This window comes from Oncorhynchus mykiss, chromosome 10 (genome assembly GCF_013265735.2).
Source record: "Oncorhynchus mykiss isolate Arlee chromosome 10, USDA_OmykA_1.1, whole genome shotgun sequence".
Classification (NCBI taxonomy): domain Eukaryota; kingdom Metazoa; phylum Chordata; class Actinopteri; order Salmoniformes; family Salmonidae; genus Oncorhynchus; species Oncorhynchus mykiss.
The window spans coordinates 56680875-56751757 of NC_048574.1; the positions used below are offsets into that span (position 1 = coordinate 56680875).

At 42.9% G+C, this 70883-nt stretch overlaps 5 protein-coding genes across 9 annotated transcripts in view; all 5 read left to right on the forward strand.

Annotated features, from left to right (window-relative positions):
* Positions 1 to 6810: 6810 nt before the first annotated feature.
* Positions 6811 to 12486, forward strand: LOC110534328 (C-type lectin domain family 4 member E). Its single transcript, XM_036989360.1, has 6 exons — positions 6811 to 7228; positions 7921 to 7991; positions 8127 to 8253; positions 10861 to 10985; positions 11082 to 11182; positions 11527 to 12486. The coding sequence occupies exons 1-6, from the start codon at positions 7147 to 7149 to the stop codon at positions 11696 to 11698; spliced, it is 678 nt and encodes a 225-aa protein (XP_036845255.1). The 5' UTR covers positions 6811 to 7146; the 3' UTR covers positions 11699 to 12486.
* Positions 12487 to 19383: 6897 nt separating this feature from the next.
* Positions 19384 to 27124, forward strand: LOC118936710 (CD209 antigen-like protein E). 2 transcript variants are annotated; one of them, XM_036933402.1, is made up of 6 exons: positions 19384 to 19719; positions 20412 to 20513; positions 20670 to 20744; positions 25497 to 25621; positions 25718 to 25818; positions 26165 to 27124. In XM_036933402.1, the coding sequence occupies exons 1-6, from the start codon at positions 19638 to 19640 to the stop codon at positions 26334 to 26336; spliced, it is 657 nt and encodes a 218-aa protein (XP_036789297.1). In that variant the 5' UTR covers positions 19384 to 19637; the 3' UTR covers positions 26337 to 27124. The 2 variants fall into 2 exon arrangements, with proteins under 2 accessions (XP_036789297.1, XP_036789298.1); XM_036933403.1 differs by having other exon boundaries at positions 20673 to 20744.
* Positions 27125 to 34021: 6897 nt separating this feature from the next.
* LOC118936711 (CD209 antigen-like protein E) lies at positions 34022 to 41760 on the forward strand. Of its 2 annotated transcripts, none has more exons than XM_036933404.1 (6): positions 34022 to 34357; positions 35048 to 35149; positions 35306 to 35380; positions 40133 to 40257; positions 40354 to 40454; positions 40801 to 41760. In XM_036933404.1, the coding sequence occupies exons 1-6, from the start codon at positions 34276 to 34278 to the stop codon at positions 40970 to 40972; spliced, it is 657 nt and encodes a 218-aa protein (XP_036789299.1). In that variant the 5' UTR covers positions 34022 to 34275; the 3' UTR covers positions 40973 to 41760. The 2 variants fall into 2 exon arrangements, with proteins under 2 accessions (XP_036789299.1, XP_036789301.1); XM_036933406.1 differs by having other exon boundaries at positions 35309 to 35380.
* A 9420-nt stretch (positions 41761 to 51180) lies between these two features.
* LOC110533150 (CD209 antigen-like protein E) lies at positions 51181 to 58923 on the forward strand. 2 transcript variants are annotated; one of them, XM_036933407.1, is made up of 6 exons: positions 51181 to 51516; positions 52211 to 52312; positions 52469 to 52543; positions 57296 to 57420; positions 57517 to 57617; positions 57964 to 58923. In XM_036933407.1, exons 1-6 carry the CDS (start codon positions 51435 to 51437, stop codon positions 58133 to 58135), a joined length of 657 nt encoding a protein of 218 aa, XP_036789302.1. In that variant the 5' UTR covers positions 51181 to 51434; the 3' UTR covers positions 58136 to 58923. The 2 variants fall into 2 exon arrangements, with proteins under 2 accessions (XP_036789302.1, XP_036789303.1); XM_036933408.1 differs by having other exon boundaries at positions 52472 to 52543.
* Positions 58924 to 65807: 6884 nt separating this feature from the next.
* The window catches only part of LOC110533151 (C-type lectin domain family 4 member E-like), a 7399-nt gene continuing 2323 nt past the window's right edge, over positions 65808 to 70883 (forward strand). The window contains exons 1-3 of one of the 2 annotated variants that reach the window (XM_036933409.1): positions 65808 to 66156; positions 66841 to 66942; positions 67100 to 67174. In XM_036933409.1, coding sequence (XP_036789304.1) covers positions 66075 to 66156; positions 66841 to 66942; positions 67100 to 67174 — 259 coding nt within the window. In that variant the 5' untranslated portion in view covers positions 65808 to 66074. The remainder of the gene's footprint in view (positions 66157 to 66840; positions 66943 to 67099; positions 67175 to 70883) is intronic. The other variant, XM_036933410.1, reaches the window with a different exon arrangement.

Sequence of the window (70883 nt, forward strand, 5' to 3'; positions counted from 1 at the left end):
AGCCGCCACTATGGACAGACGCCCACCCGGACCCTCCCTATTGTTTTGAGGTGCGTTCGGGAGTCCGCACCTTAGGGGGGGGGGGTTCTGTCACACCCTGGTCAAAGTATTTTGTGTTTATCTTTATTTATTTGGTCAGGCCAGGGTGTGGCATGGGTTTTTGTATGTGGTGTGTATGTATGGGGATTGTAGCTAGTGGGGTGTTCTAGCTAAATCTATGGCTGTCTGAAGTGGTTCTCAATCAGAGGCAGGTGTTTATCGTTGTCTCTGATTGGGAACCATATTTAGGCAGCCATATTCTTTGAGTTTGTCGTGGGTGATTGTCCTTAGTGTCCTTAGTGTCATTGTTCTGTGTTAGGTTACACAAGTATAGGCTGTTTCGGTTTTCGTTAAGTTTATTGTTTTGATAGTGTTTGTGTTTAGTGTGTTACTTCATTAAACATGGATTGCAATAGACACGCCGCATTTTGGTCCGACTCTCCTTCTCATTAAGAAAACCGTTACACAACGATTAAAACATTCCCAAACCAGAATCCGTGGATTGATGGTAGCATTCGCGTGAAACTGAAAGCCCGAACCACTGCTTTTAATCAGGGCAAGGTGACCGGAAACATGACCGAATACAAACAGTGTAACTATTCCCTCCGCAAGGCAATCAAACAAGCTAAGCGTCAGTATAGAGACAAAGTAGAATCTCAATTCAACGGCTCAGACACAAGAGGTATGTGGCAGGGTCTAAAGTCAATCACGGATTACAAAAAGAAAACCAGCCCCGTCACGGACCAGGATGTCTTGCTCCCAGGCAGACTAAATAACTTTTTTGCCCGCTTTGAGGACAATATAGTGCCACTGACACGGCCCGCAACTAAAACATGCGGACTCTCCTTCACTGCAGCCGACGTGAGGAAAACATTTAAACGTGTCAACCCTCGCAAGGCTGCAGGCCCAGACGGCATCCCCAGCCTCGCCCTCAGAGCATGCGCAGACCAACTGGCTGGTGTGTTTACGGACATATTCAATCAATCCCTATCCCAGTCTGTTGTTCCCACATGCTTCAAGAGGGCCACCATTGTTCCTATTCCTAATAAAGCTAAGGTAATTGAGCTAAACCACTATCGCCCCGTAGCACTCACTTCCGTCATCATGAAGTGATTTGAGAGACTAGTCAAGGACCATATCACCTCCACCCTACCTGACACCCTAGACCCACTCCAATTTGCTTACCGCCCAAATAGGTCCACAGACGATGCAATCTCAACCACACTGCACACTGCCCTAACCCATCTGGACAAGAGGAATACCTATGTGAGAATGCTGTTCATCGACTACAGCTCGGCATTTAACACCATAGTGCCCTCCAAGCTCGTCATCAAGCTCGAGACCCTGGGTCTCGACCCCGCCTGTGCAACTGGGTACTGGACTTCCTGACGGGCCGCCCCCAGGTGGTGAGGGTAGGCAACAACATTTCCACCCCGCTGATCCTCAACACTGGGGCCCCACAAGGGTGCGTTCTGAGCCCTCTCCTGTACTCCCTGTTCACCCACGACTGTGTGGCCACGCACGCCTCCAACTCAATCATCAAGTTTGCGGACGACACAACAGTGGTAGGCTTGATTACCAACAATGACGAGACGGCCTACAGGGAGGAGGTGAGGGCCCTCGGAGTGTGGTGTCAGGAAAAGAACCTCACACTCAACGTCAACAAAACTAAGGAGATGATTGTGGACTTCAGGAAACAGCAGAGGGAACACCCCCCTATCCACATTGATGGAACAGTACTGGAGAGGGTAGTAAGTTTTAAGTTCCTCGGGGTACACATCACAGACAAACTGAATTGGTCCACCCACACCGACAGCATCGTGAAGAAAGCGCAGCAGCACCTCTTCAACCTCAGGAGGCTGAAGAAATTCGGCTTGTCACCAAAAGCACTCACAAACTTCTACAGATGCACAATCGAGAGCATCCTGTCGGGCTGTATCACCGCCTGGTACGGCAACTGCTCCGCCCACAACATTAAGGCTCTCCAGAGGGTAGTGAGGTCTGCACAACGCATCACTTGGGGCAAACTACCTGCCCTCCAGGACACATACACCACCCGATGTCACAGGAAGGCTATAAAGATCATCAAGGACAACCACAACCGAGCCACTGCCTGTTCACCCCGCTATCATCCAGAAGGCGAGGTCAGTACTGGTGCATCAAAGCTGGGACCGAGAGACTGAAAAACAGCTTCTATCTCAAGGCCATCAGACTGTTAAACAGCCTCCACTAACATTGAGTGGCTGCTGCCAACACACTGACTCAACTCCAGCCACTTTAATAATGGGAATTGATGGGAAATGATGTAAAATATATCACAAGCCACTTTAAACAATGCTACCTAATATAATGTTTACATACCCTACATTATTCATCTCATATGTATATGTATATACCGTACTCTATATCATCTACTGCATCTTTATGTAATACATGTATCACTAGCCACTTTAACTATGCCACTTTGTTTACATACTCATCTCATATGTATATACTGCACTCAATACCATCGACTGTATCTTGCCTATGCCGCTCTGTACCATCACTCATTCATATATCCTTATGTACATATTCTTTATCCCCTTACACTTGTGTCTATAAGGTAGTAGTTTTGGAATTGTTAGCTAGATTACTTGTTGGTTATTACTGCATTGTCGGAACTAGAAGCACAAGCATTTCGCTACACTCGCATTAACATCTGCTAGCCATGTGTATGTGACAAATAAAATTTGATTTGATTTCTTAGTTTTAAGACAAACTCATCTGCAGAAAGAGTCTTCTTAGTTTACAAGACCAACTCACCTGCAGAAAGAGACCAAATACAGACCAGTTACAAAACCCTGACTGAAGACAGAGACCAGTTTTAGAAAGAGACAGACCAGTTACAGACAAGCTACAACACTCTGAATGAAGAGAGAGACCAGCTACAGATCAGTCACTAGTTACTGAGGAGAAAGAAAAGCGACAGTGGGAGAGAAGTGAACCTTGGACCTTGAACCATCTTTTTTAATATTTTCTGTGGTATTGTTAACAAACACGCCCCCATAAAGAAAATGAGAATTAAAAACAGGTTCATCCACAGGATCGACCGTGATCGTGCGGAGTTACAACACGTCAAGAATTGCATTTGACGAAAGGCTTGGCACACGCATACTCAAGCTGACTGGCTCTCGTTCAAGCAAATGAGAAATAAGTGCACTCAGGCTATCCGGAAGGCCAAAGTTAGTTACTTTAAGGAGCAGCTCTCTCTCTGTGGGTCTAACCCCAAGAAGTTCTGGGAAACAGTTAAAGAAGTAGCGAATAAACCCTCCTCCTCACAGCTGCCCATGTCCCTTAATGTTGATGATGTGGATGTTACTGACAAGAAGAACATGGCTGAGCTCTTTAATCACCACTTCATTAAGTCAGGATTCCTATTTGACTCAGCCATACCTCCTTGTCCGTCCAACATTTCCTCATCTCCCACACCTTCTAAGGCGACTATCCACGATGCTTCTCCCCTTTTTCCACTGCCCCGCTACAAAGTTTCTCCCTGCAGGCAGTCACCGAGTCCAAGGTGCTAAAGGCACTTTTTAAACTTCACCCCCAAAAAACATCTGGGTCAGATGGTTTAGACCCTTTCTTCTTTAAGGTTGCTGCCCCTATCGTCACCAAGCCTTTATCCAGGCTTTTTAACCTCTCTCCTCTCTGGGGAGGTTCCCATTGCTTGGAAGGCAGCCACGGAACATCCTTTATTTAAAGGGGAGATAAAACTGATCCTAACTGTCCTCAATGATGTCACCATTCCCCTTGATTTTAAACAATATTGTGCTGCTATTTATATTGACTTGGCCAAAGCTTTTGATTCGGTAGACCATTCCATTCTTGTATCGGTGTCTCTGAGGGGTCTTTGGCTTGGTTTGCTAACTACTTCTCTCAAAGAGTGCAGTGTTTAAAGTTAGAAATGTTGCTGTCTCAGCCACAGCCTGTCATCAAGGAGTAACCCAAGGCTCAATCCTAGGCCCCACGTTCTTCTCAATTTACATCAACAACAATAGTTCAGGCAGTAGGAAGCTTTCTCATTCATTTATATGCAGTCTTATACCCAGCTGGCCCCTAACCCGGATTTTGTGCAACAAAGCTTTCTTAGTGTCCAACAGGCATTTTCTACCCTAAACCTTTTTCTGAACAACTCAAAAACAAAGGTCCTGTGGTTTGGTAAGGGGAATGTTCCTCGTCCCACAGGTGTTATAACTACCTCTGAGGGTTTAGAGCTTGAGGTAGTCACCTCATACAAGTACTTGGGAGTGTTGCTGTCCTTCTCTCAGCACATATCAAAGCTGCAGGCTAATGTTAAATCTAGACTTGGTTTCCTCTATCGAAATTGCTCCTCTTTCATCCCAGCTGCCAAACTAACACTGATTCAGATGACCATCCTACCCATGCTAGATTACGGAGACATAATTTATAGATCGGCAGGTAAGGGTGCTCTCGAGTGGCTAGACGATCTTCAGCCATCATCTTTGCAACCAATGGTCCTTATAGGACACATCACTGCACTCTATACTCCTCTGTAAACTGGTCATCTCTGTATACCCGTCGCAAGACCCACTGGTTGATGCTTATTTGAGGCTTTTTAACCTCTCTCCTCTCTGGGGAGGTTCCCATTGCTTGGAAGGCAGCCACGGAACATCCTTTATTTAAAGGGGAGATAAAACGGATCCTAACTGTCCTCAATGATGTCACCATTGCCCTTGATTTTAAACAATATTGTGCTGCTATTTATATTGACTTGGCCAAAACTTTTGATACGGTAGACCATTCCATTCTTGTCGGCCGGCTAAGGAGTATCGGTGTCTCTGAGGGGTCTTTGGCCCGGTTTGCTAACTACTCCTCTCAAAGAGTGCAGTGTTTAAAGTTAGAACATTTGCTGTCTCAGCCACAGCCTGTCACCAAGAAGTAACCCAAGGCTCAATCCTAGGCCCCACGTTCTTCTCAATTTACATCAACAACAATAGTTCAGGCAGTAGGAAGCTTTCTCATTCATTTATATGCAGTCTTATACCCAGCTGGCCCCTAACCCGGATTTTGTGCAACAAAGCTTTCTTAGTGTCCAACAGGCATTTTCTACCCTAAACCTTTTTCTGAACAACTCAAAAACAAAGGTCATGTGGTTTGGTAAGAGGAATGTCCCTTGTCCCACAGGTGTTATAACTACCTCTGAGGGTTTCGAGCATGGGAGTGCTTACAAGTACTTGGGAGTATTGCTAGACGGTGCACTGTCCTTCTCTCAGCACATATCAAAGCTGCAGGCTAAAGTTAAATCTAGACTTGGTTTCCACTATCGAAATTGCTCCTCTTTCACCCCAGCTGCCAAACTAACACTGATTCAGATGACCATCCTACCCATGCTAGATTACGGAGACATAATTTATAGATTGGCAGGTAAGGGTGCTCTCGAGTGGCTAGACGTTCTTTACCATTCAGCCATCAGATTTGCCACCAATGCTCCTTATTGGACACATCACTGCACTCTATACTCCTCTGTAAACTGGTCATCCCTGTATACCCGTCGCAAGACCCACTGATTGATGCTTATTTACAAAAACCCTCTTAGGCCTAACTCCCCCCTATCTGAGATATCTACTGCAGCCCTCATCCTCCACATACAACACCCGTTCTGCCAGTCACATTCTGTTAAAGGTCCCCAAAGCACACACATCCCTGGGTCGCTCCTCTTTTCAGTTCGCTGCAAAAAACACTCAAACTGGACAGTTTTATCTTAATCTCTTCATTCAAAGACTCAACCATGGACACTCTTACTGACAGTTGTTGCTGATTTGTGTGATGTATTGTTGTCTCTACCTTCTTGACCTTAGTGCTGTTGATGTGCCCAATAATGTCTGTACTATATTTTGTGCTGCTACCACGTCGTGTTGCAACAATGGTGTTGTTATGTTGTGTTGCTACCATGCTGTGTTGTCATGTGTTGCTGCCTTGCTATGTTATTGTCTTAGGTCTCTCTTTACATTGTGTTGTGTCTCTCTTGTTGTGATGTGTGTTTTGTCCTATATTTATATTGTATTTATTTTATTACCAGGCCCACGTCCCCGCACAAGGCATTTGCCTTTTGGTAGGCAGTCATTGCAAATTTGATTTTGTTCTTAGCTGACTTTCCTAGTTAAATAAAGGTTAAATAAAATAAATCCAAATATATAAAGAAGTGATCTTAATTGAAAGTTCTCACATCTGTTTACCTAATACATGGTCATGAGATTGGAACATGACAACTGACATATTTACAACTGACATAACTGACATAAACCATTATGCTATTGTTAAGTGGAAATAAAATATGTGAAGAATAAACGTGAACCTTGTGTCTGAAAACCACTTGTAGATCTTTTCATGTCCAATTATTAGCATACGTTTATCTCTTTAATAATAATAATCACAAAGGCACAGATGAATAAATAAAGGTACAATGTCATTAATCAAGGTCTACCAGCTTTCTGATTGAATGTGATTAGATAGTTAAAACAGTGTCTCCTCCAGTTGGTCACAGACAGAGGGCAGAACTGTACAGACAGGACACACATACTGTACAAGATGCATGCAGACACACGCAGGCCACACGCACACACACAATACACAAGTGAAGTTCCCTTTAAATCCTCTGAAGACATTTTCCACAGAAACTTCATAATATCTCTTCACACTGATTTCGCACAGAGACAGCGTTGTTACAAAATAAATGCCCCTAATTGGTCATCAGTGCGATAAAGAGTTTGAGCCATAACGTGCCCTCCGTTTGAAGGCTGCGGAAACAACCAACATTTCTCACAAAGTGATTGGCTGAAAGGTTGCACTTGTCACTATTTGTTGTCCTGCAGCTGTCATGTTCTATCACTCTGTTAGATGATCCTGTCAGGTCTATGTTCCTGCTTGAAGGTGTTTGGATACTCAACATTATATCAACTGCAGTGGACCAGAATCAGAGCTCAGAGAGGAACCAGGTGAAGTCACACATCAGAGCTACTACTAAACTACTTGTCAGTACAGTTAGAATCATACAGTAGATATTACCATTACAAGTCAGTTAGAAAGGTTATCAAACAGTTAGTTAAGATGGATGCCTACGTCAACAAAGAGGTTGTTGAAAACAAGAATGGAGCAATGAGGAGAGTGACGACTGAGACACATCCCTCAGGTAAGAACACAGAAAACTCTATCACACAAACACACAAGTTTGGGGCCACCCCCTCACCCCACAGATAGTAAATGAACATGTCATAATCCTGGCTTATTATGTTTTTTATTAAAAGGAAATTAGCGTTAAAACTGTTACATTTCTCTCAGCCTCATTGACAAAATGTGTAGAATAGCAGGAAATGTGCTCCCGAACAGCAACATTTTCTCTCTTTCCCATGGCAAATGAAAAGGCACCCCTGCCAGGTTGGGTGTGGGGGGCCTTGCTCAGACCTGCTCTACACCACTGACCCACGCACGCACGCACACACACACACACACACACTCACACACACACACACACACACACACACACACACACAACAAAGACAAACAAACACATGACTAAAAAACAGAAAAGTCCCAGTGGAAAAGTATATTTTTTTACAATGATTTTACCCTACATTTAAATTTGCATAGGCATGTATGTTTTCAGTGTATTCAGAGGCTCCGACATGTCATACTGATACAGTCAATTCCTGAGGACCCCAGGGAAGAGTAGCTGCTGCTATCGCAACAGCTAAAGGGGATCCTAATAAAATACATAAAATACCACAAGACAGCTGTGAGAAACGATCCTCTTGTAGCTGATCATGATGAAACTGCACTCTGCTGTGTGTCCGTGTGTTTTCACACCAGTGTGTATCTCCCCAGCACCTGACGGTTCAGGGAGAAGACTCTACGGGATGGTTGCTGTAAGCTTTGGGATGCTGTGTGTTCTACAAGTCACTCTCAACATCTCCCTGCGACTAGAATGTGAGTGGATTATTGTTAAATCATCATGTTATATCAGACTTTGACGACAAGATCTAAAATTCTGATGAATTTTGTTCTGTTTAACTAAGTTCCTCCTATGTTAGATATGTTTAAATGACTGGCAAACCACATCCAATATATTCTGTCCTCTTTTAGCAGACTGTCTGACTGAAGAGACAGACCAGCAACAGAGGGAGAAAGATGATCTTATGGGAACGTTTTCTAATCCGGGTGAGTTTACCTAACACTCGATCATAATATTAATTGTACATGTTCAATACGCACAGGGCCGTAGCAACATGAGGACATTGAGGTGCTGACCTCAGTAACTGTTTCTAATGAGAAACATGAATCAAATAGATTCTTGATCTGACTGAGTTCTAATCGCTTCTCTTTGCAAACGAGTGGAATCAAGACAAGTGGTTTGTTTGTTTAGTTTGCCAACGGATTTGCATCCTGGATTTGCCTTTTAAGCAGCACTTTCACCACTATCTCAAACGGCTAACTCCTCCCTCTCACAGCACTGGCCGAGGGCCTGAGACGTGAAACGACCTACCCCAGCTCGTAGTCCGCTCAAGTAGACACTAGAGACGCTGCTGACTGTGTTTCCGAGATGCCAGACAAAAGTACATTTTAAAACCGACCAGCATCTCCTGCCGTGTCTACAGACATCCCCAAACAAATACAAGTTGAATCTCTGAGAATGAGTACAAAACTATTAAATAGTCGCTTATTGATATGTCAGTCAGTCATGTTTTTCCGATTACCCTCCACAAACACAGTAACAGACAGAGTCACAATCACACAGGTATCCATAACATCAATGCGTTAGTCTTACAGTAAATACGTCACAAACTCATTGCTATAACACCATGTGAACGAATAGCAGAACTTCCACTCATTTGAAATAAATAAGCAATACATTAGTAGTAATCTGTCATCATGTCTGTAAGATTATGAAGCAGGGACTTTTATTGCAGTAATGTTGAAGGGCTCGGGGTAGTATAAGTAATGTATAAGTGCTCTGGGTAGTATAAGTCATGTTGAAGGGCTCTGGGTAGTACAAGTCATGTTGAAGGGCTCTGGGTAGTATAAGTAATGTTGACCGGCTCTGGGTAGTATGATTAATGCTGAAGGACTCTTGGTAGTATAGGTAATGTATAAGGGCTCTGGGTAGTATAAGTCATGTATAAGTGCTCTGGGTAGTATAAGTCATGTTGAATTGCTCTGGGTAGTATAAGTAACGTTTAAGGGCTCTGGGTAGTATAAGTCATGTTGACGGGCTCTGGGTAGTATAAATAATGTATAAGTGCTCTGGGTAGTATAAGTCATGTTGAAGGGCTCTGGGTAGTACAAGTCATGTTGAAGGGCTCTGGGTAGTATAAGTAATGTTGACCGGCTCTGGGTAGTATGATTAATGCTGAAGGACTCTTGGTAGTATAGGTAATGTATAAGGGCTCTGGGTAGTATAAGTCATGTATAAGTGCTCTGGGTAGTATAAGTAATGTTGAAGGGCTCTGGGTAGTATAAGTAATGTATAAGTGCTCTGGGTAGTATAAGTCATGTTGAATTGCTCTGGGTAGTATAAGTAACGTTTAAGGGCTCTGGGTAGTATAAGTCATGTTGACGGGCTCTGGGTAGTATAAGTAATGTATAAGTGCTCTGGGTAGTATACGTAATGTTGAAGGGCTCTGGGTAGTATAAGTAATGTATAAGTGCTCTGGGTAGTATAAGTAATGTTGAAGGGCTCTGGCTAGTATTACTTAGCCAGCTAGAAGGATGAAGTAAGATGGTAACGTTAAAAGGAGCCCACCTCAGCAGTATCACCAAATAGGCTACTAAGCTCTCATAATAACTTGCTTTACAAAGATTAGTCTACTGAGACAGACAGTGATGTGGCGCTCAGTGTTGAGGCTCATGAAGGTTGCAATGCATGCAGGAGGAAGCAGAGGAAACAGAGAGAGAGAGGAAGCAAGGCGGAGAGAGGTTAATACAGTGGTTCCAAAACTTAGGGTTGGGGTCCCCTGACTAAATCTGTATCAAAGAAGTTAGGAACTAAAAGAAAAGAAGATGTCTTTAAATATGAACATATTCACATGGCCTATCTTCCCCGTAGGCCTACATTTAAATGCACTCAAAATGCTAACAATGCAGGTGTAAAATAGTCCTACATTTCCTTTATATCACTGGTTGTTCTTCTTATCTCGATCACCACGGAGTTTATAGTTTACCTATTACACATATTTTTCAAACCACAACATCACTGATATTAATACAGAATCCTTAGTAATATTCAAATCATTCATGTGAATGTGATAACATGATCATCTGTGCGGAGCTTGATTAGTCATGCATGGAATTCAAATGTGAACGCAATGTCAGTTGAGAAAAGCCATATCTATGTAAAGAGATGATGAATTACGCATTTCAACAATACAACTGACTGAACAGTGTGACTCAGTGTGACTCATTTCTCATATTCATGTTCTCGTAGTCTCATTTCTCGTATAACATTACTGTTGTATAGCTATTAGGCTGTGTGTTTGTAGATCAACTGAGGTGAATGAACCTACAGCAGCCAAGGTGATAAAGGCTGGAGTCATTTTTGATTGTTTTGCTGTGCTCCAAATAGCATTTGAAAGTTTTTTTATTACATAGAAATGCAGTACTTTTTGGGAAGTTTCAAAACAATTAATCCCGCTGTTTTACGACCTCACTAAAATTCAATCCCTGGTTACGGCCCTGAACGCGTACTAACATTTTAAAAAAAATATTATTTCATTAATGAGTGAGGAATAATGAGATGCCAATGAATGTTTTAACTAACCTGTTCTGAAGGCTGGAACAAGTTTGAATCCTGTTGGTACTTCGTCTCTTCTGAGAGTAAAACCTGGAGTGAGAGCAGACAGGACTGTGTGGAGAGAGGAGCAGACCTGGTGATCGTAAACAGCAGAAAGAAACAGGTGAGAGAGTGGGGGGAGAGAGATAAATACATAGAGAGAGAGAGAGACATGATAAACATCTTTTGATCAGTATTCATTTATCTTTCTCAACAACAGAGATTTATCTTTGCCTTCAACAAGAGAGCCTGGATCGGTCTGACTGACAATGAGACTGAGGGGTCCTGGAAATGGGTAGATGGCACACCACTGATAACAAGGTGAGAGATTTGACCAGTTGTTATATGGAGACTTTGAAAACAAATGATATTGCTTCTGATCATCTTCATAAAAACACATGTTTCCCTTCATAGATGTCATTCAATGAGCTCTATAGATGAATCATAGAAACCAAGCATTATTTTCTTCAAGAAACTAAAAAGTAATTTTTTTGACACTATGTATATATATATATATATATATACACGTTCTTTACTTTCTGTTGGTGGCCCAAATCTGACAGCGTGTGGCTTTAAAGCTGAAGAAACACAGGTATTATGTATTTTATTTAGGATGATGTTTTACTGACAGTGTGACTGTCTGGTTCTCTGTGTTGTTAACATAGTTACTGGATAATCGACCAGCCTAATAATGGACGAAGTGTTTCAACCTTTCCGGGGGAGGACTGTGTTGAATTACAAAATGGACAAGACCAGCCTGAAAAGACATGGAATGATTTAAATTGTGCACAAAAACGTATCTGGATTTGTGAGTTGTGTAACAATAACTCACAGTAACAACTACCCATCCACCATCTCCCCTTTTCTATCTCTCTCTATGACTCTCTCTGACTCTCCCTCTGTCTCCATCCCTACTCATTTATGTTTTTTTCATTCTGAACATATAAATCAAATTCCCATTCCCATCCCATTTACAGTACTTCCTGGGATGCATTAGTAGCTTCCTGTCTTCAGTAGTTAAATGATGGACACATCAGACACAGACAATGATTGAGACACAACAACACTAAAAGTAAACAGCTGCATTAGAACAGATAGAAAGGACCAGTATGAGGTTGTTAAGTCAGTACAGTCGACTCCTGATAGGTGCACATCAGATAAGTGTGAGACCTGGGTTCAAATACAACTTGAAATCGTTCAAAAGCTTTGATCGTTTGCTTTAGCCTGCCTTCAGAGCCAGGTGGGTACTGGGGCTTTTCTGTAGCAACAGAAGTATTTTAAATCATTTCATATAGAGAGGCATTCTGGTAGTACTCCTTAGACACTGGATTCATTTATTAGGTCTCGTAGTCTCCGAATTCACAGACACCCAAATGTAAATTTTGAAATGGCCTATTGATTAACAAGACACACTGTTTATCTTATTATTTTGTGCTATAATTTGCAGTTTACCTTGGAACATATTATCATTAGAATTATTTTACATTGTTGTGTCTCAATGGGCCGCAAGGCTATAAATAGTATTTATGTGCAATGGTCAGGTCACTCTGAGGAAGATGTCAGCTTTATGTTGAAATGTCAGTCACCTGTTCGCATCCTGTACAATGTATTAAAGTGAGCAATAAGAAATCAATCTGTCTTGTTGTTGACTGCTCCAACTCCTTTTTACCTCGAATTTGTCCATTTGGAAGTTCTCCTTGGCAAGCTATTCTCATATTTTCATACAGTATTTCATCCCAGGTCTGGTAAGTCTACACTACCTACTCAGGAATCAGATGAATATGTTTAAAGGAAAATAACATGTCCCAACCTCAACCACCATGTTACTTTATCTTCCTCTTTTAACATTTCCCTTTCTACTGGGGACAACATATCAAAAACGTCTCAGAAATGGACACAAATCAGACACAGGGGCAGTGATAGGTTCAGAACCTGAGTAGACATTGCTGTATAGTATATAGTCAGAAAACACAATGCATTGTTGGAGATGTCTGATGCCGTTCATGACAAGCCAGATGTAACCAAGAAGGTCAAGTTTGACAGAAGTGAAGCTGAGGAGAGGATTGTGGACATCTACGTCAGTGCAGACACCGAGAGACCATGAGACCAGCACCAAGACAAAGAGGTAGAAGACACTTCTCCAAAGAACGGACCAGGAGGTCAACCTAACACACACACAATTTTTCTCTCTCTCACACACACAATGCAAAGAAAAACTATAAACACATTTTATAACACAGGGAAGAGACCCTTCATAAGTCTTGATGTGTTGTCCGACTGACTGGGATCATAGGTCCACTGTTGGTAAATGTTAGAATTCCTACACATTACCGGCCGTTCTGTTGTTCTCTGATTTAGTTATTGCAGATAACGGGTCTCTCAGAGCTTCTTAGTTTATAAGACCAACTCACTGTCACGGCCGTCGTCGGAATGACACCAAGGTGCAGCGTGGTCAGCGTACATTTTATTTTATTTAGAATAAAATGTCACCAACAAAACAAAGAAATACCAACACGCCCACAACGCTTATAAGGACCATGGTGCCCCTAACAAAGAACTTCCCACAATCACAACAGGGAAAAAAGGCTGCCTAAGTATGATTCCCAATCAGAGACAACGATAGACAGCTGTCCCTGATTGAGAACCATACCCGTCCAAACACAAAGAAATAGAACACATAGAAATCAGAACATAGAATGCCCACCTAAATCACACCCTGACCAAACCAAAATAGAGACATAAAAAGGCTCTCTAAGGTCAGGGTGTGACACTCACCAGCAGAAAGAGTCTTTTTAGTTTTTAAGACCAAATCACCTTCAGAAAGAGCCCTCTCCTTTCGGAAAAGCTGAAAACGACTCCATTTTGTTGATCCCTGCCTACAGACAGAAACTAAAACAAGAGGATCTCCCGTGCGGAGGTCTGTTCAACTCTGGTCCGACCAATCTGATTCCACACTCCAAGACTGCTTCCATCACGTGGACTGGGATATGTTTCGTAGTGCGTCAGACAACAACATTGACGAATACGCTGATTCGGTGAGCGAGTTCATTAGAACGTGCGTTGAAGATGTCGTTCCCATAGCAACGATTAAAACATTCCCAAACCAGAATCCGTGGATTGATGGCAGCATTCACGTGAAACTGAAAGCCCGAACCACTGCTTTTAATCAGGGCAAGGTGACCGGAAACATGACCGAATACAAACAGTGTAACTACTCCCTCCGCAAGGCAATCAAACAAGCTAAGCGTCAGTATAGAGACAAAGTAGAATCGCAATTCAACGGCTCAGACACAAGAGGTATGTGGCAGGGTCTACAGTCAATCACGGATTACAAAAAGAAAACCAGCCCCGTCACGGACCAGGATGTCTTGCTCCCAGGCAGACTAAATAACTTTTTTGCCCGCTTTGAGGACAATACAGTGCCACTGACACGGAACACAACTAAAACATGCGGACTCTCCTTCACTGCAGCCGACGTGAGGAAAACATTTAAACGTGTCAACCCTCGCAAGGCTGCAGGCCCAGACGGCATCCCCAGCCGCGCCCTCAGAGCATGCGCAGACCAGCTGGCTGGTGTGTTTACGGACATATTCAATCAATCCCTATCCCAGTCTGTTGTTCCCACATGCTTCAAGAGGGCCACCATTGTTCCTATTCCTAAATAAGCTAAGGTAATTGAGCTAAACCACTATCGCCCCGTAGCACTCACTTCCGTCATCATGAAGTGCTTTGAGAGACTAGTCAAGGACCATATCACCTCTACCCTACCTGACACCCTAGACCCACTCCAATTTGCTTACCGCCCAAATAGGTCCACAGACGATGCAATCTCAACCACACTGCACACTGCCCTAACCCATCTGGACAAGAGGAATACCTATGTGAGAATGCTGTTCATCGACTACAGCTCGGCATTTAACACCATAGTGCCCTCCAAGCTCGTCATCAAGCTCGAGACCCTGGGTCTCGACCCCGCCCTGTGCAACTGGGTACTGGACTTCCTGACGGGCCGCCCCCAGGTGGTGAGGGTAGGCAACAACATTTCCACCCTGCTGATCCTCAACACTGGGGCCCCACAAGGGTGCGTTCTCCCTCTCCTGTACTCCCTGTTCACCCACGACTGTGTGGCCACGCACGCCTCCAACTCAATCATCAAGTTTGCGGACGACACAACAGTGGTAGGCTTGATTACCAACAATGACGAGACGGCCTACAGGGAGGAGGTGAGGGCCCTCGGAGTGTGGTGTCAGGAAAATAACCTCACACTCAACGTCAACAAAACTAAGGAGATGATTGTGGACTTCAGGAAACAGCAGAGGGAACACCCTCCTATCCACATCGATGGAACAGTAGTGGAGAGGGTAGTAAGTTTTAAGTTCCTCGGGGTACACATCACAGACAAACTGAATTGGTCCACTCACACAGACAGCATTGTGAAGAAGGCGCAGCAGCGCCTCTTCAACCTCAGGAGGCTGAAGAAATTCGGCTTGTCACCAAAAGCACTCACAAACTTCTACAGATGCACAATCGAGAGCATCCTGTCGGGCTGTATCACCGCCTGGTACGGCAACTGCTCCGCCCACAACCGTAAGGCTCTCCAGTGGGTAGCGAGGTCTGCCCAATGCATCACCCGGGGGCAAACTACCTGCCCTCCAGGATACCTACACCACCCGATGTCACAGGAAGACTATGAAGATCATCAAGAACAACAACCATCCGAGCCACTGCCTGTTCACCCCGATATCATCTAGAAGGAGAGGTCAGTACAGGTGCATCAAAGCAGGGACCGAGAGACTGAAAAACAGCTTCTATCTCAAGGCCATCAGACTGTTAAACAGCCTCCACTAACATTGAGTGGCTGCTGCCAACACACTGACTCAACTCCAGCCACTTTAATAATGGGAATTTATGGGAAATGATGTAAAATATATCACAAGCCACTTTATTAAACAATGCTACCTAATATAATGTTTACATACCCTACATTATTCATCTCATATGTATATTTATATATTGTACTCTATATCATCTACTGCATCTTTATGTAATACATGTATCACTAGCCACTTTAACTATGCCACTTTGTTTACATACTCATCTCATATGTATATACTGCACTCAATGCCATCTACTGTATCTTGCCTATGCCGCTCTGTACCATCACTCATTCATATATCTTTATGTACATATTCTTTATCCCCTTACACTTGTGTGTATAAGGTAGTAGTTTTGGAATTGTTAGCTAGATTACTTGTTGGTTATTACTGCATTGTCGGAACTAGAAGCACAAGCATTTCGCTACACTCGCATTAACATCGGCTAACCATGTGTATGTGACAAATAAAATTTGATGATTTGATTTCTTAGTTTTAAGACAAACTCATCTGCAGAAAGAGTCTTCTTAGTTTACAAGACCAACTCACCTGCAGAAAGAGACCAAATACAGACCAGTTACAAAACCCTGACTGAAGACAGAGGCCAGTTTTAGAAAGAGACAGACCAGTTACAGACAAGCTACAACACTCTGAATGAAGAGAGAGACCAGCTACAGATCAGTCACTAGTTACTGAGGAGAAAGAAAAGCGACAGTGGGAGAGAAGTGAACCTTGGACCTTGAACCATCTTTTTTAATATTTTCTGTGGTATTGTTAACAAACACGCCCCCATAAAGAAAATGAGAATTAAAAACAGGTTAATCCACAGGATCGACCATGATTGTGCGTAGTTACGACACCTCAAGAATTGCATTTGACGAAAGGCTTGGCACACGCATACTCAAGCTGACTGGCTCTCGTTCAAGCAAATGAGAAATAAGTGCACTCAGGCTATCCGGAAGGCCAAAGTTAGTTACTTTAAGGAGCAGCTCTCTCTCTGTGGGTCTAACCCCAAGAAACAGTTAAAAAAGTAGCGAATAAACCCTCCTCCTCACAGCTGCCCATGTCCCTTAATGTTGATGATGTGGATGTTACTGACAAGAAGAACATGGCTGAGCTCTTTAATCACCACTTCATTAAGTCAGGATTCCTATTTGACTCAGCCATACCTCCTTGTCCGTCCAACATTTCCTCATCTCCCACCCCTTCTAATGCGACTATCCACGATGCTTCTCCCTATTTTTCCACTGCCCCGCTACAAAGTTTCTCCCTGCAGGCAGTCACCGAGTCCAAGGTGCTAAAGGCACTTTTTAAACTTCACCCCCAAAAAACATCTGGGTCAGATGGTTTAGACCCTTTCTTCTTTAAGGTTGCTGCCCCTATCGTCACCAAGCCTTTATCCAGGCTTTTTAACCTCTCTCCTCTCTGGGGAGGTTCCCATTGCTTGGAAGGCAGCCACGGAACATCCTTTATTTAAAGGGGAGATAAAACGGATCCTAACTGTCCTCAATGATGTCACCATTGCCCTTGATTTTAAACAATATTGTGCTGCTATTTATATTGACTTGGCCAAAGCTTTTGATACGGTAGACCATTCCATTCTTGTCGGCCGGCTAAGGAGTATCGGTGTCTCTGAGGGGTCTTTGGCCCGGTTTGCTAACTACTCCTCTCAAAGAGTGCAGTGTTTAAAGTTAGAACATTTGCTGTCTCAGCCACAGCCTGTCACCAAGAAGTAACCCAAGGCTCAATCCTAGGCCCCACGTTCTTCTCAATTTACATCAACAACAATAGTTCAGGCAGTAGGAAGCTTTCTCATTCATTTATATGCAGACGATACAGTCGTATACCCAGCTGGCCCCTAACCCGGATTTTGTGCAACAAAGCTTTCTTAGTGTCCAACAGGCATTTTCTACCCTTAACCTTTTTCTGAACAACTCTAAAACAAAGGTCATGTGGTTTGGTAAGAGGAATGTCCCTTGTCCCACAGGTGAGGGTTTCGAGCATGGGAGTGCTTACAAGTACTTGGGAGTATTGCTAGACGGTGCACTGTCCTTCTCTCAGCACATATCAAAGCTGCAGGCTAAAGTTAAATCTAGACTTGGTTTCCACTATCGAAATTGCTCCTCTTTCACCCCAGCTGCCAAACTAACACTGATTCAGATGACCATCCTACCCATGCTAGATTACGGAGACATAATTTATAGATTGGCAGGTAAGGGTGCTCTCGAGTGGCTAGACGTTCTTTACCATTCAGCCATCAGATTTGCCACCAATGCTCCTTATTGGACACATCACTGCACTCTATACTCCTCTGTAAACTGGTCATCCCTGTATACCCGTCGCAAGACCCACTGATTGATGCTTATTTACAAAAACCCTCTTAGGCCTAACTCCCCCCTATCTGAGATATCTACTGCAGCCCTCATCCTCCACATACAACACCCGTTCTGCCAGTCACATTCTGTTAAAGGTCCCCAAAGCACACACATCCCTGGGTCGCTCCTCTTTTCAGTTCGCTGCAAAAAACACTCAAACTGGACAGTTTTATCTTAATCTCTTCATTCAAAGACTCAACCATGGACACTCTTACTGACAGTTGTTGCTGATTTGTGTGATGTATTGTTGTCTCTACCTTCTTGACCTTTGTGCTGTTGATGTGCACAATAATGTCTGTACTATATTTTGTGCTGCTACCACGTCGTGTTGCAACAATGGTGTTGTTATGTTGTGTTGCTACCATGCTGTGTTGTCATGTGTTGCTGCCTTGCTATGTTATTGTCTTAGGTCTCTCTTTACATTGTGTTGTGTCTCTCTTGTTGTGATGTGTGTTTTGTCCTATATTTATATTGTATTTATTTTATTACCAGGCCCACGTCCCCGCACAAGGCATTTGCCTTTTGGTAGGCAGTCATTGCAAATTTGATTTTGTTCTTAGCTGACTTTCCTAGTTAAATAAAGGTTAAATAAAATAAATCCAAATATATAAAGAAGTGATCTTAATTGAAAGTTCTCACATCTGTTTACCTAATACATGGTCATGAGATCAACAATTGGAACATGACAACTGACATATTTACAACTGACATAACTGACATAAACCATTATGCTATTGTTAAGTGGAAATAAAATATGTGAAGAATAAACGTGAACCTTGTGTCTGAAAACCACTTGTAGATCTTTTCATGTCCAATTATTAGCATACGTTTATCTCTTTAATAATAATAATCACAAAGGCACAGATGAATAAATAAAGGTACAATGTCATTAATCAAGGTCTACCAGCTTTCTGATTGAATGTGATTAGATAGTTAAAACAGTGTCTCCTCCAGTTGGTCACAGACAGAGGGCAGAACTGTACAGACAGGACACACATACTGTACAAGATGCATGCAGACACACGCAGGCCACACGCACACACACAATACACAAGTGAAGTTCCCTTTAAATCCTCTGAAGACATTTTCCACAGAAACTTCATAATATCTCTTCACACTGATTTCGCACAGAGACAGCGTTGTTACAAAATAAATGCCCCTAATTGGTCATCAGTGCGATAAAGAGTTTGAGCCATAACGTGCCCTCCGTTTGAAGGCTGCGGAAACAACCAACATTTCTCACAAAGTGATTGGCTGAAAGGTTGTACTTGTCACTATTTGTTGTCCTGCAGCTGTCATGTTCTATCACTCTGTTAGATGATCCTGTCAGGTCTATGTTCCTGCTTGAAGGTGTTTGGATACTCAACATTATATCAACTGCAGTGGACCAGAATCAGAGCTCAGAGAGGAACCAGGTGAAGTCAAACATCAGAGCTACGACTCAACTACTTGTCAGTACAGTTAGAATCATACAGTAGATATTACCATTACAAGTCAGTTAGAAAGGTTATCAAACAGTTAGTTAAGATGGATGCCTACGTCAACAAAGAGGTTGTTGAAAACAAGAATGGAGCAATGAGGAGAGTGACGACTGAGACACATCCCTCAGGTAAGAACACAGAAAACTCTATCACACAAACACACAAGTTTGGGGCCACCCCCTCACCCCACAGATAGTAAATGAACATGTCATAATCCTGGCTTATTATGTTTTTTATTAAAAGGAAATTAGCGTTAAAACTGTTACATTTCTCTCAGCCTCATTGACAAAATGTGTAGAATAGCAGGAAATGTGCTCCCGAACAGCAACATTTTCTCTCTTTCCCATGGCAAATGAAAAGGCACCCCTGCCAGGTTGGGTGTGGGGGGCCTTGCTCAGACCTGCTCTACACCACTGACCCACGCACGCACGCACACACACACACACACACACTCACACACACACACACACACACACACACACACACACAACAAAGACAAACAAACACATGACTAAAAAACAGAAAAGTCCCAGTGGAAAAGTATATTTTTTTACAATGATTTTACCCTACATTTAAATTTGCATAGGCATGTATGTTTTCAGTGTATTCAGAGGCTCCGACATGTCATACTGATACAGTCAATTCCTGAGGACCCCAGGGAAGAGTAGCTGCTGCTATCGCAACAGCTAAAGGGGATCCTAATAAAATACATAAAATACCACAAGACAGCTGTGAGAAACGATCCTCTTGTAGCTGATCATGATGAAACTGCACTCTGCTGTGTGTCCGTGTGTTTTCACACCAGTGTGTATCTCCCCAGCACCTGACGGTTCAGGGAGAAGACTCTACGGGATGGTTGCTGTAAGCTTTGGGATGCTGTGTGTTCTACAAGTCGCTCTCAACATCTCCCTGCGACTAGAATGTGAGTGGATTATTGTTAAATCATCATGTTATATCAGACTTTGACGACAAGATCTAAAATTCTGATGAATTTTGTTCTGTTTAACTAAGTTCCTCCTATGTTAGATATGTTTAAATGACTGGCAAACCACATCCAATATATTCTGTCCTCTTTTAGCAGACTGTCTGACTGAAGAGACAGACCAGCAACAGAGGGAGAAAGATGATCTTATGGGAACGTTTTCTAATCCGGGTGAGTTTACCTAACACTCGATCATAATATTAATTGTACATGTTCAATACGCACAGGGCCGTAGCAACATGAGGACATTGAGGTGCTGACCTCAGTAACTGTTTCTAATGAGAAACATGAATCAAATAGATTCTTGATCTGACTGAGTTCTAATCGCTTCTCTTTGCAAACGAGTGGAATCAAGACAAGTGGTTTGTTTGTTTAGTTTGCCAACGGATTTGCATCCTGGATTTGCCTTTTAAGCAGCACTTTCACCACTATCTCAAACGGCTAACTCCTCCCTCTCACAGCACTGGCCGAGGGCCTGAGACGTGAAACGACCTACCCCAGCTCGTAGTCCGCTCAAGTAGACACTAGAGACGCTGCTGACTGTGTTTCCGAGATGCCAGACAAAAGTACATTTTAAAACCGACCAGCATCTCCTGCCGTGTCTACAGACATCCCCAAACAAATACAAGTTGAATCTCTGAGAATGAGTACAAAACTATTAAATAGTCGCTTATTGATATGTCAGTCAGTCATGTTTTTCCGATTACCCTCCACAAACACAGTAACAGACAGAGTCACAATCACACAGGTATCCATAACATCAATGCGTTAGTCTTACAGTAAATACGTCACAAACTCATTGCTATAACACCATGTGAACGAATAGCAGAACTTCCACTCATTTGAAATAAATAAGCAATACATTAGTAGTAATCTGTCATCATGTCTGTAAGATTATGAAGCAGGGACTTTTATTGCAGTAATGTTGAAGGGCTCGGGGTAGTATAAGTAATGTATAAGTGCTCTGGGTAGTATAAGTCATGTTGAAGGGCTCTGGGTAGTACAAGTCATGTTGAAGGGCTCTGGGTAGTATAAGTAATGTTGACCGGCTCTGGGTAGTATGATTAATGCTGAAGGACTCTTGGTAGTATAGGTAATGTATAAGGGCTCTGGGTAGTATAAGTCATGTATAAGTGCTCTGGGTAGTATAAGTAATGTTGAAGGGCTCTGGGTAGTATAAGTAATGTATAAGTGCTCTGGGTAGTATAAGTCATGTTGAATTGCTCTGGGTAGTATAAGTAACGTTTAAGGGCTCTGGGTAGTATAAGTCATGTTGACGGGCTCTGGGTAGTATAAGTAATGTATAAGTGCTCTGGGTAGTATAAGTCATGTTGAAGGGCTCTGGGTAGTACAAGTCATGTTGAAGGGCTCTGGGTAGTATAAGTAATGTTGACCGGCTCTGGGTAGTATGATTAATGCTGAAGGACTCTTGGTAGTATAGGTAATGTATAAGGGCTCTGGGTAGTATAAGTCATGTATAAGTGCTCTGGGTAGTATAAGTAATGTTGAAGGGCTCTGGGTAGTATAAGTAATGTATAAGTGCTCTGGGTAGTATAAGTCATGTTGAATTGCTCTGGGTAGTATAAGTAACGTTTAAGGGCTCTGGGTAGTATAAGTCATGTTGACGGGCTCTGGGTAGTATAAGTAATGTTGAAGGGCTCTGGGTAGTATAAGTAATGTATAAGTGCTCTGGGTAGTGTAAGTAATGTATAAGTGCTCTGGGTAGTATAAGTCATGTTGAAGGGCTCTGGGTAGTATAAGTAATGTTGAAGGGCTCGGGTAGTATAAGTAATGTTGAAGGGCTCTGGGTAGTGTAAGTAATGTATAAGGGCTCGGGGTAGTATAAATAATGTTGAAGTGCTCTGGGTAGTATAAGTAATGTTGAAGGGCTCTGGGTAGTATAAGTAATGTTGACCGGCTCTGGGTAGTATAATTAATGGTGAAGGACTCTTGGTAGTATAGGTAATGTATAAGGGCTCTGGGTAGTATAAGTCATGTATAAGTGCTCTGGGTAGTTTAAGTCATGTTGAAGTGCTCTGGGTAGTATAAGTAATGTTGAAGGGCTCTGGGTAGTATAAGTCATGTTGAATGGATCTGGGTAGTATAAATAATGTTGAAGGGCTCTGGGTAGTATAAGTAATGTATAAGTGCTCTGGGTAGTATAAGTAATGTTGAAGGGCTCTGGGTAGTATAAGTAATGTATAAGTGCTATGGGTAGTATAAGTCATGTTGAAGGGCTCTGGGTAGTATAAGTAATGTTGAAGGGCTCTGGGTAGTATAAGTAATGTATAAGTGCTCTGGGTAGTATAAGTAATGTTGAAGGGCTCTGGGTAGTATAAGTCATGTTGAAGGGCTCTGGGTAGTATAAGTAATGTTGAAGGGCTCTGGGTAGTATAAGTCATGTTGAAGTGCTCTGGGTAGTATAAGTCATGTTGAAGGGCTCCGGGTAGTATAAGTCATGTTGACGGGCTCTGGGTAGTATAAGTAATGTTGAAGGGCTCCGGGTAGTATAAGTAATGTTGAATGGCTCTGGGTAGTGTGAGCAATGTATAAGGGCTCTGGGTAGGATAAATAATGTTGAAGTGCTCTGGGTAGTATAAGTAATGTTGAAGGGCTCTGGGTAGTATAAGTAATGTATAAGTGCTCTGGGTAGTATAAGTAATGTTGAATGGCTCTGGGTAACATAGGTAATGTTGAAGGGCTCTGGGTATTGTAAGTAATGCATAAGGGCTCTGGGTAGTATAAGTAATGTTGAAGTGCTCTGGGTAGTATAATTAATGTTGAAGGGCTCTGGCTAGTATAAGTAATGTTTAAGTGCTCTGGGTAGTATAAGTAATGTTGAAGGGCTCGGGGTAGTATAAGTCATGTTGATTGGCTCGGGGTAGTATAAGTAATGTTGAAGGGCTCTGGGTAGTATAAGTAATGGTGAAGGACTCTTGGTAGTATAGGTAATGTATAAGGGCTCTGGGTAGTATAAGTAATGTTGAAGGGCTCTGGGTAGTATAAGTAATGTTGAAGGGCTCTGGGTAGTATAAGTCATGTTGAAGGTCTCTGGGTAGTATAAGTAATGTATAAGTGCTCTGGGTAGTATAAGTCATGTTGAAGGGCTCTGGGTAGTACAAGTCATGTTGAAGGGCTCTGGGTAGTATAAGTAATGTTGACCGGCTCTGGGTAGTATGATTAATGGTGAAGGACTCTTGGTAGTATAGGTAATGTATAAGGGCTCTGGGTAGTATAAGTAATGTATAAGTGCTCTGGGTAGTATAAGTCATGTTGAAGGGCTCTGGGTAGTATAAATAATGTTGAAGGGCTCTGGGTAGTATAAGTAATGTATAAGTGCTCTGGGTAGTATAAGTAATGTTGACGGGCTCTGGGTAGTATAAGTAATGTTGAAGGGCTCTGGGTAGTATAAGTAATGTTGAAGGGCTCTGGGTAGTATAAGTAATGTTGAAGGGCTCTGGGTAGTGTGAGTAATGTATAATGGCTCTGGGTAGGGTACATAATGTTGAAGTGCTCTGGTTAGTATAAGTAATGTTGAAGGGCTCTGGGTAGTATAAGTAATGTATAAGTGCTCTGGGTAGTATAAGTAATGTTGAAGGGCTCTGGGTAGTATAGGTAATGTTGAAGGGCTCTGGGTATTGTAAGTAATGCATAAGGGCTCTGGGTAGTATACGTAATGTTGAAGTGCTCTGGGTAGTATAAGTAATGTTGAAGGGCTCTGGGTAGTATAAGTAATGTATAAGTGCTCTGGGTAGTATACGTAATGTTGAAGGGCTCTGGGTAGTATAAGTAATGTATAAGTGCTCTGGGTAGTATAAGTAATGTTGAAGGGCTCTGGCTAGTATTACTTAGCCAGCTAGAAGGATGAAGTAAGATGGTAACGTTAAAAGGAGCCCACCTCAGCAGTATCACCAAATAGACTACTAAGCTCTCATAATAACTTGCTTTACAAAGATTAGTCTACTGAGACAGACAGTGATGTGGCGCTCAGTGTTGAGGCTCATGAAGGTTGCAATGCATGCAGGAGGAAGCAGAGGAAACAGAGAGAGAGAGGAAGCAAGGCGGAGAGAGGTTAATACAGTGGTTCCAAAACTTAGGGTTGGGGTCCCCTGACTAAATCTGTATCAAAGAAGTTAGGAACTAAAAGAAAAGAAGATGTCTTTAAATATGAACATATTCACATGGCCTATCTTCCCCGTAGGCCTACATTTAAATGCACTCAAAATGCTAACAATGCAGGTGTAAAATAGTCCTACATTTCCTTTATATCACTGGTTGTTCTTCTTATCTCGATCACCACGGAGTTTATAGTTTACCTATTACACATATTTTTCAAACCACAACATCACTGATATTAATACAGAATCCTTAGTAATATTCAAATCATTCATGTGAATGTGATAACATGATCATCTGTGCGGAGCTTGATTAGTCATGCATGGAATTCAAATGTGAACGCAATGTCAGTTGAGAAAAGCCATATCTATGTAAAGAGATGATGAATTACGCATTTCAACAATACAACTGACTGAACAGTGTGACTCAGTGTGACTCATTTCTCATATTCATGTTCTCGTAGTCTCATTTCTCGTATAACATTACTGTTGTATAGCTATTAGGCTGTGTGTTTGTAGATCAACTGAGGTGAATGAACCTACAGCAGCCAAGGTGATAAAGGCTGGAGTCATTTTTGATTGTTTTGCTGTGCTCCAAATAGCATTTGAAAGTTTTTTTATTACATAGAAATGCAGTACTTTTTGGGAAGTTTCAAAACAATTAATCCCGCTGTTTTACGACCTCACTAAAATTCAATCCCTGGTTACGGCCCTGAACGCGTACTAACATTTTTAAAAAAATATTATTTCATTAATGAGTGAGGAATAATGAGATGCCAATGAATGTTTTAACTAACCTGTTCTGAAGGCTGGAACAAGTTTGAATCCTGTTGGTACTTCGTCTCTTCTGAGAGTAAAACCTGGAGTGAGAGCAGACAGGACTGTGTGGAGAGAGGAGCAGACCTGGTGATCGTAAACAGCAGAAAGAAACAGGTGAGAGAGTGGGGGGAGAGAGATAAATACATAGAGAGAGAGAGAGACATGATAAACATCTTTTGATCAGTATTCATTTATCTTTCTCAACAACAGAGATTTATCTTTGCCTTCAACAAGAGAGCCTGGATCGGTCTGACTGACAATGAGACTGAGGGGTCCTGGAAATGGGTAGATGGCACACCACTGATAACAAGGTGAGAGATTTGACCAGTTGTTATATGGAGACTTTGAAAACAAATGATATTGCTTCTGATCATCTTCATAAAAACACATGTTTCCCTTCATAGATGTCATTCAATGAGCTCTATAGATGAATCATAGAAACCAAGCATTATTTTCTTCAAGAAACTAAAAAGTAATTTTTTTGACACTATGTATATATATATATATATATATATACACGTTCTTTACTTTCTGTTGGTGGCCCAAATCTGACAGCGTGTGGCTTTAAAGCTGAAGAAACACAGGTATTATGTATTTTATTTAGGATGATGTTTTACTGACAGTGTGACTGTCTGGTTCTCTGTGTTGTTAACATAGTTACTGGATAATCGACCAGCCTAATAATGGACGAAGTGTTTCAACCTTTCCGGGGGAGGACTGTGTTGAATTACAAAATGGACAAGACCAGCCTGAAAAGACATGGAATGATTTAAATTGTGCACAAAAACGTATCTGGATTTGTGAGTTGTGTAACAATAACTCACAGTAACAACTACCCATCCACCATCTCCCCTTTTCTATCTCTCTCTATGACTCTCTCTGACTCTCCCTCTGTCTCCATCCCTACTCATTTATGTTTTTTTCATTCTGAACATATAAATCAAATTCCCATTCCCATCCCATTTACAGTACTTCCTGGGATGCATTAGTAGCTTCCTGTCTTCAGTAGTTAAATGATGGACACATCAGACACAGACAATGATTGAGACACAACAACACTAAAAGTAAACAGCTGCATTAGAACAGATAGAAAGGACCAGTATGAGGTTGTTAAGTCAGTACAGTCGACTCCTGATAGGTGCACATCAGATAAGTGTGAGACCTGGGTTCAAATACAACTTGAAATCGTTCAAAAGCTTTGATCGTTTGCTTTAGCCTGCCTTCAGAGCCAGGTGGGTACTGGGGCTTTTCTGTAGCAACAGAAGTATTTTAAATCATTTCATATAGAGAGGCATTCTGGTAGTACTCCTTAGACACTGGATTCATTTATTAGGTCTCGTAGTCTCCGAATTCACAGACACCCAAATGTAAATTTTGAAATGGCCTATTGATTAACAAGACACACTGTTTATCTTATTATTTTGTGCTATAATTTGCAGTTTACCTTGGAACATATTATCATTAGAATTATTTTACATTGTTGTGTCTCAATGGGCCGCAAGGCTATAAATAGTATTTATGTGCAATGGTCAGGTCACTCTGAGGAAGATGTCAGCTTTATGTTGAAATGTCAGTCACCTGTTCGCATCCTGTACAATGTATTAAAGTGAGCAATAAGAAATCAATCTGTCTTGTTGTTGACTGCTCCAACTCCTTTTTACCTCGAATTTGTCCATTTGGAAGTTCTCCTTGGCAAGCTATTCTCATATTTTCATACAGTATTTCATCCCAGGTCTGGTAAGTCTACACTACCTACTCAGGAATCAGATGAATATGTTTAAAGGAAAATAACATGTCCCAACCTCAACCACCATGTTACTTTATCTTCCTCTTTTAACATTTCCCTTTCTACTGGGGACAACATATCAAAAACGTCTCAGAAATGGACACAAATCAGACACAGGGGCAGTGATAGGTTCAGAACCTGAGTAGACATTGCTGTATAGTATATAGTCAGAAAACACAATGCATTGTTGGAGATGTCTGATGCCGTTCATGACAAGCCAGATGTAACCAAGAAGGTCAAGTTTGACAGAAGTGAAGCTGAGGAGAGGATTGTGGACATCTACGTCAGTGCAGACACCGAGAGACCATGAGACCAGCACCAAGACAAAGAGGTAGAAGACACTTCTCCAAAGAACGGACCAGGAGGTCAACCTAACACACACACAATTTTTCTCTCTCTCACACACACAATGCAAAGAAAAACTATAAACACATTTTATAACACAGGGAAGAGACCCTTCATAAGTCTTGATGTGTTGTCCGACTGACTGGGATCATAGGTCCACTGTTGGTAAATGTTAGAATTCCTACACATTACCGGCCGTTCTGTTGTTCTCTGATTTAGTTATTGCAGATAACGGGTCTCTCAGAGCTTCTTAGTTTATAAGACCAACTCACTGTCACGGCCGTCGTCGGAATGACACCAAGGTGCAGCGTGGTCAGCGTACATTTTATTTTATTTAGAATAAAATGTCACCAACAAAACAAAGAAATACCAACACGCCCACAACGCTTATAAGGACCATGGTGCCCCTAACAAAGAACTTCCCACAATCACAACAGGGAAAAAAGGCTGCCTAAGTATGATTCCCAATCAGAGACAACGATAGACAGCTGTCCCTGATTGAGAACCATACCCGTCCAAACACAAAGAAATAGAACACATAGAAATCAGAACATAGAATGCCCACCTAAATCACACCCTGACCAAACCAAAATAGAGACATAAAAAGGCTCTCTAAGGTCAGGGTGTGACACTCACCAGCAGAAATAGTCTTTTTAGTTTTTAAGACCAAATCACCTTCAGAAAGAGCCCTCTCCTTTCGGAAAAGCTGAAAACGACTCCATTTTGTTGATCCCTGCCTACAGACAGAAACTAAAACAAGAGGATCTCCCGTGCGGAGGTCTGTTCAACTCTGGTCCGACCAATCTGATTCCACACTCCAAGACAGCTTCCATCACGTGGACTGGGATATGTTTCGTAGTGCGTCAGACAACAACATTGACGAATACGCTGATTCGGTGAGCGAGTTCATTAGAACGTGCGTTGAAGATGTCGTTCCCATAGCAACGATTAAAACATTCCCAAACCAGAATCCGTGGATTGATGGCAGCATTCACGTGAAACTGAAAGCCCGAACCACTGCTTTTAATCAGGGCAAGGTGACCGGAAACATGACCGAATACAAACAGTGTAACTACTCCCTCCGCAAGGCAATCAAACAAGCTAAGCGTCAGTATAGAGACAAAGTAGAATCGCAATTCAACGGCTCAGACACAAGAGGTATGTGGCAGGGTCTACAGTCAATCACGGATTACAAAAAGAAAACCAGCCCCGTCACGGACCAGGATGTCTTGCTCCCAGGCAGACTAAATAACTTTTTTGCCCGCTTTGAGGACAATACAGTGCCACTGACACGGAACACAACTAAAACATGCGGACTCTCCTTCACTGCAGCCGACGTGAGGAAAACATTTAAACGTGTCAACCCTCGCAAGGCTGCAGGCCCAGACGGCATCCCCAGCCGCGCCCTCAGAGCATGCGCAGACCAGCTGGCTGGTGTGTTTACGGACATATTCAATCAATCCCTATCCCAGTCTGTTGTTCCCACATGCTTCAAGAGGGCCACCATTGTTCCTATTCCTAAATAAGCTAAGGTAATTGAGCTAAACCACTATCGCCCCGTAGCACTCACTTCCGTCATCATGAAGTGCTTTGAGAGACTAGTCAAGGACCATATCACCTCTACCCTACCTGACACCCTAGACCCACTCCAATTTGCTTACCGCCCAAATAGGTCCACAGACGATGCAATCTCAACCACACTGCACACTGCCCTAACCCATCTGGACAAGAGGAATACCTATGTGAGAATGCTGTTCATCGACTACAGCTCGGCATTTAACACCATAGTGCCCTCCAAGCTCGTCATCAAGCTCGAGACCCTGGGTCTCGACCCCGCCCTGTGCAACTGGGTACTGGACTTCCTGACGGGCCGCCCCCAGGTGGTGAGGGTAGGCAACAACATTTCCACCCCGCTGATCCTCAACACTGGGGCCCCACAAGGGTGCGTTCTCCCTCTCCTGTACTCCCTGTTCACCCACGACTGTGTGGCCACGCACGCCTCCAACTCAATCATCAAGTTTGCGGACGACACAACAGTGGTAGGCTTGATTACCAACGATGACGAGACGGCCTACAGGGAGGAGGTGAGGGCCCTCGGAGTGTGGTGTCAGGAAAATAACCTCACACTCAACGTCAACAAAACTAAGGAGATGATTGTGGACTTCAGGAAACAGCAGAGGGAACACCCTCCTATCCACATCGATGGAACAGTAGTGGAGAGGGTAGTAAGTTTTAAGTTCCTCGGGGTACACATCACAGACAAACTGAATTGGTCCACTCACACAGACAGCATTGTGAAGAAGGCGCAGCAGCGCCTCTTCAACCTCAGGAGGCTGAAGAAATTCGGCTTGTCACCAAAAGCACTCACAAACTTCTACAGATGCACAATCGAGAGCATCCTGTCGGGCTGTATCACCGCCTGGTACGGCAACTGCTCCGCCCACAACCGTAAGGCTCTCCAGTGGGTAGCGAGGTCTGCCCAATGCATCACCCGGGGGCAAACTACCTGCCCTCCAGGATACCTACACCACCCGATGTCACAGGAAGACTATGAAGATCATCAAGAACAACAACCATCCGAGCCACTGCCTGTTCACCCCGATATCATCTAGAAGGAGAGGTCAGTACAGGTGCATCAAAGCAGGGACCGAGAGACTGAAAAACAGCTTCTATCTCAAGGCCATCAGACTGTTAAACAGCCTCCACTAACATTGAGTGGCTGCTGCCAACACACTGACTCAACTCCAGCCACTTTAATAATGGGAATTTATGGGAAATGATGTAAAATATATCACAAGCCACTTTATTAAACAATGCTACCTAATATAATGTTTACATACCCTACATTATTCATCTCATATGTATATTTATATATTGTACTCTATATCATCTACTGCATCTTTATGTAATACATGTATCACTAGCCACTTTAACTATGCCACTTTGTTTACATACTCATCTCATATGTATATACTGCACTCAATGCCATCTACTGTATCTTGCCTATGCCGCTCTGTACCATCACTCATTCATATATCTTTATGTACATATTCTTTATCCCCTTACACTTGTGTGTATAAGGTAGTAGTTTTGGAATTGTTAGCTAGATTACTTGTTGGTTATTACTGCATTGTCGGAACTAGAAGCACAAGCATTTCGCTACACTCGCATTAACATCGGCTAACCATGTGTATGTGACAAATAAAATTTGATGATTTGATTTCTTAGTTTTAAGACAAACTCATCTGCAGAAAGAGTCTTCTTAGTTTACAAGACCAACTCACCTGCAGAAAGAGACCAAATACAGACCAGTTACAAAACCCTGACTGAAGACAGAGGCCAGTTTTAGAAAGAGACAGACCAGTTACAGACAAGCTACAACACTCTGAATGAAGAGAGAGACCAGCTACAGATCAGTCACTAGTTACTGAGGAGAAAGAAAAGCGACAGTGGGAGAGAAGTGAACCTTGGACCTTGAACCATCTTTTTTAATATTTTCTGTGGTATTGTTAACAAACACGCCCCCATAAAGAAAATGAGAATTAAAAACAGGTTAATCCACAGGATCGACCATGATTGTGCGTAGTTACGACACCTCAAGAATTGCATTTGACGAAAGGCTTGGCACACGCATACTCAAGCTGACTGGCTCTCGTTCAAGCAAATGAGAAATAAGTGCACTCAGGCTATCCGGAAGGCCAAAGTTAGTTACTTTAAGGAGCAGCTCTCTCTCTGTGGGTCTAACCCCAAGAAACAGTTAAAAAAGTAGCGAATAAACCCTCCTCCTCACAGCTGCCCATGTCCCTTAATGTTGATGATGTGGATGTTACTGACAAGAAGAACATGGCTGAGCTCTTTAATCACCACTTCATTAAGTCAGGATTCCTATTTGACTCAGCCATACCTCCTTGTCCGTCCAACATTTCCTCATCTCCCACCCCTTCTAATGCGACTATCCACGATGCTTCTCCCTATTTTTCCACTGCCCCGCTACAAAGTTTCTCCCTGCAGGCAGTCACCGAGTCCAAGGTGCTAAAGGCACTTTTTAAACTTCACCCCCAAAAAACATCTGGGTCAGATGGTTTAGACCCTTTCTTCTTTAAGGTTGCTGCCCCTATCGTCACCAAGCCTTTATCCAGGCTTTTTAACCTCTCTCCTCTCTGGGGAGGTTCCCATTGCTTGGAAGGCAGCCACGGAACATCCTTTATTTAAAGGGGAGATAAAACGGATCCTAACTGTCCTCAATGATGTCACCATTCCCCTTGATTTTAAACAATGTTGTGCTGCTATTTATATTGACTTGGCCAAAGCTTTTGATACGGTAGACCATTCCATTCTTGTCGGCCGGCTAAGGAGTATCGGTGTCTCTGAGGGGTCTTTGGCCCGGTTTGCTAACTACTCCTCTCAAAGAGTGCAGTGTTTAAAGTTAGAACATTTGCTGTCTCAGCCACAGCCTGTCACCAAGAAGTAACCCAAGGCTCAATCCTAGGCCCCACGTTCTTCTCAATTTACATCAACAACAATAGTTCAGGCAGTAGGAAGCTTTCTCATTCATTTATATGCAGACGATACAGTCGTATACCCAGCTGGCCCCTAACCCGGATTTTGTGCAACAAAGCTTTCTTAGTGTCCAACAGGCATTTTCTACCCTTAACCTTTTTCTGAACAACTCTAAAACAAAGGTCATGTGGTTTGGTAAGAGGAATGTCCCTTGTCCCACAGGTGAGGGTTTCGAGCATGGGAGTGCTTACAAGTACTTGGGAGTATTGCTAGACGGTGCACTGTCCTTCTCTCAGCACATATCAAAGCTGCAGGCTAAAGTTAAATCTAGACTTGGTTTCCACTATCGAAATTGCTCCTCTTTCACCCCAGCTGCCAAACTAACACTGATTCAGATGACCATCCTACCCATGCTAGATTACGGAGACATAATTTATAGATTGGCAGGTAAGGGTGCTCTCGAGTGGCTAGACGTTCTTTACCATTCAGCCATCAGATTTGCCACCAATGCTCCTTATTGGACACATCACTGCACTCTATACTCCTCTGTAAACTGGTCATCCCTGTATACCCGTCGCAAGACCCACTGATTGATGCTTATTTACAAAAACCCTCTTAGGCCTAACTCCCCCCTATCTGAGATATCTACTGCAGCCCTCATCCTCCACATACAACACCCGTTCTGCCAGTCACATTCTGTTAAAGGTCCCCAAAGCACACACATCCCTGGGTCGCTCCTCTTTTCAGTTCGCTGCAAAAAACACTCAAACTGGACAGTTTTATCTTAATCTCTTCATTCAAAGACTCAACCATGGACACTCTTACTGACAGTTGTTGCTGATTTGTGTGATGTATTGTTGTCTCTACCTTCTTGACCTTTGTGCTGTTGATGTGCCCAATAATGTCTGTACTATATTTTGTGCTGCTACCACGTCGTGTTGCAACAATGGTGTTGTTATGTTGTGTTGCTACCATGCTGTGTTGTCATGTGTTGCTGCCTTGCTATGTTATTGTCTTAGGTCTCTCTTTACATTGTGTTGTGTCTCTCTTGTTGTGATGTGTGTTTTGTCCTATATTTATATTGTATTTATTTTATTACCAGGCCCACGTCCCCGCACAAGGCATTTGCCTTTTGGTAGGCAGTCATTGCAAATTTGATTTTGTTCTTAGCTGACTTTCCTAGTTAAATAAAGGTTAAATAAAATAAATCCAAATATATAAAGAAGTGATCTTAATTGAAAGTTCTCACATCTGTTTACCTAATACATGGTCATGAGATCAACAATTGGAACATGACAACTGACATATTTACAACTGACATAACTGACATAAACCATTATGCTATTGTTAAGTGGAAATAAAATATGTGAAGAATAAACGTGAACCTTGTGTCTGAAAACCACTTGTAGATCTTTTCATGTCCAATTATTAGCATACGTTTATCTCTTTAATAATAATAATCACAAAGGCACAGATGAATAAATAAAGGTACAATGTCATTAATCAAGGTCTACCAGCTTTCTGATTGAATGTGATTAGATAGTTAAAACAGTGTCTCCTCCAGTTGGTCACAGACAGAGGGCAGAACTGTACAGACAGGACACACATACTGTACAAGATGCATGCAGACACACGCAGGCCACACGCACACACACAATACACAAGTGAAGTTCCCTTTAAATCCTCTGAAGACATTTTCCACAGAAACTTCATAATATCTCTTCACACTGATTTCGCACAGAGACAGCGTTGTTACAAAATAAATGCCCCTAATTGGTCATCAGTGCGATAAAGAGTTTGAGCCATAACGTGCCCTCCGTTTGAAGGCTGCGGAAACAACCAACATTTCTCACAAAGTGATTGGCTGAAAGGTTGTACTTGTCACTATTTGTTGTCCTGCAGCTGTCATGTTCTATCACTCTGTTAGATGATCCTGTCAGGTCTATGTTCCTGCTTGAAGGTGTTTGGATACTCAACATTATATCAACTGCAGTGGACCAGAATCAGAGCTCAGAGAGGAACCAGGTGAAGTCAAACATCAGAGCTACGACTCAACTACTTGTCAGTACAGTTAGAATCATACAGTAGATATTACCATTACAAGTCAGTTAGAAAGGTTATCAAACAGTTAGTTAAGATGGATGCCTACGTCAACAAAGAGGTTGTTGAAAACAAGAATGGAGCAATGAGGAGAGTGACGACTGAGACACATCCCTCAGGTAAGAACACAGAAAACTCTATCACACAAACACACAAGTTTGGGGCCACCCCCTCACCCCACAGATAGTAAATGAACATGTCATAATCCTGGCTTATTATGTTTTTTATTAAAAGGAAATTAGCGTTAAAACTGTTACATTTCTCTCAGCCTCATTGACAAAATGTGTAGAATAGCAGGAAATGTGCTCCCGAACAGCAACATTTTCTCTCTTTCCCATGGCAAATGAAAAGGCACCCCTGCCAGGTTGGGTGTGGGGGGCCTTGCTCAGACCTGCTCTACACCACTGACCCACGCACGCACGCACACACACACACACACACACTCACACACACACACACACACACACACACACACACAACAAAGACAAACAAACACATGACTAAAAAACAGAAAAGTCCCAGTGGAAAAGTATATTTTTTTACAATGATTTTACCCTACATTTAAATTTGCATAGGCATGTATGTTTTCAGTGTATTCAGAGGCTCCGACATGTCATACTGATACAGTCAATTCCTGAGGACCCCAGGGAAGAGTAGCTGCTGCTATCGCAACAGCTAAAGGGGATCCTAATAAAATACATAAAATACCACAAGACAGCTGTGAGAAACGATCCTCTTGTAGCTGATCATGATGAAACTGCACTCTGCTGTGTGTCCGTGTGTTTTCACACCAGTGTGTATCTCCCCAGCACCTGACGGTTCAGGGAGAAGACTCTACGGGATGGTTGCTGTAAGCTTTGGGATGCTGTGTGTTCTACAAGTCGCTCTCAACATCTCCCTGCGACTAGAATGTGAGTGGATTATTGTTAAATCATCATGTTATATCAGACTTTGACGACAAGATCTAAAATTCTGATGAATTTTGTTCTGTTTAACTAAGTTCCTCCTATGTTAGATATGTTTAAATGACTGGCAAACCACATCCAATATATTCTGTCCTCTTTTAGCAGACTGTCTGACTGAAGAGACAGACCAGCAACAGAGGGAGAAAGATGATCTTATGGGAACGTTTTCTAATCCGGGTGAGTTTACCTAACACTCGATCATAATATTAATTGTACATGTTCAATACGCACAGGGCCGTAGCAACATGAGGACATTGAGGTGCTGACCTCAGTAACTGTTTCTAATGAGAAACATGAATCAAATAGATTCTTGATCTGACTGAGTTCTAATCGCTTCTCTTTGCAAACGAGTGGAATCAAGACAAGTGGTTTGTTTGTTTAGTTTGCCAACGGATTTGCATCCTGGATTTGCCTTTTAAGCAGCACTTTCACCACTATCTCAAACGGCTAACTCCTCCCTCTCACAGCACTGGCCGAGGGCCTGAGACGTGAAACGACCTACCCCAGCTCGTAGTCCGCTCAAGTAGACACTAGAGACGCTGCTGACTGTGTTTCCGAGATGCCAGACAAAAGTACATTTTAAAACCGACCAGCATCTCCTGCCGTGTCTACAGACATCCCCAAACAAATACAAGTTGAATCTCTGAGAATGAGTACAAAACTATTAAATAGTCGCTTATTGATATGTCAGTCAGTCATGTTTTTCCGATTACCCTCCACAAACACAGTAACAGACAGAGTCACAATCACACAGGTATCCATAACATCAATGCGTTAGTCTTACAGTAAATACGTCACAAACTCATTGCTATAACACCATGTGAACGAATAGCAGAACTTCCACTCATTTGAAATAAATAAGCAATACATTAGTAGTAATCTGTCATCATGTCTGTAAGATTATGAAGCAGGGACTTTTATTGCAGTAATGTTGAAGGGCTCGGGGTAGTATAAGTAATGTATAAGTGCTCTGGGTAGTATAAGTCATGTTGAAGGGCTCTGGGTAGTACAAGTCATGTTGAAGGGCTCTGGGTAGTATAAGTAATGTTGACCGGCTCTGGGTAGTATGATTAATGCTGAAGGACTCTTGGTAGTATAGGTAATGTATAAGGGCTCTGGGTAGTATAAGTCATGTATAAGTGCTCTGGGTAGTATAAGTAATGTTGAAGGGCTCTGGGTAGTATAAGTAATGTATAAGTGCTCTGGGTAGTATAAGTCATGTTGAATTGCTCTGGGTAGTATAAGTAACGTTTAAGGGCTCTGGGTAGTATAAGTCATGTTGACGGGCTCTGGGTAGTATAAGTAATGTATAAGTGCTCTGGGTAGTATAAGTCATGTTGAAGGGCTCTGGGTAGTACAAGTCATGTTGAAGGGCTCTGGGTAGTATAAGTAATGTTGACCGGCTCTGGGTAGTATGATTAATGCTGAAGGACTCTTGGTAGTATAGGTAATGTATAAGGGCTCTGGGTAGTATAAGTCATGTATAAGTGCTCTGGGTAGTATAAGTAATGTTGAAGGGCTCTGGGTAGTATAAGTAATGTATAAGTGCTCTGGGTAGTATAAGTCATGTTGAATTGCTCTGGGTAGTATAAGTAACGTTTAAGGGCTCTGGGTAGTATAAGTCATGTTGACGGGCTCTGGGTAGTATAAGTAATGTTGAAGGGCTCTGGGTAGTATAAGTAATGTATAAGTGCTCTGGGTAGTGTAAGTAATGTATAAGTGCTCTGGGTAGTATAAGTCATGTTGAAGGGCTCTGGGTAGTATAAGTAATGTTGAAGGGCTCGGGTAGTATAAGTAATGTTGAAGGGCTCTGGGTAGTGTAAGTAATGTATAAGGGCTCGGGGTAGTATAAATAATGTTGAAGTGCTCTGGGTAGTATAAGTAATGTTGAAGGGCTCTGGGTAGTATAAGTAATGTTGACCGGCTCTGGGTAGTATAATTAATGGTGAAGGACTCTTGGTAGTATAGGTAATGTATAAGGGCTCTGGGTAGTATAAGTCATGTATAAGTGCTCTGGGTAGTTTAAGTCATGTTGAAGTGCTCTGGGTAGTATAAGTAATGTTGAAGGGCTCTGGGTAGTATAAGTCATGTTGAATGGATCTGGGTAGTATAAATAATGTTGAAGGGCTCTGGGTAGTATAAGTAATGTATAAGTGCTCTGGGTAGTATAAGTAATGTTGAAGGGCTCTGGGTAGTATAAGTAATGTATAAGTGCTATGGGTAGTATAAGTCATGTTGAAGGGCTCTGGGTAGTATAAGTAATGTTGAAGGGCTCTGGGTAGTATAAGTAATGTATAAGTGCTCTGGGTAGTATAAGTAATGTTGAAGGGCTCTGGGTAGTATAAGTCATGTTGAAGGGCTCTGGGTAGTATAAGTCATGTTGAAGGGCTCTGGGTAGTATAAGTCATGTTGAAGTGCTCTGGGTAGTATAAGTCATGTTGAAGGGCTCCGGGTAGTATAAGTCATGTTGACGGGCTCTGGGTAGTATAAGTAATGTTGAAGGGCTCCGGGTAGTATAAGTAATGTTGAATGGCTCTGGGTAGTGTGAGCAATGTATAAGGGCTCTGGGTAGGATAAATAATGTTGAAGTGCTCTGGGTAGTATAAGTAATGTTGAAGGGCTCTGGGTAGTATAAGTAATGTATAAGTGCTCTGGGTAGTATAAGTAATGTTGAATGGCTCTGGGTAACATAGGTAATGTTGAAGGGCTCTGGGTATTGTAAGTAATGCATAAGGGCTCTGGGTAGTATAAGTAATGTTGAAGTGCTCTGGGTAGTATAATTAATGTTGAAGGGCTCTGGCTAGTATAAGTAATGTTTAAGTGCTCTGGGTAGTATAAGTAATGTTGAAGGGCTCGGGGTAGTATAAGTCATGTTGATTGGCTCGGGGTAGTATAAGTAATGTTGAAGGGCTCTGGGTAGTATAAGTAATGGTGAAGGACTCTTGGTAGTATAGGTAATGTATAAGGGCTCTGGGTAGTATAAGTAATGTTGAAGGGCTCTGGGTAGTATAAGTAATGTTGAAGGGCTCTGGGTAGTATAAGTCATGTTGAAGGTCTCTGGGTAGTATAAGTAATGTATAAGTGCTCTGGGTAGTATAAGTCATGTTGAAGGGCTCTGGGTAGTACAAGTCATGTTGAAGGGCTCTGGGTAGTATAAGTAATGTTGACCGGCTCTGGGTAGTATGATTAATGGTGAAGGACTCTTGGTAGTATAGGTAATGTATAAGGGCTCTGGGTAGTATAAGTAATGTATAAGTGCTCTGGGTAGTATAAGTCATGTTGAAGGGCTCTGGGTAGTATAAATAATGTTGAAGGGCTCTGGGTAGTATAAGTAATGTATAAGTGCTCTGGGTAGTATAAGTAATGTTGACGGGCTCTGGGTAGTATAAGTAATGTTGAAGGGCTCTGGGTAGTATAAGTAATGTTGAAGGGCTCTGGGTAGTATAAGTAATGTTGAAGGGCTCTGGGTAGTGTGAGTAATGTATAATGGCTCTGGGTAGGGTACATAATGTTGAAGTGCTCTGGTTAGTATAAGTAATGTTGAAGGGCTCTGGGTAGTATAAGTAATGTATAAGTGCTCTGGGTAGTATAAGTAATGTTGAAGGGCTCTGGGTAGTATAGGTAATGTTGAAGGGCTCTGGGTATTGTAAGTAATGCATAAGGGCTCTGGGTAGTATACGTAATGTTGAAGTGCTCTGGGTAGTATAAGTAATGTTGAAGGGCTCTGGGTAGTATAAGTAATGTATAAGTGCTCTGGGTAGTATACGTAATGTTGAAGGGCTCTGGGTAGTATAAGTAATGTATAAGTGCTCTGGGTAGTATAAGTAATGTTGAAGGGCTCTGGCTAGTATTACTTAGCCAGCTAGAAGGATGAAGTAAGATGGTAACGTTAAAAGGAGCCCACCTCAGCAGTATCACCAAATAGGCTACTAAGCTCTCATAATAACTTGCTTTACAAAGATTAGTCTACTGAGACAGACAGTGATGTGGCGCTCAGTGTTGAGGCTCATGAAGGTTGCAATGCATGCAGGAGGAAGCAGAGGAAACAGAGAGAGAGAGGAAGCAAGGCGGAGAGAGGTTAATACAGTGGTTCCAAAACTTAGGGTTGGGGTCCCCTGACTAAATCTGTATCAAAGAAGTTAGGAACTAAAAGAAAAGAAGATGTCTTTAAATATGAACATATTCACATGGCCTATCTTCCCCGTAGGCCTACATTTAAATGCACTCAAAATGCTAACAATGCAGGTGTAAAATAGTCCTACATTTCCTTTATATCACTGGTTGTTCTTCTTATCTCGATCACCACGGAGTTTATAGTTTACCTATTACACATATTTTTCAAACCACAACATCACTGATATTAATACAGAATCCTTAGTAATATTCAAATCATTCATGTGAATGTGATAACATGATCATCTGTGCGGAGCTTGATTAGTCATGCATGGAATTCAAATGTGAACGCAATGTCAGTTGAGAAAAGCCATATCTATGTAAAGAGATGATGAATTACGCATTTCAACAATACAACTGACTGAACAGTGTGACTCAGTGTGACTCATTTCTCATATTCATGTTCTCGTAGTCTCATTTCTCGTATAACATTACTGTTGTATAGCTATTAGGCTGTGTGTTTGTAGATCAACTGAGGTGAATGAACCTACAGCAGCCAAGGTGATAAAGGCTGGAGTCATTTTTGATTGTTTTGCTGTGCTCCAAATAGCATTTGAAAGTTTTTTTATTACATAGAAATGCAGTACTTTTTGGGAAGTTTCAAAACAATTAATCCCGCTGTTTTACGACCTCACTAAAATTCAATCCCTGGTTACGGCCCTGAACGCGTACTAACATTTTAAAAAAAATATTATTTCATTAATGAGTGAGGAATAATGAGATGCCAATGAATGTTTTAACTAACCTGTTCTGAAGGCTGGAACAAGTTTGAATCCTGTTGGTACTTCGTCTCTTCTGAGAGTAAAACCTGGAGTGAGAGCAGACAGGACTGTGTGGAGAGAGGAGCAGACCTGGTGATCGTAAACAGCAGAAAGAAACAGGTGAGAGAGTGGGGGGAGAGAGATAAATACATAGAGAGAGAGAGAGACATGATAAACATCTTTTGATCAGTATTCATTTATCTTTCTCAACAACAGAGATTTATCTTTGCCTTCAACAAGAGAGCCTGGATCGGTCTGACTGACAATGAGACTGAGGGGTCCTGGAAATGGGTAGATGGCACACCACTGATAACAAGGTGAGAGATTTGACCAGTTGTTATATGGAGACTTTGAAAACAAATGATATTGCTTCTGATCATCTTCATAAAAACACATGTTTCCCTTCATAGATGTCATTCAATGAGCTCTATAGATGAATCATAGAAACCAAGCATTATTTTCTTCAAGAAACTAAAAAGTAATTTTTTTGACACTATGTATATATATATATATATATATATACACGTTCTTTACTTTCTGTTGGTGGCCCAAATCTGACAGCGTGTGGCTTTAAAGCTGAAGAAACACAGGTATTATGTATTTTATTTAGGATGATGTTTTACTGACAGTGTGACTGTCTGGTTCTCTGTGTTGTTAACATAGTTACTGGATAATCGACCAGCCTAATAATGGACGAAGTGTTTCAACCTTTCCGGGGGAGGACTGTGTTGAATTACAAAATGGACAAGACCAGCCTGAAAAGACATGGAATGATTTAAATTGTGCACAAAAACGTATCTGGATTTGTGAGTTGTGTAACAATAACTCACAGTAACAACTACCCATCCACCATCTCCCCTTTTCTATCTCTCTCTATGACTCTCTCTGACTCTCCCTCTGTCTCCATCCCTACTCATTTATGTTTTTTTCATTCTGAACATATAAATCAAATTCCCATTCCCATCCCATTTACAGTACTTCCTGGGATGCATTAGTAGCTTCCTGTCTTCAGTAGTTAAATGATGGACACATCAGACACAGACAATGATTGAGACACAACAACACTAAAAGTAAACAGCTGCATTAGAACAGATAGAAAGGACCAGTATGAGGTTGTTAAGTCAGTACAGTCGACTCCTGATAGGTGCACATCAGATAAGTGTGAGACCTGGGTTCAAATACAACTTGAAATCGTTCAAAAGCTTTGATCGTTTGCTTTAGCCTGCCTTCAGAGCCAGGTGGGTACTGGGGCTTTTCTGTAGCAACAGAAGTATTTTAAATCATTTCATATAGAGAGGCATTCTGGTAGTACTCCTTAGACACTGGATTCATTTATTAGGTCTCGTAGTCTCCGAATTCACAGACACCCAAATGTAAATTTTGAAATGGCCTATTGATTAACAAGACACACTGTTTATCTTATTATTTTGTGCTATAATTTGCAGTTTACCTTGGAACATATTATCATTAGAATTATTTTACATTGTTGTGTCTCAATGGGCCGCAAGGCTATAAATAGTATTTATGTGCAATGGTCAGGTCACTCTGAGGAAGATGTCAGCTTTATGTTGAAATGTCAGTCACCTGTTCGCATCCTGTACAATGTATTAAAGTGAGCAATAAGAAATCAATCTGTCTTGTTGTTGACTGCTCCAACTCCTTTTTACCTCGAATTTGTCCATTTGGAAGTTCTCCTTGGCAAGCTATTCTCATATTTTCATACAGTATTTCATCCCAGGTCTGGTAAGTCTACACTACCTACTCAGGAATCAGATGAATATGTTTAAAGGAAAATAACATGTCCCAACCTCAACCACCATGTTACTTTATCTTCCTCTTTTAACATTTCCCTTTCTACTGGGGACAACATATCAAAAACGTCTCAGAAATGGACACAAATCAGACACAGGGGCAGTGATAGGTTCAGAACCTGAGTAGACATTGCTGTATAGTATATAGTCAGAAAACACAATGCATTGTTGGAGATGTCTGATGCCGTTCATGACAAGCCAGATGTAACCAAGAAGGTCAAGTTTGACAGAAGTGAAGCTGAGGAGAGGATTGTGGACATCTACGTCAGTGCAGACACCGAGAGACCATGAGACCAGCACCAAGACAAAGAGGTAGAAGACACTTCTCCAAAGAACGGACCAGGAGGTCAACCTAACACACACACAATTTTTCTCTCTCTCACACACACAATGCAAAGAAAAACTATAAACACATTTTATAACACAGGGAAGAGACCCTTCATAAGTCTTGATGTGTTGTCCGACTGACTGGGATCATAGGTCCACTGTTGGTAAATGTTAGAATTCCTACACATTACCGGCCGTTCTGTTGTTCTCTGATTTAGTTATTGCAGATAACGGGTCTCTCAGAGCTTCTTAGTTTATAAGACCAACTCACTGTCACGGCCGTCGTCGGAATGACACCAAGGTGCAGCGTGGTCAGCGTACATTTTATTTTATTTAGAATAAAATGTCACCAACAAAACAAAGAAATACCAACACGCCCACAACGCTTATAAGGACCATGGTGCCCCTAACAAAGAACTTCCCACAATCACAACAGGGAAAAAAGGCTGCCTAAGTATGATTCCCAATCAGAGACAACGATAGACAGCTGTCCCTGATTGAGAACCATACCCGTCCAAACACAAAGAAATAGAACACATAGAAATCAGAACATAGAATGCCCACCTAAATCACACCCTGACCAAACCAAAATAGAGACATAAAAAGGCTCTCTAAGGTCAGGGTGTGACACTCACCAGCAGAAAGAGTCTTTTTAGTTTTTAAGACCAAATCACCTTCAGAAAGAGCCCTCTCCTTTCGGAAAAGCTGAAAACGACTCCATTTTGTTGATCCCTGCCTACAGACAGAAACTAAAACAAGAGGATCTCCCGTGCGGAGGTCTGTTCAACTCTGGTCCGACCAATCTGATTCCACACTCCAAGACAGCTTCCATCACGTGGACTGGGATATGTTTCGTAGTGCGTCAGACAACAACATTGACGAATACGCTGATTCGGTGAGCGAGTTCATTAGAACGTGCGTTGAAGATGTCGTTCCCATAGCAACGATTAAAACATTCCCAAACCAGAATCCGTGGATTGATGGCAGCATTCACGTGAAACTGAAAGCCCGAACCACTGCTTTTAATCAGGGCAAGGTGACCGGAAACATGACCGAATACAAACAGTGTAACTACTCCCTCCGCAAGGCAATCAAACAAGCTAAGCGTCAGTATAGAGACAAAGTAGAATCGCAATTCAACGGCTCAGACACAAGAGGTATGTGGCAGGGTCTACAGTCAATCACGGATTACAAAAAGAAAACCAGCCCCGTCACGGACCAGGATGTCTTGCTCCCAGGCAGACTAAATAACTTTTTTGCCCGCTTTGAGGACAATACAGTGCCACTGACACGGAACACAACTAAAACATGCGGACTCTCCTTCACTGCAGCCGACGTGAGGAAAACATTTAAACGTGTCAACCCTCGCAAGGCTGCAGGCCCAGACGGCATCCCCAGCCGCGCCCTCAGAGCATGCGCAGACCAGCTGGCTGGTGTGTTTACGGACATATTCAATCAATCCCTATCCCAGTCCGTTGTTCCCACATGCTTCAAGAGGGCCACCATTGTTCCTATTCCTAAATAAGCTAAGGTAATTGAGCTAAACCACTATCGCCCCGTAGCACTCACTTCCGTCATCATGAAGTGCTTTGAGAGACTAGTCAAGGACCATATCACCTCTACCCTACCTGACACCCTAGACCCACTCCAATTTGCTTACCGCCCAAATAGGTCCACAGACGATGCAATCTCAACCACACTGCACACTGCCCTAACCCATCTGGACAAGAGGAATACCTATGTGAGAATGCTGTTCATCGACTACAGCTCGGCATTTAACACCATAGTGCCCTCCAAGCTTGTCATCAAGCTCGAGACCCTGGGTCTCGACCCCGCCCTGTGCAACTGGGTACTGGACTTCCTGACGGGCCGCCCCCAGGTGGTGAGGGTAGGCAACAACATTTCCACCCCGCTGATCCTCAACACTGGGGCCCCACAAGGGTGCGTTCTCCCTCTCCTGTACTCCCTGTTCACCCACGACTGTGTGGCCACGCACGCCTCCAACTCAATCATCAAGTTTGCGGACGACACAACAGTGGTAGGCTTGATTACCAACAATGACGAGACGGCCTACAGGGAGGAGGTGAGGGCCCTCGGAGTGTGGTGTCAGGAAAATAACCTCACACTCAACGTCAACAAAACTAAGGAGATGATTGTGGACTTCAGGAAACAGCAGAGGGAACACCCTCCTATCCACATCGATGGAACAGTAGTGGAGAGGGTAGTAAGTTTTAAGTTCCTCGGGGTACACATCACAGACAAACTGAATTGGTCCACTCACACAGACAGCATTGTGAAGAAGGCGCAGCAGCGCCTCTTCAACCTCAGGAGGCTGAAGAAATTCGGCTTGTCACCAAAAGCACTCACAAACTTCTACAGATGCACAATCGAGAGCATCCTGTCGGGCTGTATCACCGCCTGGTACGGCAACTGCTCCGCCCACAACCGTAAGGCTCTCCAGTGGGTAGCGAGGTCTGCCCAATGCATCACCCGGGGGCAAACTACCTGCCCTCCAGGATACCTACACCACCCGATGTCACAGGAAGACTATGAAGATCATCAAGAACAACAACCATCCGAGCCACTGCCTGTTCACCCCGATATCATCTAGAAGGAGAGGTCAGTACAGGTGCATCAAAGCAGGGACCGAGAGACTGAAAAACAGCTTCTATCTCAAGGCCATCAGACTGTTAAACAGCCTCCACTAACATTGAGTGGCTGCTGCCAACACACTGACTCAACTCCAGCCACTTTAATAATGGGAATTTATGGGAAATGATGTAAAATATATCACAAGCCACTTTATTAAACAATGCTACCTAATATAAATGTTTACATACCCTACATTATTCATCTCATATGTATATTTATATATTGTACTCTATATCATCTACTGCATCTTTATGTAATACATGTATCACTAGCCACTTTAACTATGCCACTTTGTTTACATACTCATCTCATATGTATATACTGCACTCAATGCCATCTACTGTATCTTGCCTATGCCGCTCTGTACCATCACTCATTCATATATCTTTATGTACATATTCTTTATCCCCTTACACTTGTGTGTATAAGGTAGTAGTTTTGGAATTGTTAGCTAGATTACTTGTTGGTTATTACTGCATTGTCGGAACTAGAAGCACAAGCATTTCGCTACACTCGCATTAACATCGGCTAACCATGTGTATGTGACAAATAAAATTTGATGATTTGATTTCTTAGTTTTAAGACAAACTCATCTGCAGAAAGAGTCTTCTTAGTTTACAAGACCAACTCACCTGCAGAAAGAGACCAAATACAGACCAGTTACAAAACCCTGACTGAAGACAGAGGCCAGTTTTAGAAAGAGACAGACCAGTTACAGACAAGCTACAACACTCTGAATGAAGAGAGAGACCAGCTACAGATCAGTCACTAGTTACTGAGGAGAAAGAAAAGCGACAGTGGGAGAGAAGTGAACCTTGGACCTTGAACCATCTTTTTTAATATTTTCTGTGGTATTGTTAACAAACACGCCCCCATAAAGAAAATGAGAATTAAAAACAGGTTAATCCACAGGATCGACCATGATTGTGCGTAGTTACGACACCTCAAGAATTGCATTTGACGAAAGGCTTGGCACACGCATACTCAAGCTGACTGGCTCTCGTTCAAGCAAATGAGAAATAAGTGCACTCAGGCTATCCGGAAGGCCAAAGTTAGTTACTTTAAGGAGCAGCTCTCTCTCTGTGGGTCTAACCCCAAGAAACAGTTAAAAAAGTAGCGAATAAACCCTCCTCCTCACAGCTGCCCATGTCCCTTAATGTTGATGATGTGGATGTTACTGACAAGAAGAACATGGCTGAGCTCTTTAATCACCACTTCATTAAGTCAGGATTCCTATTTGACTCAGCCATACCTCCTTGTCCGTCCAACATTTCCTCATCTCCCACCCCTTCTAATGCGACTATCCACGATGCTTCTCCCTATTTTTCCACTGCCCCGCTACAAAGTTTCTCCCTGCAGGCAGTCACCGAGTCCAAGGTGCTAAAGGCACTTTTTAAACTTCACCCCCAAAAAACATCTGGGTCAGATGGTTTAGACCCTTTCTTCTTTAAGGTTGCTGCCCCTATCGTCACCAAGCCTTTATCCAGGCTTTTTAACCTCTCTCCTCTCTGGGGAGGTTCCCATTGCTTGGAAGGCAGCCACGGAACATCCTTTATTTAAAGGGGAGATAAAACGGATCCTAACTGTCCTCAATGATGTCACCATTCCCCTTGATTTTAAACAATGTTGTGCTGCTATTTATATTGACTTGGCCAAAGCTTTTGATACGGTAGACCATTCCATTCTTGTCGGCCGGCTAAGGAGTATCGGTGTCTCTGAGGGGTCTTTGGCCCGGTTTGCTAACTACTCCTCTCAAAGAGTGCAGTGTTTAAAGTTAGAACATTTGCTGTCTCAGCCACAGCCTGTCACTGTCACGTTCTGACCTTTATTTCTGTTTTGTATTTATGTAGTATGGTCAGGGCGTGAGTTGGGTGGGCAGTCTATGTTTGTTTTTCTATGTTTTGGGGCAGTTCTATGTTTTCGGCCTAGTATGGTTCTCAATCAGAGGCAGGTGTCATTAGTTGTCTCTGATTGAGAATCATACTTAGGTAGCCTGGGTTGCACTGTTTGTTTGTGGGTGATTGTCTATGTTGATGGCTTGTTTCAGCACAGGTCTCATTTTGTAGCTTCACGGTCGTATTTGGTTTATTGTTTTTGTTACTCGTTTGTATAGTGTTCAGTTTTTCTTGATTAAAGATTTGCCATGGACACTTACCACGCCGCGTATTGGTCCTCAGATCCATCTCGTCTCTCCTCTTCGGATGAAGAGGAGGACGGCCGTGACAGAATCACCCACCAACCAAGGACCAAGCGGCGTGGTAGAAAACAGCGACGACAGCAGCAGCAGCAGCGGCAGCAACAACAACAGCGGCCGGCTTCACAGGACTACACAACTTGGGAGGAGATAGACAGATGGGCCATCGACCCAGGGAGAGTGCCGGAGCCCGCCTGGGATTCGATGGAGCAGTGCAAGGAAGGTTACAGGAGAATGAGGTTGGCGAAGGCAGCACGGCAGTGCGACAGGTACGAGAGACAGCCCCAAACATTTTTTGGGGGGGGGCACACGAGGGGTGGAGCTAAGCCAGGTAGCAGACCTGCGCTCACTCCTCGTGCTTATTATAAGCAGCAAGATACTGGGCAGGCACCGTGTTATGCGGTTAAGCGCACGGTGTCGCCAGTACGTGTCCATAGCCCGGTGCGCTATAGGACAGCCCCCCGAGAGTGTCATGCGAGTGCGGGCATCGAGCCAGGGCGTATGGTGCCTGCTCAGCGGGTCTGGTCGCCGGTACGCAGTTTTGGCCCAGGGTATCCTGCGCCGGCTCTGCGTGCTGTGTCTCCGGGGCGCTGGGAGGGTGCAGTGCGTCCTCTGCCCGCGCTCCGCTCGTGCCGGGCGAATGTGGGAATGGAGCCTAAGGGAGAGGTGCGTGTAGTAAGCACTAGATCTCCCGTGCTTACCCACAGCCCGGTTCAACCTGTGCCTGCACTCTGGAGGGTCCGGGCTAGAGTGGTTATCCAGCCTGGGGAAGTGGTGCCAAGGTTGCGCACCAGAGCTCCAGTGCTCCCCCACAGCCCGGTCCTTCAGGTGCCTCCTCTTAACCCCAAGCCTCCTGAAGGTCTTCCCAGTCTGGTGGTTCCTGTGGCAGCCCCACGCACCAGGCTGTCTCTCTGTCTCCTCCCTGCAGGGGGTCCTGTCTGTCTGGCGCCGCTGCCGGAGTCTCCCGCCTGTCCGGCGCCGCTGCCGGAGTCTCCCGCCTGTCCGGCGCCGCTGCCGGAGTCTCCCGCCTGTCCGGCGCCGCTGCCGGAGTCTCCCGCCTGTCCGGCGCCGCTGCCGGAGTCTCCCGCCTGTCCGGCGCCTCTGCCGGAGTCTCCCGCCTGTCCGGCGCCTCTGCCGGAGTCTCCCGCCTGTCCGGCGCCTCTGCCGGAGCCTCCCGCCTGTCCGGCGCCTCTGCCGAAGCCTCCCGCCTGTCCGGCGCCTCTGCCGGAGCCTCCCGCCTGTCCGGCGCCACTGCCGGAGCCTCCCGCCTGTCCGGCGCCACTGCCGGAGCCTCCCGCCTGTCCGGCGCCACTGCCGGAGCCTCCCGCCTGTCCGGCGCCTCTGCCGGAGCCTCCCGCCTGTCCGGCGCCGCTGCCGGAGCCTCCCGCCTGCCCGGCGCCGCTGCCGGAGCCCCCCGCCTGTCCGGCGCCGCTGCCGGAGCCCCTTTGCCCAGAGCCCCTCTGTCCCGAGCAGCTGTCTCTCTGTCCCGAGCAGCTGTCCCTCTGTCCCGAGCTGCCCCTCTGTCCAGTGGGGTCATTGAGAGGGGTGGTCATGCTGAGTAAGCCACGGAGGCGGACAATAAGGCGGACTAAGACAATGATGAGGTGGGGTCCGCGTCCCGCGCCAGAGCCGCCACCGCGGACAGATGCCCACCCAGACCCTCCCCTATAGGTCAAGGTTTTGCGGCCGGAGTCCGCACCTTTGGGGGGGGGGTACTGTCACGTTCTGACCTTTATTTCTGTTTTGTATTTATGTAGTATGGTCAGGGCGTGAGTTGGGTGGGCAGTCTATGTTTGTTTTTCTATGTTTTGGGGCAGTTCTATGTTTTCGGCCTAGTATGGTTCTCAATCAGAGGCAGGTGTCATTAGTTGTCTCTGATTGAGAATCATACTTAGGTAGCCTGGGTTGCACTGTTTGTTTGTGGGTGATTGTCTATGTTGATGGCTTGTTTCAGCACAGGTCTCATTTTGTAGCTTCACGGTCGTATTTGGTTTATTGTTTTTGTTACTCGTTTGTATAGTGTTCAGTTTTTCTTGATTAAAGATTTGCCATGGACACTTACCACGCCGCGTATTGGTCCTCAGATCCATCTCGTCTCTCCTCTTCGGATGAAGAGGAGGACGGCCGTGACAGTCACCAAGAAGTAACCCAAGGCTCAATCCTAGGCCCCACGTTCTTCTCAATTTACATCAACAACAATAGTTCAGGCAGTAGGAAGCTTTCTCATTCATTTATATGCAGACGATACAGTCGTATACCCAGCTGGCCCCTAACCCGGATTTTGTGCAACAAAGCTTTCTTAGTGTCCAACAGGCATTTTCTACCCTTAACCTTTTTCTGAACAACTCTAAAACAAAGGTCATGTGGTTTGGTAAGAGGAATGTCCCTTGTCCCACAGGTGAGGGTTTCGAGCATGGGAGTGCTTACAAGTACTTGGGAGTATTGCTAGACGGTGCACTGTCCTTCTCTCAGCACATATCAAAGCTGCAGGCTAAAGTTAAATCTAGACTTGGTTTCCACTATCGAAATTGCTCCTCTTTCACCCCAGCTGCCAAACTAACACTGATTCAGATGACCATCCTACCCATGCTAGATTACGGAGACATAATTTATAGATTGGCAGGTAAGGGTGCTCTCGAGTGGCTAGACGTTCTTTACCATTCAGCCATCAGATTTGCCACCAATGCTCCTTATTGGACACATCACTGCACTCTATACTCCTCTGTAAACTGGTCATCCCTGTATACCCGTCGCAAGACCCACTGATTGATGCTTATTTACAAAAACCCTCTTAGGCCTAACTCCCCCCTATCTGAGATATCTACTGCAGCCCTCATCCTCCACATACAACACCCGTTCTGCCAGTCACATTCTGTTAAAGGTCCCCAAAGCACACACATCCCTGGGTCGCTCCTCTTTTCAGTTCGCTGCAAAAAACACTCAAACTGGACAGTTTTATCTTAATCTCTTCATTCAAAGACTCAACCATGGACACTCTTACTGACAGTTGTTGCTGATTTGTGTGATGTATTGTTGTCTCTACCTTCTTGACCTTTGTGCTGTTGATGTGCACAATAATGTCTGTACTATATTTTGTGCTGCTACCACGTCGTGTTGCAACAATGGTGTTGTTATGTTGTGTTGCTACCATGCTGTGTTGTCATGTGTTGCTGCCTTGCTATGTTATTGTCTTAGGTCTCTCTTTACATTGTGTTGTGTCTCTCTTGTTGTGATGTGTGTTTTGTCCTATATTTATATTGTATTTATTTTATTACCAGGCCCACGTCCCCGCACAAGGCATTTGCCTTTTGGTAGGCAGTCATTGCAAATTTGATTTTGTTCTTAGCTGACTTTCCTAGTTAAATAAAGGTTAAATAAAATAAATCCAAATATATAAAGAAGTGATCTTAATTGAAAGTTCTCACATCTGTTTACCTAATACATGGTCATGAGATCAACAATTGGAACATGACAACTGACATATTTACAACTGACATAACTGACATAAACCATTATGCTATTGTTAAGTGGAAATAAAATATGTGAAGAATAAACGTGAACCTTGTGTCTGAAAACCACTTGTAGATCTTTTCATGTCCAATTATTAGCATACGTTTATCTCTTTAATAATAATAATCACAAAGGCACAGATGAATAAATAAAGGTACAATGTCATTAATCAAGGTCTACCAGCTTTCTGATTGAATGTGATTAGATAGTTAAAACAGTGTCTCCTCCAGTTGGTCACAGACAGAGGGCAGAACTGTACAGACAGGACACACATACTGTACAAGATGCATGCAGACACACGCAGGCCACACGCACACACACAATACACAAGTGAAGTTCCCTTTAAATCCTCTGAAGACATTTTCCACAGAAACTTCATAATATCTCTTCACACTGATTTCGCACAGAGACAGCGTTGTTACAAAATAAATGCCCCTAATTGGTCATCAGTGCGATAAAGAGTTTGAGCCATAACGTGCCCTCTGTTTGAAGGCTGCGGAAACAACCAACATTTCTCACAAAGTGATTGGCTGAAAGGTTGTACTTGTCACTATTTGTTGTCCTGCAGCTGTCATGTTCTATCACTCTGTTAGATGATCCTGTCAGGTCTATGTTCCTGCTTGAAGGTGTTTGGATACTCAACATTATATCAACTGCAGTGGACCAGAATCAGAGCTCAGAGAGGAACCAGGTGAAGTCAAACATCAGAGCTACGACTCAACTACTTGTCAGTACAGTTAGAATCATACAGTAGATATTACCATTACAAGTCAGTTAGAAAGGTTATCAAACAGTTAGTTAAGATGGATGCCTACGTCAACAAAGAGGTTGTTGAAAACAAGAATGGAGCAATGAGGAGAGTGACGACTGAGACACATCCCTCAGGTAAGAACACAGAAAACTCTATCACACAAACACACAAGTTTGGGGCCACCCCCTCACCCCACAGATAGTAAATGAACATGTCATAATCCTGGCTTATTATGTTTTTTATTAAAAGGAAATTAGCGTTAAAACTGTTACATTTCTCTCAGCCTCATTGACAAAATGTGTAGAATAGCAGGAAATGTGCTCCCGAACAGCAACATTTTCTCTCTTTCCCATGGCAAATGAAAAGGCACCCCTGCCAGGTTGGGTGTGGGGGGCCTTGCTCAGACCTGCTCTACACCACTGACCCACGCACGCACGCACACACACACACACACACACTCACACACACACACACACACACACACACACACACACACAACAAAGACAAACAAACACATGACTAAAAAACAGAAAAGTCCCAGTGGAAAAGTATATTTTTTTACAATGATTTTACCCTACATTTAAATTTGCATAGGCATGTATGTTTTCAGTGTATTCAGAGGCTCCGACATGTCATACTGATACAGTCAATTCCTGAGGACCCCAGGGAAGAGTAGCTGCTGCTATCGCAACAGCTAAAGGGGATCCTAATAAAATACATAAAATACCACAAGACAGCTGTGAGAAACGATCCTCTTGTAGCTGATCATGATGAAACTGCACTCTGCTGTGTGTCCGTGTGTTTTCACACCAGTGTGTATCTCCCCAGCACCTGACGGTTCAGGGAGAAGACTCTACGGGATGGTTGCTGTAAGCTTTGGGATGCTGTGTGTTCTACAAGTCGCTCTCAACATCTCCCTGCGACTAGAATGTGAGTGGATTATTGTTAAATCATCATGTTATATCAGACTTTGACGACAAGATCTAAAATTCTGATGAATTTTGTTCTGTTTAACTAAGTTCCTCCTATGTTAGATATGTTTAAATGACTGGCAAACCACATCCAATATATTCTGTCCTCTTTTAGCAGACTGTCTGACTGAAGAGACAGACCAGCAACAGAGGGAGAAAGATGATCTTATGGGAACGTTTTCTAATCCGGGTGAGTTTACCTAACACTCGATCATAATATTAATTGTACATGTTCAATACGCACAGGGCCGTAGCAACATGAGGACATTGAGGTGCTGACCTCAGTAACTGTTTCTAATGAGAAACATGAATCAAATAGATTCTTGATCTGACTGAGTTCTAATCGCTTCTCTTTGCAAACGAGTGGAATCAAGACAAGTGGTTTGTTTGTTTAGTTTGCCAACGGATTTGCATCCTGGATTTGCCTTTTAAGCAGCACTTTCACCACTATCTCAAACGGCTAACTCCTCCCTCTCACAGCACTGGCCGAGGGCCTGAGACGTGAAACGACCTACCCCAGCTCGTAGTCCGCTCAAGTAGACACTAGAGACGCTGCTGACTGTGTTTCCGAGATGCCAGACAAAAGTACATTTTAAAACCGACCAGCATCTCCTGCCGTGTCTACAGACATCCCCAAACAAATACAAGTTGAATCTCTGAGAATGAGTACAAAACTATTAAATAGTCGCTTATTGATATGTCAGTCAGTCATGTTTTTCCGATTACCCTCCACAAACACAGTAACAGACAGAGTCACAATCACACAGGTATCCATAACATCAATGCGTTAGTCTTACAGTAAATACGTCACAAACTCATTGCTATAACACCATGTGAACGAATAGCAGAACTTCCACTCATTTGAAATAAATAAGCAATACATTAGTAGTAATCTGTCATCATGTCTGTAAGATTATGAAGCAGGGACTTTTATTGCAGTAATGTTGAAGGGCTCGGGGTAGTATAAGTAATGTATAAGTGCTCTGGGTAGTATAAGTCATGTTGAAGGGCTCTGGGTAGTACAAGTCATGTTGAAGGGCTCTGGGTAGTATAAGTAATGTTGACCGGCTCTGGGTAGTATGATTAATGCTGAAGGACTCTTGGTAGTATAGGTAATGTATAAGGGCTCTGGGTAGTATAAGTCATGTATAAGTGCTCTGGGTAGTATAAGTAATGTTGAAGGGCTCTGGGTAGTATAAGTAATGTATAAGTGCTCTGGGTAGTATAAGTCATGTTGAATTGCTCTGGGTAGTATAAGTAACGTTTAAGGGCTCTGGGTAGTATAAGTCATGTTGACGGGCTCTGGGTAGTATAAGTAATGTATAAGTGCTCTGGGTAGTATAAGTCATGTTGAAGGGCTCTGGGTAGTACAAGTCATGTTGAAGGGCTCTGGGTAGTATAAGTAATGTTGACCGGCTCTGGGTAGTATGATTAATGCTGAAGGACTCTTGGTAGTATAGGTAATGTATAAGGGCTCTGGGTAGTATAAGTCATGTATAAGTGCTCTGGGTAGTATAAGTAATGTTGAAGGGCTCTGGGTAGTATAAGTAATGTATAAGTGCTCTGGGTAGTATAAGTCATGTTGAATTGCTCTGGGTAGTATAAGTAACGTTTAAGGGCTCTGGGTAGTATAAGTCATGTTGACGGGCTCTGGGTAGTATAAGTAATGTTGAAGGGCTCTGGGTAGTATAAGTAATGTATAAGTGCTCTGGGTAGTGTAAGTAATGTATAAGTGCTCTGGGTAGTATAAGTCATGTTGAAGGGCTCTGGGTAGTATAAGTAATGTTGAAGGGCTCGGGTAGTATAAGTAATGTTGAAGGGCTCTGGGTAGTGTAAGTAATGTATAAGGGCTCGGGGTAGTATAAATAATGTTGAAGTGCTCTGGGTAGTATAAGTAATGTTGAAGGGCTCTGGGTAGTATAAGTAATGTTGACCGGCTCTGGGTAGTATAATTAATGGTGAAGGACTCTTGGTAGTATAGGTAATGTATAAGGGCTCTGGGTAGTATAAGTCATGTATAAGTGCTCTGGGTAGTTTAAGTCATGTTGAAGTGCTCTGGGTAGTATAAGTAATGTTGAAGGGCTCTGGGTAGTATAAGTCATGTTGAATGGATCTGGGTAGTATAAATAATGTTGAAGGGCTCTGGGTAGTATAAGTAATGTATAAGTGCTCTGGGTAGTATAAGTAATGTTGAAGGGCTCTGGGTAGTATAAGTAATGTATAAGTGCTATGGGTAGTATAAGTCATGTTGAAGGGCTCTGGGTAGTATAAGTAATGTTGAAGGGCTCTGGGTAGTATAAGTAATGTATAAGTGCTCTGGGTAGTATAAGTAATGTTGAAGGGCTCTGGGTAGTATAAGTCATGTTGAAGGGCTCTGGGTAGTATAAGTAATGTTGAAGGGCTCTGGGTAGTATAAGTCATGTTGAAGTGCTCTGGGTAGTATAAGTCATGTTGAAGGGCTCCGGGTAGTATAAGTCATGTTGACGGGCTCTGGGTAGTATAAGTAATGTTGAAGGGCTCCGGGTAGTATAAGTAATGTTGAATGGCTCTGGGTAGTGTGAGCAATGTATAAGGGCTCTGGGTAGGATAAATAATGTTGAAGTGCTCTGGGTAGTATAAGTAATGTTGAAGGGCTCTGGGTAGTATAAGTAATGTATAAGTGCTCTGGGTAGTATAAGTAATGTTGAATGGCTCTGGGTAACATAGGTAATGTTGAAGGGCTCTGGGTATTGTAAGTAATGCATAAGGGCTCTGGGTAGTATAAGTAATGTTGAAGTGCTCTGGGTAGTATAATTAATGTTGAAGGGCTCTGGCTAGTATAAGTAATGTTTAAGTGCTCTGGGTAGTATAAGTAATGTTGAAGGGCTCGGGGTAGTATAAGTCATGTTGATTGGCTCGGGGTAGTATAAGTAATGTTGAAGGGCTCTGGGTAGTATAAGTAATGGTGAAGGACTCTTGGTAGTATAGGTAATGTATAAGGGCTCTGGGTAGTATAAGTAATGTTGAAGGGCTCTGGGTAGTATAAGTAATGTTGAAGGGCTCTGGGTAGTATAAGTCATGTTGAAGGTCTCTGGGTAGTATAAGTAATGTATAAGTGCTCTGGGTAGTATAAGTCATGTTGAAGGGCTCTGGGTAGTACAAGTCATGTTGAAGGGCTCTGGGTAGTATAAGTAATGTTGACCGGCTCTGGGTAGTATGATTAATGGTGAAGGACTCTTGGTAGTATAGGTAATGTATAAGGGCTCTGGGTAGTATAAGTAATGTATAAGTGCTCTGGGTAGTATAAGTCATGTTGAAGGGCTCTGGGTAGTATAAATAATGTTGAAGGGCTCTGGGTAGTATAAGTAATGTATAAGTGCTCTGGGTAGTATAAGTAATGTTGACGGGCTCTGGGTAGTATAAGTAATGTTGAAGGGCTCTGGGTAGTATAAGTAATGTTGAAGGGCTCTGGGTAGTATAAGTAATGTTGAAGGGCTCTGGGTAGTGTGAGTAATGTATAATGGCTCTGGGTAGGGTACATAATGTTGAAGTGCTCTGGTTAGTATAAGTAATGTTGAAGGGCTCTGGGTAGTATAAGTAATGTATAAGTGCTCTGGGTAGTATAAGTAATGTTGAAGGGCTCTGGGTAGTATAGGTAATGTTGAAGGGCTCTGGGTATTGTAAGTAATGCATAAGGGCTCTGGGTAGTATACGTAATGTTGAAGTGCTCTGGGTAGTATAAGTAATGTTGAAGGGCTCTGGGTAGTATAAGTAATGTATAAGTGCTCTGGGTAGTATACGTAATGTTGAAGGGCTCTGGGTAGTATAAGTAATGTATAAGTGCTCTGGGTAGTATAAGTAATGTTGAAGGGCTCTGGCTAGTATTACTTAGCCAGCTAGAAGGATGAAGTAAGATGGTAACGTTAAAAGGAGCCCACCTCAGCAGTATCACCAAATAGGCTACTAAGCTCTCATAATAACTTGCTTTACAAAGATTAGTCTACTGAGACAGACAGTGATGTGGCGCTCAGTGTTGAGGCTCATGAAGGTTGCAATGCATGCAGGAGGAAGCAGAGGAAACAGAGAGAGAGAGGAAGCAAGGCGGAGAGAGGTTAATACAGTGGTTCCAAAACTTAGGGTTGGGGTCCCCTGACTAAATCTGTATCAAAGAAGTTAGGAACTAAAAGAAAAGAAGATGTCTTTAAATATGAACATATTCACATGGCCTATCTTCCCCGTAGGCCTACATTTAAATGCACTCAAAATGCTAACAATGCAGGTGTAAAATAGTCCTACATTTCCTTTATATCACTGGTTGTTCTTCTTATCTCGATCACCACGGAGTTTATAGTTTACCTATTACACATATTTTTCAAACCACAACATCACTGATATTAATACAGAATCCTTAGTAATATTCAAATCATTCATGTGAATGTGATAACATGATCATCTGTGCGGAGCTTGATTAGTCATGCATGGAATTCAAATGTGAACGCAATGTCAGTTGAGAAAAGCCATATCTATGTAAAGAGATGATGAATTACGCATTTCAACAATACAACTGACTGAACAGTGTGACTCAGTGTGACTCATTTCTCATATTCATGTTCTCGTAGTCTCATTTCTCGTATAACATTACTGTTGTATAGCTATTAGGCTGTGTGTTTGTAGATCAACTGAGGTGAATGAACCTACAGCAGCCAAGGTGATAAAGGCTGGAGTCATTTTTGATTGTTTTGCTGTGCTCCAAATAGCATTTGAAAGTTTTTTTATTACATAGAAATGCAGTACTTTTTGGGAAGTTTCAAAACAATTAATCCCGCTGTTTTACGACCTCACTAAAATTCAATCCCTGGTTACGGCCCTGAACGCGTACTAACATTTTAAAAAAAATATTATTTCATTAATGAGTGAGGAATAATGAGATGCCAATGAATGTTTTAACTAACCTGTTCTGAAGGCTGGAACAAGTTTGAATCCTGTTGGTACTTCGTCTCTTCTGAGAGTAAAACCTGGAGTGAGAGCAGACAGGACTGTGTGGAGAGAGGAGCAGACCTGGTGATCGTAAACAGCAGAAAGAAACAGGTGAGAGAGTGGGGGGAGAGAGATAAATACATAGAGAGAGAGAGAGACATGATAAACATCTTTTGATCAGTATTCATTTATCTTTCTCAACAACAGAGATTTATCTTTGCCTTCAACAAGAGAGCCTGGATCGGTCTGACTGACAATGAGACTGAGGGGTCCTGGAAATGGGTAGATGGCACACCACTGATAACAAGGTGAGAGATTTGACCAGTTGTTATATGGAGACTTTGAAAACAAATGATATTGCTTCTGATCATCTTCATAAAAACACATGTTTCCCTTCATAGATGTCATTCAATGAGCTCTATAGATGAATCATAGAAACCAAGCATTATTTTCTTCAAGAAACTAAAAAGTAATTTTTTTGACACTATGTATATATATATATATATATATATACACGTTCTTTACTTTCTGTTGGTGGCCCAAATCTGACAGCGTGTGGCTTTAAAGCTGAAGAAACACAGGTATTATGTATTTTATTTAGGATGATGTTTTACTGACAGTGTGACTGTCTGGTTCTCTGTGTTGTTAACATAGTTACTGGATAATCGACCAGCCTAATAATGGACGAAGTGTTTCAACCTTTCCGGGGGAGGACTGTGTTGAATTACAAAATGGACAAGACCAGCCTGAAAAGACATGGAATGATTTAAATTGTGCACAAAAACGTATCTGGATTTGTGAGTTGTGTAACAATAACTCACAGTAACAACTACCCATCCACCATCTCCCCTTTTCTATCTCTCTCTATGACTCTCTCTGACTCTCCCTCTGTCTCCATCCCTACTCATTTATGTTTTTTTCATTCTGAACATATAAATCAAATTCCCATTCCCATCCCATTTACAGTACTTCCTGGGATGCATTAGTAGCTTCCTGTCTTCAGTAGTTAAATGATGGACACATCAGACACAGACAATGATTGAGACACAACAACACTAAAAGTAAACAGCTGCATTAGAACAGATAGAAAGGACCAGTATGAGGTTGTTAAGTCAGTACAGTCGACTCCTGATAGGTGCACATCAGATAAGTGTGAGACCTGGGTTCAAATACAACTTGAAATCGTTCAAAAGCTTTGATCGTTTGCTTTAGCCTGCCTTCAGAGCCAGGTGGGTACTGGGGCTTTTCTGTAGCAACAGAAGTATTTTAAATCATTTCATATAGAGAGGCATTCTGGTAGTACTCCTTAGACACTGGATTCATTTATTAGGTCTCGTAGTCTCCGAATTCACAGACACCCAAATGTAAATTTTGAAATGGCCTATTGATTAACAAGACACACTGTTTATCTTATTATTTTGTGCTATAATTTGCAGTTTACCTTGGAACATATTATCATTAGAATTATTTTACATTGTTGTGTCTCAATGGGCCGCAAGGCTATAAATAGTATTTATGTGCAATGGTCAGGTCACTCTGAGGAAGATGTCAGCTTTATGTTGAAATGTCAGTCACCTGTTCGCATCCTGTACAATGTATTAAAGTGAGCAATAAGAAATCAATCTGTCTTGTTGTTGACTGCTCCAACTCCTTTTTACCTCGAATTTGTCCATTTGGAAGTTCTCCTTGGCAAGCTATTCTCATATTTTCATACAGTATTTCATCCCAGGTCTGGTAAGTCTACACTACCTACTCAGGAATCAGATGAATATGTTTAAAGGAAAATAACATGTCCCAACCTCAACCACCATGTTACTTTATCTTCCTCTTTTAACATTTCCCTTTCTACTGGGGACAACATATCAAAAACGTCTCAGAAATGGACACAAATCAGACACAGGGGCAGTGATAGGTTCAGAACCTGAGTAGACATTGCTGTATAGTATATAGTCAGAAAACACAATGCATTGTTGGAGATGTCTGATGCCGTTCATGACAAGCCAGATGTAACCAAGAAGGTCAAGTTTGACAGAAGTGAAGCTGAGGAGAGGATTGTGGACATCTACGTCAGTGCAGACACCGAGAGACCATGAGACCAGCACCAAGACAAAGAGGTAGAAGACACTTCTCCAAAGAACGGACCAGGAGGTCAACCTAACACACACACAATTTTTCTCTCTCTCACACACACAATGCAAAGAAAAACTATAAACACATTTTATAACACAGGGAAGAGACCCTTCATAAGTCTTGATGTGTTGTCCGACTGACTGGGATCATAGGTCCACTGTTGGTAAATGTTAGAATTCCTACACATTACCGGCCGTTCTGTTGTTCTCTGATTTAGTTATTGCAGATAACGGGTCTCTCAGAGCTTCTTAGTTTATAAGACCAACTCACTGTCACGGCCGTCGTCGGAATGACACCAAGGTGCAGCGTGGTCAGCGTACATTTTATTTTATTTAGAATAAAATGTCACCAACAAAACAAAGAAATACCAACACGCCCACAACGCTTATAAGGACCATGGTGCCCCTAACAAAGAACTTCCCACAATCACAACAGGGAAAAAAGGCTGCCTAAGTATGATTCCCAATCAGAGACAACGATAGACAGCTGTCCCTGATTGAGAACCATACCCGTCCAAACACAAAGAAATAGAACACATAGAAATCAGAACATAGAATGCCCACCTAAATCACACCCTGACCAAACCAAAATAGAGACATAAAAAGGCTCTCTAAGGTCAGGGTGTGACACTCACCAGCAGAAAGAGTCTTTTTAGTTTTTAAGACCAAATCACCTTCAGAAAGAGCCCTCTCCTTTCGGAAAAGCTGAAAACGACTCCATTTTGTTGATCCCTGCCTACAGACAGAAACTAAAACAAGAGGATCTCCCGTGCGGAGGTCTGTTCAACTCTGGTCCGACCAATCTGATTCCACACTCCAAGACAGCTTCCATCACGTGGACTGGGATATGTTTCGTAGTGCGTCAGACAACAACATTGACGAATACGCTGATTCGGTGAGCGAGTTCATTAGAACGTGCGTTGAAGATGTCGTTCCCATAGCAACGATTAAAACATTCCCAAACCAGAATCCGTGGATTGATGGCAGCATTCACGTGAAACTGAAAGCCCGAACCACTGCTTTTAATCAGGGCAAGGTGACCGGAAACATGACCGAATACAAACAGTGTAACTACTCCCTCCGCAAGGCAATCAAACAAGCTAAGCGTCAGTATAGAGACAAAGTAGAATCGCAATTCAACGGCTCAGACACAAGAGGTATGTGGCAGGGTCTACAGTCAATCACGGATTACAAAAAGAAAACCAGCCCCGTCACGGACCAGGATGTCTTGCTCCCAGGCAGACTAAATAACTTTTTTGCCCGCTTTGAGGACAATACAGTGCCACTGACACGGAACACAACTAAAACATGCGGACTCTCCTTCACTGCAGCCGACGTGAGGAAAACATTTAAACGTGTCAACCCTCGCAAGGCTGCAGGCCCAGACGGCATCCCCAGCCGCGCCCTCAGAGCATGCGCAGACCAGCTGGCTGGTGTGTTTACGGACATATTCAATCAATCCCTATCCCAGTCTGTTGTTCCCACATGCTTCAAGAGGGCCACCATTGTTCCTATTCCTAAATAAGCTAAGGTAATTGAGCTAAACCACTATCGCCCCGTAGCACTCACTTCCGTCATCATGAAGTGCTTTGAGAGACTAGTCAAGGACCATATCACCTCTACCCTACCTGACACCCTAGACCCACTCCAATTTGCTTACCGCCCAAATAGGTCCACAGACGATGCAATCTCAACCACACTGCACACTGCCCTAACCCATCTGGACAAGAGGAATACCTATGTGAGAATGCTGTTCATCGACTACAGCTCGGCATTTAACACCATAGTGCCCTCCAAGCTCGTCATCAAGCTCGAGACCCTGGGTCTCGACCCCGCCCTGTGCAACTGGGTACTGGACTTCCTGACGGGCCGCCCCCAGGTGGTGAGGGTAGGCAACAACATTTCCACCCCGCTGATCCTCAACACTGGGGCCCCACAAGGGTGCGTTCTCCCTCTCCTGTACTCCCTGTTCACCCACGACTGTGTGGCCACGCACGCCTCCAACTCAATCATCAAGTTTGCGGACGACACAACAGTGGTAGGCTTGATTACCAACAATGACGAGACGGCCTACAGGGAGGAGGTGAGGGCCCTCGGAGTGTGGTGTCAGGAAAATAACCTCACACTCAACGTCAACAAAACTAAGGAGATGATTGTGGACTTCAGGAAACAGCAGAGGGAACACCCTCCTATCCACATCGATGGAACAGTAGTGGAGAGGGTAGTAAGTTTTAAGTTCCTCGGGGTACACATCACAGACAAACTGAATTGGTCCACTCACACAGACAGCATTGTGAAGAAGGCGCAGCAGCGCCTCTTCAACCTCAGGAGGCTGAAGAAATTCGGCTTGTCACCAAAAGCACTCACAAACTTCTACAGATGCACAATCGAGAGCATCCTGTCGGGCTGTATCACCGCCTGGTACGGCAACTGCTCCGCCCACAACCGTAAGGCTCTCCAGTGGGTAGCGAGGTCTGCCCAATGCATCACCCGGGGGCAAACTACCTGCCCTCCAGGATACCTACACCACCCGATGTCACAGGAAGACTATGAAGATCATCAAGAACAACAACCATCCGAGCCACTGCCTGTTCACCCCGATATCATCTAGAAGGAGAGGTCAGTACAGGTGCATCAAAGCAGGGACCGAGAGACTGAAAAACAGCTTCTATCTCAAGGCCATCAGACTGTTAAACAGCCTCCACTAACATTGAGTGGCTGCTGCCAACACACTGACTCAACTCCAGCCACTTTAATAATGGGAATTTATGGGAAATGATGTAAAATATATCACAAGCCACTTTATTAAACAATGCTACCTAATATAATGTTTACATACCCTACATTATTCATCTCATATGTATATTTATATATTGTACTCTATATCATCTACTGCATCTTTATGTAATACATGTATCACTAGCCACTTTAACTATGCCACTTTGTTTACATACTCATCTCATATGTATATACTGCACTCAATGCCATCTACTGTATCTTGCCTATGCCGCTCTGTACCATCACTCATTCATATATCTTTATGTACATATTCTTTATCCCCTTACACTTGTGTGTATAAGGTAGTAGTTTTGGAATTGTTAGCTAGATTACTTGTTGGTTATTACTGCATTGTCGGAACTAGAAGCACAAGCATTTCGCTACACTCGCATTAACATCGGCTAACCATGTGTATGTGACAAATAAAATTTGATGATTTGATTTCTTAGTTTTAAGACAAACTCATCTGCAGAAAGAGTCTTCTTAGTTTACAAGACCAACTCACCTGCAGAAAGAGACCAAATACAGACCAGTTACAAAACCCTGACTGAAGACAGAGGCCAGTTTTAGAAAGAGACAGACCAGTTACAGACAAGCTACAACACTCTGAATGAAGAGAGAGACCAGCTACAGATCAGTCACTAGTTACTGAGGAGAAAGAAAAGCGACAGTGGGAGAGAAGTGAACCTTGGACCTTGAACCATCTTTTTTAATATTTTCTGTGGTATTGTTAACAAACACGCCCCCATAAAGAAAATGAGAATTAAAAACAGGTTAATCCACAGGATCGACCATGATTGTGCGTAGTTACGACACCTCAAGAATTGCATTTGACGAAAGGCTTGGCACACGCATACTCAAGCTGACTGGCTCTCGTTCAAGCAAATGAGAAATAAGTGCACTCAGGCTATCCGGAAGGCCAAAGTTAGTTACTTTAAGGAGCAGCTCTCTCTCTGTGGGTCTAACCCCAAGAAACAGTTAAAAAAGTAGCGAATAAACCCTCCTCCTCACAGCTGCCCATGTCCCTTAATGTTGATGATGTGGATGTTACTGACAAGAAGAACATGGCTGAGCTCTTTAATCACCACTTCATTAAGTCAGGATTCCTATTTGACTCAGCCATACCTCCTTGTCCGTCCAACATTTCCTCATCTCCCACCCCTTCTAATGCGACTATCCACGATGCTTCTCCCTATTTTTCCACTGCCCCGCTACAAAGTTTCTCCCTGCAGGCAGTCACCGAGTCCAAGGTGCTAAAGGCACTTTTTAAACTTCACCCCCAAAAAACATCTGGGTCAGATGGTTTAGACCCTTTCTTCTTTAAGGTTGCTGCCCCTATCGTCACCAAGCCTTTATCCAGGCTTTTTAACCTCTCTCCTCTCTGGGGAGGTTCCCATTGCTTGGAAGGCAGCCACGGAACATCCTTTATTTAAAGGGGAGATAAAACGGATCCTAACTGTCCTCAATGATGTCACCATTCCCCTTGATTTTAAACAATGTTGTGCTGCTATTTATATTGACTTGGCCAAAGCTTTTGATACGGTAGACCATTCCATTCTTGTCGGCCGGCTAAGGAGTATCGGTGTCTCTGAGGGGTCTTTGGCCCGGTTTGCTAACTACTCCTCTCAAAGAGTGCAGTGTTTAAAGTTAGAACATTTGCTGTCTCAGCCACAGCCTGTCACCAAGAAGTAACCCAAGGCTCAATCCTAGGCCCCACGTTCTTCTCAATTTACATCAACAACAATAGTTCAGGCAGTAGGAAGCTTTCTCATTCATTTATATGCAGACGATACAGTCGTATACCCAGCTGGCCCCTAACCCGGATTTTGTGCAACAAAGCTTTCTTAGTGTCCAACAGGCATTTTCTACCCTTAACCTTTTTCTGAACAACTCTAAAACAAAGGTCATGTGGTTTGGTAAGAGGAATGTCCCTTGTCCCACAGGTGAGGGTTTCGAGCATGGGAGTGCTTACAAGTACTTGGGAGTATTGCTAGACGGTGCACTGTCCTTCTCTCAGCACATATCAAAGCTGCAGGCTAAAGTTAAATCTAGACTTGGTTTCCACTATCGAAATTGCTCCTCTTTCACCCCAGCTGCCAAACTAACACTGATTCAGATGACCATCCTACCCATGCTAGATTACGGAGACATAATTTATAGATTGGCAGGTAAGGGTGCTCTCGAGTGGCTAGACGTTCTTTACCATTCAGCCATCAGATTTGCCACCAATGCTCCTTATTGGACACATCACTGCACTCTATACTCCTCTGTAAACTGGTCATCCCTGTATACCCGTCGCAAGACCCACTGATTGATGCTTATTTACAAAAACCCTCTTAGGCCTAACTCCCCCCTATCTGAGATATCTACTGCAGCCCTCATCCTCCACATACAACACCCGTTCTGCCAGTCACATTCTGTTAAAGGTCCCCAAAGCACACACATCCCTGGGTCGCTCCTCTTTTCAGTTCGCTGCAAAAAACACTCAAACTGGACAGTTTTATCTTAATCTCTTCATTCAAAGACTCAACCATGGACACTCTTACTGACAGTTGTTGCTGATTTGTGTGATGTATTGTTGTCTCTACCTTCTTGACCTTAGTGCTGTTGATGTGCCCAATAATGTCTGTACTATATTTTGTGCTGCTACCACGTCGTGTTGCAACAATGGTGTTGTTATGTTGTGTTGCTACCATGCTGTGTTGTCATGTGTTGCTGCCTTGCTATGTTATTGTCTTAGGTCTCTCTTTACATTGTGTTGTGTCTCTCTTGTTGTGATGTGTGTTTTGTCCTATATTTATATTGTATTTATTTTATTACCAGGCCCACGTCCCCGCACAAGGCATTTGCCTTTTGGTAGGCAGTCATTGCAAATTTGATTTTGTTCTTAGCTGACTTTCCTAGTTAAATAAAGGTTAAATAAAATAAATCCAAATATATAAAGAAGTGATCTTAATTGAAAGTTCTCACATCTGTTTACCTAATACATGGTCATGAGATCAACAATTGGAACATGACAACTGACATATTTACAACTGACATAACTGACATAAACCATTATGCTATTGTTAAGTGGAAATAAAATATGTGAAGAATAAACGTGAACCTTGTGTCTGAAAACCACTTGTAGATCTTTTCATGTCCAATTATTAGCATACGTTTATCTCTTTAATAATAATAATCACAAAGGCACAGATGAATAAATAAAGGTACAATGTCATTAATCAAGGTCTACCAGCTTTCTGATTGAATGTGATTAGATAGTTAAAACAGTGTCTCCTCCAGTTGGTCACAGACAGAGGGCAGAACTGTACAGACAGGACACACATACTGTACAAGATGCATGCAGACACACGCAGGCCACACGCACACACACAATACACAAGTGAAGTTCCCTTTAAATCCTCTGAAGACATTTTCCACAGAAACTTCATAATATCTCTTCACACTGATTTCGCACAGAGACAGCGTTGTTACAAAATAAATGCCCCTAATTGGTCATCAGTGCGATAAAGAGTTTGAGCCATAACGTGCCCTCCGTTTGAAGGCTGCGGAAACAACCAACATTTCTCACAAAGTGATTGGCTGAAAGGTTGTACTTGTCACTATTTGATGTCCTGCAGCTGTCATGTTCTATCACTCTGTTAGATGATCCTGTCAGGTCTATGTTCCTGCTTGAAGGTGTTTGGATACTCAACATTATATCAACTGCAGTGGACCAGAATCAGAGCTCAGAGAGGTACCAGGTGAAGTCACACATCAGAGCTACTACTAAACTACTTGTCAGTACAGTTAGAGTCATACAGTAGATATTACCATTACAAGTCAGTTAGAAAGGTTATCAAACAGTTAGTTAAGATGGATGCCTACGTCAACAAAGAGGTTGTTGAAAACAAGAATGGAGCAATGAGGAGAGTGACGACTGAGACACATCCCTCAGGTAAGAACACAGAAAACTCTATCACACAAACACACAAGTTTGGGGCCACCCCCTCACCCCACAGATAGTAAATGAACATGTCATAATCCTGGCTTATTATGTTTTTTATTAAAAGGAAATTAGCGTTAAAACTGTTACATTTCTCTCAGCCTCATTGGCAAAATGTGTAGAATAGCAGGAAATGTGCTCCCGAACAGCAACATTTTCTCTCTTTCCCATGGCAAATGAAAAGGCACCCCTGCCAGGTTGGGTGTGGGGGGCCTTGCTCAGACCTGCTCTACACCACTGACCCACGCACGCACGCACACACACACACACACACTCACACACACACACACACACACACACACACGACAAAGACGAACAAACACATGACTAAAAAACAGAAAAGTCCCAGTGGAAAAGTATATTTTTTTACAATGATTTTACCCTACATTTAAATTTGCATAGGCATGTATGTTTTCAGTGTATTCAGAGGCTCCGACATGTCATACTGATACAGTCAATTCCTGAGGACCCCAGGGAAGAGTAGCTGCTGCTATCGCAACAGCTAAAGGGGATCCTAATAAAATACATAAAATACCACAAGACAGCTGTGAGAAACGATCCTCTTGTAGCTGATCATGATGAAACTGCACTCTGCTGTGTGTCCGTGTGTTTTCACACCAGTGTGTATCTCCCCAGCACCTGACGGTTCAGGGAGAAGACTCTACGGGATGGTTGCTGTAAGCTTTGGGATGCTGTGTGTTCTACAAGTCGCTCTCAACATCTCCCTGCGACTAGAATGTGAGTGGATTATTGTTAAATCATCATGTTATATCAGACTTTGACGACAAGATCCAAAATTCTGATGAATTTTGTTCTGTTTAACTAAGTTCCTCCTATGTTAGATATGTTAAAAATGACTGGCAAACCACATCCAATATATTCTGTCCTCTTTTAGCAGACTGTCTGACTGAAGAGACAGACCAGCAACAGAGGGAGAAAGATGATCTTATGGGAACGTTTTCTAATCCGGGTGAGTTTACCTAACACTCGATCATAATATTAATTGTACATGTTCAATACGCACAGGGCCGTAGCAACATGAGGACATTGAGGTGCTGACCTCAGTAACTGTTTCTAATGAGAAACATGAATCAAATAGATTCTTGATCTGACTGAGTTCTAATCGCTTCTCTTTGCAAACGAGTGGAATCAAGACAAGTGGTTTGTTTGTTTAGTTTTCCAACGGATTTGCATCCTGGATTTGCCTTTTAAGCAGCACTTTCACCACTATCTCAAACGGCTAACTCCTCCCTCTCACAGCACTGGCCGAGGGCCTGAGACGTGAAACGACCTACCCCAGCTCTAGTCCGCTCATGTAGACACTAGAGACGCTGCTGACTGTGTTTCCGAGATGCCAGACAAAAGTACATTTTAAAACCGACCAGCATCTCCTTTCGTGTCTACAGACATCCCCAAACAAATACAAGTTGAATCTCTGAGAATGAGTACAAAACTATTAAATAGTCGCTTATTGATATGTCAGTCAGTCATGTTTTTCCGATTACCCTCCACAAACACAGTAACAGACAGAGTCACAATCACACAGGTATCCATAACATCAATGCGTTAGTCTTACAGTAAATACGTCACAAACTCATTGCTATAACACCATGTGAACGAATAGCAGAACTTCCACTCATTTGAAATAAATAAGCAATACATTAGTAGTAATCTGTCATCATGTCTGTAAGATTATGAAGCAGGGACTTTTATTGCAGTAATGTTGAAGGGCTCGGGGTAGTATAAGTAATGTATAAGTGCTCTGGGTAGTATAAGTCATGTTGAAGGGCTCTGGGTAGTATAAGTAATGTATAAGTGCTCTGGGTAGTATAAGTCATGTTGAAGGGCTCTGGGTAGTACAAGTCATGTTGAAGGGCTCTGGGTAGTACAAGTCATGTTGAAGGGCTCTGGGTAGTATAAGTAATGTTGACCGGCTCTGGGTAGTATGATTAATGCTGAAGGACTCTTGGTAGTATAGATAATGTATAAGGGCTCTGGGTAGTATAAGTCATGTATAAGTGCTCTGGGTAGTATAAGTAATGTTGAAGGGCTCTGGGTAGTATAAGTAATGTATAAGTGCTCTGGGTAGTATAAGTCATGTTGAATTGCTCTGGGTAGTATAAGTAACGTTTAAGGGCTCTGGGTAGTATAAGTCATGTTGACGGGCTCTGGGTAGTATAAGTAATGTTGAAGGGCTCTGGGTAGTATAAGTAATGTATAAGTGCTCTGGGTAGTGTAAGTAATGTATAAGTGCTCTGGGTAGTATAAGTCATGTTGAAGGGCTCTGGGTAGTATAAGTAATGTTGAAGGGCTCGGGTAGTATAAGTAATGTTGAAGGGCTCTGGGTAGTGTAAGTAATGTATAAGGGCTCGGGGTAGTATAAATAATGTTGAAGTGCTCTGGGTAGTATAAGTAATGTTGAAGGGCTCTGGGTAGTATAAGTAATGTTGACCGGCTCTGGGTAGTATAATTAATGGTGAAGGACTCTTGGTAGTATAGGTAATGTATAAGGGCTCTGGGTAGTATAAGTCATGTATAAGTGCTCTGGGTAGTTTAAGTCATGTTGAAGTGCTCTGGGTAGTATAAGTAATGTTGAAGGGCTCTGGGTAGTATAAGTCATGTTGAATGGATCTGGGTAGTATAAATAATGTTGAAGGGCTCTGGGTAGTATAAGTAATGTATAAGTGCTCTGGGTAGTATAAGTAATGTTGAAGGGCTCTGGGTAGTATAAGTAATGTATAAGTGCTATGGGTAGTATAAGTCATGTTGAAGGGCTCTGGGTAGTATAAGTAATGTTGAAGGGCTCTGGGTAGTATAAGTAATGTATAAGTGCTCTGGGTAGTATAAGTAATGTTGAAGGGCTCTGGGTAGTATAAGTCATGTTGAAGGGCTCTGGGTAGTATAAGTCATGTTGAAGGGCTCCGGGTAGTATAAGTCATGTTGACGGGCTCTGGGTAGTATAAGTAATGTTGAAGGGCTCCGGGTAGTATAAGTCATGTTGAATGGCTCTGGGTAGTGTGAGCAATGTATAAGGGCTCTGGGTAGGATAAATAATGTTGAAGTGCTCTGGGTAGTATAAGTAATGTTGAAGGGCTCTGGGTAGTATAAGTAATGTATAAGTGCTCTGGGTAGTATAAGTAATGTTGAATGGCTCTGGGTAACATAGGTAATGTTGAAGGGCTCTGGGTATTGTAAGTAATGCATAAGGGCTCTGGGTAGTATAAGTAATGTTGAAGTGCTCTGGGTAGTATAATTAATGTTGAAGGGCTCTGGCTAGTATAAGTAATGTTTAAGTGCTCTGGGTAGTATAAGTAATGTTGAAGGGCTCGGGGTAGTATAAGTCATGTTGATTGGCTCGGGGTAGTATAAGTAATGTTGAAGGGCTCTGGGTAGTATAAGTAATGGTGAAGGACTCTTGGTAGTATAGGTAATGTATAAGGGCTCTGGGTAGTATAAGTAATGTTGAAGGGCTCTGGGTAGTATAAGTAATGTTGAAGGGCTCTGGGTAGTATAAGTCATGTTGAAGGTCTCTGGGTAGTATAAGTAATGTATAAGTGCTCTGGGTAGTATAAGTCATGTTGAAGGGCTCTGGGTAGTACAAGTCATGTTGAAGGGCTCTGGGTAGTATAAGTAATGTTGACCGGCTCTGGGTAGTATGATTAATGGTGAAGGACTCTTGGTAGTATAGGTAATGTATAAGGGCTCTGGGTAGTATAAGTAATGTATAAGTGCTCTGGGTAGTATAAGTCATGTTGAAGGGCTCTGGGTAGTATAAATAATGTTGAAGGGCTCTGGGTAGTATAAGTAATGTATAAGTGCTCTGGGTACTATAAGTAATGTTGACGGGCTCTGGGTAGTATAAGTAATGTTGAAGGGCTCTGGGTAGTATAAGTAATGTTGAAGGGCTCTGGGTAGTATAAGTAATGTTGAAGGGCTCTGGGTAGTATAAGTAATGTTGAAGGGCTCTGGGTAGTGTGAGTAATGTATAATGGCTCTGGGTAGGGTACATAATGTTGAAGTGCTCTGGTTAGTATAAGTAATGTTGAAGGGCTCTGGGTAGTATAAGTAATGTATAAGTGCTCTGGGTAGTATAAGTAATGTTGGAGGGCTCTGGGTAGTATAGGTAATGTTGAAGGGCTCTGGGTATTGTAAGTAATGCATAAGGGCTCTGGGTAGTATACGTAATGTTGAAGTGCTCTGGGTAGTATAAGTAATGTTGAAGGGCTCTGGGTAGTATAAGTAATGTATAAGTGCTCTGGGTAGTATAAGTAATGTTGAAGGGCTCTGGCTAGTATTACTTAGCCAGCTAGAAGGATGAAGTAAGATGGTAACGTTAAAAGGAGCCCACCTCAGCAGTATCACCAAATAGGCTACTAAGCTCTCATAATAACTTGCTTTACAAAGATTAGTCTACTGAGACAGATAGTGATGTGGCGCTCAGTGTTGAGGCTGATGAAGGTTGCAATGCATGCAGGAGGAAGCAGAGGAAACAGAGAGAGAGAGGAAGCAAGGCGGAGAGAGGTTAATACAGTGGTTCCAAAACTTAGGGTTGGGGTCCCCTGACTAAATCTGTATCAAAGAAGTTAGGAACTAAAAGAAAAGAAGATGTCTTTAAATATGAACATATTCACATGGCCTATCTTCCCCGTAGGCCTACATTTAAATGCACTCAAAATGCT

What these genes read in the sequence shown, in the direction of transcription:
- LOC110534328 (XM_036989360.1), top strand. Translation starts at nt 7,147, where the DNA reads ATGGATGCCTACGTCAACAAAGAGGTTGTTGAAAACAAGAATGGAGCA. An exon ending in GACTGAGACACATCCCTCAG is followed by an intron (nt 7,229 to 7,920) that starts GTAAGAACACAG and finishes GTATCTCCCCAG; the next exon opens with CACCTGACGGTTCAGGGAGA. An exon ending in TAAACAGCAGAAAGAAACAG is followed by an intron (nt 10,986 to 11,081) that starts GTGAGAGAGTGG and finishes TCTCAACAACAG; the next exon opens with AGATTTATCTTTGCCTTCAA.
- LOC118936710 (XM_036933402.1), top strand. Translation starts at nt 19,638, where the DNA reads ATGGATGCCTACGTCAACAAAGAGGTTGTTGAAAACAAGAATGGAGCA. An exon ending in TAAACAGCAGAAAGAAACAG is followed by an intron (nt 25,622 to 25,717) that starts GTGAGAGAGTGG and finishes TCTCAACAACAG; the next exon opens with AGATTTATCTTTGCCTTCAA. An exon ending in GGCACACCACTGATAACAAG is followed by an intron (nt 25,819 to 26,164) that starts GTGAGAGATTTG and finishes TTGTTAACATAG; the next exon opens with TTACTGGATAATCGACCAGC.
- LOC118936711 (XM_036933404.1), top strand. Translation starts at nt 34,276, where the DNA reads ATGGATGCCTACGTCAACAAAGAGGTTGTTGAAAACAAGAATGGAGCA. An exon ending in GGGAACGTTTTCTAATCCGG is followed by an intron (nt 35,381 to 40,132) that starts GTGAGTTTACCT and finishes CCTGTTCTGAAG; the next exon opens with GCTGGAACAAGTTTGAATCC. An exon ending in GGCACACCACTGATAACAAG is followed by an intron (nt 40,455 to 40,800) that starts GTGAGAGATTTG and finishes TTGTTAACATAG; the next exon opens with TTACTGGATAATCGACCAGC.
- LOC110533150 (XM_036933407.1), top strand. Translation starts at nt 51,435, where the DNA reads ATGGATGCCTACGTCAACAAAGAGGTTGTTGAAAACAAGAATGGAGCA. An exon ending in GACTGAGACACATCCCTCAG is followed by an intron (nt 51,517 to 52,210) that starts GTAAGAACACAG and finishes GTATCTCCCCAG; the next exon opens with CACCTGACGGTTCAGGGAGA. An exon ending in GGGAACGTTTTCTAATCCGG is followed by an intron (nt 52,544 to 57,295) that starts GTGAGTTTACCT and finishes CCTGTTCTGAAG; the next exon opens with GCTGGAACAAGTTTGAATCC.